Here is a 72089-nt window from a genome sequence, read left to right on the forward strand (position 1 = left end):
AGGGGCTGAGGACCACTGCAGGCTAAGCTGTGTCAGACATAGATGAACAGAAGCAGGATTGCTTGGATTTTTTTTCTGGGCTTTTGGGGAAAAAGTTTGGGAAGAATTGTTTTTCAAAATTATACTAAGTGATTGTTGCAATTGTGATAGGAAGAAGCCTCAAAGACTATAAATCCCAGATTATCTGCATCCTAGAAAGACATTTTAGAAAAAAATATGACTGAATTTTAGATTGCATATAATCCAGAAAATATGCTGTTAGCCTCCTTGACAGAGTGGCAGAAGAGCTGAAACTAGTAATTTCATCCAGAATACAGGCTGGATATAGTTTAGAATATACAGTGGTTATGTACAGTTATGTATGCATGATTTTTGCAAATGTGATATAAGTGGATATGCATGAATGTTTTGTTAGTTATAAGACAGGTAAAGCATTGTCCAAGGTTATAGAATACTTACCACTCTGTGACCAGCCCCATCTGTCCTTGCTGTCAATGGGAAAAGAAAGAAGAAACTGCAAGCCTAGACAGAAATCTACAAGAACTTCATCCATGGGAGTGCTTAGTGCTTATCAACTAAATATTAGCTATGAGAAAGTATTGGAGAGGCCAATTCCAAAAATGTCTATGAATATAATAAAGGCTTAGACACAGTCTATGTAGATTAAAGAGCGTGGGAAATTTGGTTCCTTTTGCACTGAACACATGAGCCTAGCCTGCGGTTTTTTAGCCTATGCTTATGTTGATGAGATAAAGTTGATGCACAAGTTTAATTTAGCCATGCAGTCAGATGCTCCTTGGCTCATTAGTGTGTTTATGCCTTCAGTGAGAGTCACCAGGTACTGGATGTTCTTTAAACTTGGCATTGTTTTTTTCTACAACTGCTTTTTCTTAGCCTCCAATGCATCCTCCAAAGCAGAGATCCTATTTGCTAAGCCATACATTCTCGCCAATGGCTACTTTTAAATTTAAGATCTATATTTGGCTTTACTATGGCACCATTATAGCAGTATGCTTTTAAAAGCCAACTGGAAAAAAGCTGAAGCCAGGAACTATCCTCCATGAACTAGATGGATAGCTTCTTCTGGTGCCAATTTTCCTGACCACAGGTAAAGACCTAGTTATCTTTACAATGTATCAGGTGTACCGCTTAAGAAAGTTGTTTAAAAGTAGAACTGAGCTTATTTTCCTACTTTAAGTAGACAATAACTGATTGGCTCCAAATGAGCCTTCATCTTCTAATTATTTAGTACACAATTTAATGTCATTAACCATCTTTGAGTGGATGGAATTGCTCTAAAAGCCTCCACTCCAGAGTTCTAATATTAGGTTCTTGGCAACCATCCCTGTGTATGAAAAGAAGCCAGTTTGTTTACCAGGAATACAGACTCATGTTACAGAGCAAATGAGCAGGCAGCTATTAGTCTGATTCAAGCACTTAACAATTACTGATCATCTCATCCTTGTCTTTGGATAATGGAAGTGATCAGCTGCAAGTGTAAAGGGCATGGGTTTGTTTGCTTGTGGCATTGTGGAAAAAGCTCACCCTAAAGCAACCTCTCTTGGCCTGAAGCTTTGCAAAAATGACAAAAACATCTCTTTTAGAGACCAAACATTTAGGTTAGCAAACATCCAACCAGAACAAGCAAAAGATGTTTACAGTGAGACTCTTTCACTGGAGATAACTACAATTGGCAATGACAATAATCATATGTTGCAATGTGTTGGGAGCAGGAGGTCCAGAACTGCAAAGATGCTCCTCCTCCTCCTCCTCCTCCTCCTCCTCCTCCTCCTCCTCCTCCTCCTCCTCCTCCTCCTCCTCCTCCTCCTTGTTTTAGTCAATGTTGGGGCAAGTGGTCTTGCCTTAGACCTCTGCTTTGCCTCAGGGCTCTACCGTCTCCCTGCTTCTGTTGAACTACTGGATAAGGTCATAATTTTTTTATTGGCTTCATCATCAGTGTGCCGATGATACTCAACTGTGTTTTTCTGCTGATCAAGTCATGCTGTTGAGGTTCTTCCTCGGTGTCTGAGGTTTTGGAGGTCTGGAAAAGCACAAGAAAGCACTCTATTGCTTAAATAATTCTGTTCTATCTCAAACCTGCAGCCTATTTACTACTAGGCAATTGTTGTATAACAGCATTCATAGGAAAAGTAACTCTAAAAAGTGTCAGACACTGTGGTAATCACTGATTGTTGAAGCAGTGGTCCTCCTTTGTGAAGTAGTTACTGAATTGCTTGGATTAGCCTGCAGCAAAATAAAATGCTCTATCTCAGGGTGTCAACTGCCGGCCAGGGGACCGGATGCCTCATGCCGAAACTGCGCCCACCCCATTGCCAGCAATGGAAAAAAGTCACAATACATTGCGACATGTCACATGATGTTGCAAGTTTGTCACCCCTGCTCCATCTGAAGCAGACAAGAGCACTCAGGTGACATGTGTACTTTGGAAATGAAGGAGAAATTGATGCCATGAGGTTGTTCCAAGGTGAGAAGAAAATTAATTGAACGTTGCAAAGGGGCAATTGAGCAGTGTGAAAAGGGCCTAATTCATGGATTGGCACATAATAAACATGGATTGAGTAAGAATGCAAGTGAAATATGGAGGCAAATATCTATTACTAGAAAATCCACATTTTGGGGAAATTGTCACGATTATTATAATTTTTGCTGAAGAATCCACCTGTGAAACATGCCTAGAAAATGAAAATGCGAATGGAGAACTTATATTGGGCTAGCATCTCTGTGGCAGTTTGCTTTAGACTCAGAAAAAAGTAGTAACTGGGAGTTAATCTGTGAATCCAATAGCTGATTTACTTTCCTACGAAACTCATGTAAGACTGAGAGAATTAGAGTATCTTCAATGATTGAGAAGTCCCATGCGCTCCATAATACAATTATTGAATCAGCAGATTACTCTGTAATTGTTTATGGATCAACAATTCGCCTACATGAGCTCAAATAATTATCAATAAGGAATACTTTTAAAGGAGCTTTTAAAAACAAAGCAATTATGACATAGTATGCTTGTTTTAAGCTTCCGGAACAGATTTGGAGACAGTAATCATCAGCAAAACAGATGACAAACGTATCTTTAGTAATTGACCTATTATGAATATAAACTTGGACCTTTAAAATTTATTTCAAATATTTCCATGCATTGATGGCTATTTTGCACATCATATGCCAGAAATGAGCATTTCACGAGCAACTCCAAATACAATAGCCTAGAATACAATCAGTGTTGGCTTGTTGATAAATGTAGTTGTGATCAAAATATAGATTTTTGGGGGAAAAACAAAACAAAACCAAATCACATTGTCTTACTCCCCTATGTATTAATGCACATATATTCAATCTTTTAGAGTTAAACCTTCTTAAAGCAATGTAGAGCAAATAAAGAATTAAGTAGTGTATTTGTTAGTTGTTCTATATAAGCCAGGAAGGAAAATAGACTCCACAAATACTACTGGAATTTTATTGCTGCAGGGTTTGACAAAGCTACTCTCTTCCCCTTTTTATGCCAGACAATCAAGATGGGATAATCTTGAGTTCCTTTCTCCTGCTTCCCTTCCAGGGCTAAGCTGGTATTTATGTAAGAGCTGTTGAATGCCTTATTTATAGCCATTTCTGTACTTTACTATAATATTAAATCACAACAAAGCAAACAACAATTTATTTGGGAGTATTTTAGAAATAGAAAATGTTTGCTTTTAAAATGTACACTTCAAAAGTAACAAGTCACTTGCATCTAGCTGCATATGGAGAATAGCTTTTTAGAAGCTATACAACTTTGATTTCATTGGCCCATTACTGACATTCAACTTGTGAATATTATCATGATTTCTGAACAAATTACAGGCTTTCATTGTGTTCAAGGAAAGCTAACATTAGCTCCCTGAAACAGGACCAGCAATACCATGTTGATATAATCTGCATAGGTAACACCCATGTCATGTAACTGTGATACATTTGATAATACTTGAAATATGAATGCATCCATGCATTCACTTCTCTCACCATATAAAATAATTGCTTTTAAAATTAAAGCATAGCAAAGTTATAAGCTTCCTAAAGGAACCTTGACTGTCCTTTGGAAGAACAGATACTGAAACTGAAGCTCAAGTACCATCTAATGAGAAGGGAGGACTCCTTGGGAAACACCCTGATGGTGGGAAAGATTAAAGGCAAAAGGAGGAAACGGCAGAGGAGGAGATGGTGTCAGCAACACAATTAATTTGGGCAAACTCCAGAAGATAGAGAAGTGGGGGCATGGCTAAAGTAAGAAGTCAGAGATTAAGGGAACACTAAGTAAGTTGATTATCCTGTTGAAGGAAAAGTCTTCATCATGGTTCAGTCCAAGCTGGGAATAAACATGGTGACTGCTTTAGGAAGAAGGTTGTAGTTTATTGAAGAGGAGAGCCAGACAGGAAGATGGTTCTGGCAGAAAAGAGAGTGAACATATGTAGGGAGTGGGTTTTTATACCCTCTGGAGCCTTTGTTTGGAGTTGTTCCTGTGGCATGAACTTTGACCTGAGTCTGAGTGTGCCTTTCTGGTATTCTGATGGTGATGGGTTAATCCTATTATGTCCAAAGCCATATCCTGCTTCCTTGTGGCTGGATGGGGTATGTACATTTTAGGTCTTTGTCTTCTTAATCTCCTAGCTTCCTGGATTTACATCTGCATCTCTATAGAGCTGGTCCCTGCTTGGGGACCTGGGGCTATTAAGAAAACTGGGCATGCTTTCCTGCATCTTTCAAGATCCTTTGAGGAAATATATTTTCCTGCCCTTTTAATATTTCCTTCTCTGGGGAGCTGACTTCCCACAATCCTATCTTCAAAAGAAGTCTTTATCTTGTACCTTGTTATGGTCATATTTGCTTTGAAAGATGTCCTAGGATTAAGATGTATGTGTACGTATGAGGCAGGGGTTGAGAAGACAAGTTAACACTCCTTCCTTTTATTTTATTTACATTATGACTTTCCCCTAGGAAATCAGTAGCATTCATTATGTTCTCTCCTCCAAATGCTCTTGTATGAAGTAAGTTGGACTGTGATAGAGCAAGGATCCAATCAGCTGTGGCTTCTACCATTCTGAGCAGGCTTGGATCTGTATCTCCTCAGCCCTTATCCACCAGTTTAGCCAGCACCAAAAAAAGTCTTTGGTAAACGTATCAGTCTACAAGATATCGCAATAATCACTAAATATGTTAAAACTGTATCTGGCAGATGAAAGCTTGATTAAACAGGTTTTGTACTTTATTTAAAATTAAGGCCTCATTAAATACTATTTCCCAGATTGTGCAGCTGATCATTAAGGGAGACTGCAACTGATGATGAAGAAGATAATCACTGCTTTTTCCTCTCTGATTAGTTACTGTTCATCAGCAATATTTCCATCCTCACCTAGTCCAGGTTCAATCTAGGTTAGATAAAAAATATTGCCAGCTGTCAAGAGCATGTATATAACTTTGTTTCTTCAGACAGCATTAGTGTAATGTAAATATAGAACAGCATGGGACAGAAAATAGAGTTTGATGTTTTAAAGGATAAAACCACAACATAGCAGGTATATTTGCTAAATATAAGCAGATCAATATAATTGTCTCCTGTCTCAATTCAAGTGCTGTAAGAGAATATCAGAGTTGATGGCATTAAGTCAACTCATTTGTCCCAAGAACAGGTATATAGCCCATCTTTTTTCCTGATACAATTCGGAATTATCTGGAGATGTAATACTGTATCACTTACTCAAGTACAGGTGGTCCTTGCTTCATGACTTGTTCCCTGACAAAATGCACAATGGTGCTGAACAATGGAACTTACAACTGGTCCTCAAAATTCAAGCCATTGCAGCATTCCCATGGTTATGATCATGATCTGGGTGTTTAGTAACCAGCTCATAAGTGATGGAAAATCCAATCCCATTTACCTTTCTTAACCAAGAACCATTTCTGTGACTTATTCAAAAGGAGAAAAGTGAACAATGATACTTCAGAGTATTTTCCTAGGAAAAGGGAGTTTCTAGTAAAAGATCTTATGGGCATTACCAGAGCTTGTAACATTGGTAACTATGAAAATTTCCCATCTCTCAACAAGAGGTTTTGCTTTGGAAAAGGCTTGTCCTCAGATCTAAAAAACAAATGTATTCCTCTATATAGCAGTTCTGATTTCATTACTTACTGGCTTCTGTGCTTTCAATTTTCATTTCTAAAAACAACACACTAGATGCAAGGTTACATTTGACATTTTATGTAATTTAGATCTCAATTGTAACTGAAGTAAGACTCTTTTCAAATTCAAAATGCTTGATATTACAAATATGCTGATACTCGCAACTAGCTAAAATCACCAATAAAACCCAATTGTTTATTTAAATTGCACTAGAGTACTTACTGTTAAATGTATTTCTCCATTGTCACTCAGCAAATGATCTAAAAGTGAGAACTAGCTTAATTTGTGTGTCTTTCTCCACTTACATTCTGCATTTCAAATTGTCTCACTTGTTTTATTACTCTATTTTTTCTAGTTTTGTGAAGCTCAAATAAGCAGTAGACACACCTAGGATCCACCATACTTTCTACCAACAATAGCATATACTGGAAGATCCTTCCATAATTCAATAAATAAATTGGATGTTTTTCCAGCCCTGTAGATGGGTCATATGAACAATCAGCTCTTAGCAGTTCCTAAATCGTAGTTAGTTCCAAAATATGGAAAATCTCTACTTAAAGGATACTTCTTAATTCTTGCATTATGAGAAAGTGTCTTTTTACTTCATGGCTTTGGGGAAATACCTCTCTCATGTATGAAGTAAAAATCCACTTTCAAAATAGCTGAGGAATATTTTTTTCTGGTTCTAGTTATAGTCACACAACCAAATAGTGCAAACAGTGATGAGACTATAAAATTATCTGGCTTAGTTCTATTTTCATAACTAAGAGCTGTCTGTATTGTAGAATCATCACAGAGGTACTGACATTCAATTCATCTCTTGCTGAATTCAAGGGGGAAAAAGAAGACGCCCAGAGTTGTAAAGTAAACTTTATTTTTGACATTATAAGCTGAATCACATATGCAAGATATTGGAATTTTTATTACAGTAATTCAGAATACTCTTACTTATGTTTGCCAAGAGACCTAGACAATATACTATAAACGATAACATTTTAGGAATATCTAGTGTTCTGCAGTTTCTCCTTTCAGGAGAGGCATGGGAGTTACTGATGTACTCAATATTATATGAAATAAAATCAATATAACCATATAAGAAGTATAAAATAAGTATTAGAACAATGTAAGGAAATGGAGAAGGAACAATACTTCAGCTGAAAATGTTGACTGGCATGTTCTAGGGCTAGGCCACTGTTCAACCATTGCAACTATGGATTTCCACACCCAGAATTCCTGTCACTAGAACTTCTGGAAGTTGAAATTCATATAACTTAAGTTGCCAGAGTTGATAAACATTGACCTTGGCAGTTGTTAATAGCACACTTTTCAATATCTTGTTCTCCCACTTATTATATACATAGGCAATACATGAGCCCTGTGGAATGATTGGGACATTCTCCTCCAATCTAGGGGAAGGAGAGAGAAGCCTAAATAGCTCATGAAGGCTAAATGAGTCTTCTTATTTCCCTAGGTGTGCATGGACCTCAGAAAACAGAAGTACAGCCCAAGTGAAGAAAAGGAAGTTCATCAACATTTTGTTGATGTACATGCATGCCATACGAGGATCACACTTTAAAATCTATAGTTTGCTTCTCAATTCATTATAGTATGGACATTCAGTTTTGCAATTGTTGTACCTCTAGCTCTTGTAAATGTATTATGAATGTAATAACTGCAGAAAGTCAATCATGGAAAACAGAGCTTACCTATGCACTTATTACAAAGTTTAATTTTAGGGCTTTCCAATACTTTGCACTTTTGTCATGTCTTCTTAATGGAAATTGCAGTGTTGCAAAAATATTAACTTATCTAAATGGATTCTATAACTCATCTTCAGAATTTGAACAAAACTCCAAATGCTTAATTCCAATCTATAATATGTTGTAACATTTTATTTTACAGTCACAATTGTTTGAAAAAACCGTTAAGTGTTACTAGAAGGAATATTAAATCTTATCATTTCTTGATTTTTAAAAAATAAGCCATGCTTCCAAATTTCTTTGTACAAATATAACAGCAAATTGAAAAAGTGGGGACAAATCCTTTTATAATTTCAGTAATAGGTGCCATTATTACTGCAAAAAGGTGAAGGAATCTGTGCAAATTAGGCCTTCATTTTTTGATACTAAGCATACAGTAAATGAAGATGAAGCTTCATATTGGTGAAGGATCTTTCTACCAAGATTCTTCACTGTTCAGAAGACAAAAACTATGCCACAATTAAAAAAAGTGCACAACATGCTCAAATGTAGAGAATTATTACATTATATGTTGTGTTATAACTTTGTTTTAGAATAAATACCACTATGGAATGCAGCACAGCCTTAATCCTTGCACATATGACAGGCAACTTCACAGCCACAACATACCAGTTGTTTAGAATAAGAAGGAAAGAGATGCAATGAAAAATTACTGGATTTACTTGATAATTCTTTCAAAAGGTTTCACATGGCAGTATCCATATAAGAAATGTAAATAAGTAATCTATAAACAGCATTAACAACATACCATCGCGGTTCAAAAGAACATCTAATATCACATTTTCTACCCCCACAATTGTCAGATCATGGATAACTTTTAATTTTACACAATGTACAGAAAGTTATGTAAGGAAATGCTAACTTATGGCAAACAACATTTGATGCATCCAGGGATTTGTTGTGCATAAAATCTTAGCTTGTATGCAGGCTCTTATGAAAATCTGGATTTTGTAGCTGTTGCTAAGGAAGAACCATCTTGGCTCAAGTAAATTAAATTTCCCCTGAATAGTTAACACATTAAGATTAGTTGGGCAAACAAGAAACCATGTTCAGAGGCTACAGTTTATTATCATGCCCTTAATATAACATTTTTGCTTTGGCTGATTAAAAAAAAAGACAATTCTACAACATAGTCCTGAAAACAATCCAGATGTTGGGGTTCTCCTTTGGCCAGAAATTTCACATCATTTTACAGACTACCAGTTTTTCTGTCTTCTTAAAGCAGGATATCTTGGAATATGAAAATTTTACCCTGATTTAGATTTTAAAAAATAGTTCCCTAGAATCTCCTATCTGCTTGCTTTTTTCTCCAGGGGGGAGGGGGAATCTGAACTCACCATCATCTCCCCCTGGCTTCTATTGCAACTGTGTACAAAAATGAGTCAAAGGGCCACTGTGCTGACTGACAGAAGGGTAAACAAATGTAGAGTGACCAATGCTTCCTCTCTGCATGAAACAAGTCAGTTTCCCCTTCTCAAGGAAATATACAATAGTAGCAATGAAATTCTGGTTAGATTAAGGTGGGCCAAGAAATAAGAAGACTAAAGTTAAGATCAAGATGAGTGAGGAAAACTCAGCTCTGGGGAATTCAGAATTTTGGGGTGATTTTTGGTTGAGGGTAAGAATTTCTGTATCTTTCTTCTCCTGCTTCACCTCAGGTTCCTATAAAGAAAGGGAGAAAGAGAAAGAAGGAAAACATTAAGCTCTGATTGGATATATCTCATTTAAATTCTCTCTTCCTCTCCTTTTTTTCTGTTGGATGTTCTGGAGGCCTCTTTGAGTCAAAGGTGAAAACCTCTCAGAATATATTTAACTGACCGCTGGTAATTTTAAGTCATCTAATATCTCTGATTTCAGTTATAATATAAATTAACATAATTACCTGATAGAGTTTTTCAGTGAACATTGTGCTGGTGCCATGAATGTCTAAGGAAGGGGTGAATTGTGGCTGGTCCTGAACTTCCTGATTATTTTGGCCAAGATTCATCTGAGCTTGGATTGCATTATCTGTGACACAGAGAACATGGAGGAGTGTTGAGGATCTCTAACTGTTCATATGTCCATGATATAAATTCGGAGCCATTGGTTGAAGGCTCTAGTTTTAGCACAGCAAATATGCTGGTCAATTACTGTATTTATATTTTTCACAAATCTCTTATCAAAAACTAGCAGGCATTTTTCATTCTTCTTTGGCTACACAGAAACCTGCAGTTTCTTTATTCATCAATTTTTGGCTTTAATGCAAGAGCATTTTGGCAATTAACTCACTGTATATTGCTCTTGAGCAAGAAAACTATTCCAGTGTAATATATCACCAGGCTTGGCAGGGACTGGAACTAATCAATCAAGTTCAGGCATATGTCTTTTTTCCCTTCCAAAGAGGATAAGAGAATCTGATAACAAATCATAATTAAAAATTAACCAAGAGCATGAAAAACTTTTTCCATAAGCATTTTTTCTAATTTAAAAAGGTGAAACATTAAGAATTGAAACCAATGTTTAACCTCGCTTTTACAATAGTGAAAAATATTTATCTTACAAGCTTAATTTTCTAAAGCAGACATGTCAAACACAAGGTCCGGGGGCCGGATCCGGCCTGCGAAGTGGTTTCATGCGGCCCCCGAAGCCATCCTGGAAACAGTGAGGGAACAGCCCCCACTGCCTTGGCCCTGAGACCCTCAGATCTGTCCCACTCCTGCCCAGGCCCCCATAGGCACCCTTGAAGCGAAGATGTAGAGCTGGCCACGCCCACCCAGTAGGTCATACGCACTCTGGCCATGCCCACCCAGTAGGCCACACCCACCCGGCCCCCTGAGGGCAACCGCAATGCTGATGCGGCCCTCAATGAAATTGAGTTTGACACCCCTGTTCTAAAGTGTATAGGCAATGATGGGCATAGAAAACAAATATACTTTTAGTGCTCAGGTGACTGTCATATTTCCAGTATCAGCAGAATGAAGAAGTTGATGGTGTTCTTTTACTGAATGCAGATGTAATTACTGAAGATATTAATAAGGTAAGAATAATTAATGATAATGATAAAGATAAAGATACAATAAGCAATGGATGAAGGCAAGAGCAGGATTTTTTTTATATTTTCTAAATTCTTTGATATTGCAGCAGGGTATAAATGTGAAAAATGAATAAATCTCATCAGCATTTCAGTATCCTAACAGTACCTGGCAGATCTATCCTCCATGAATTTCTCCAATCTTTATGAAAATCTGTAATGAACCTGACCATCTGCATGTCCTTGAAAGATTGGTGGAATATAAATGGAGTATTTATTAAAGTCTTCTAGCAGTAACTTTGAAATTTAATTTTGCACTTTACAGAAACCTACTTTCATTTCTCTAGAGAATCCTCTCCCAATCTATTTCACTGGGAAACTTTTTGGGTTAGAAGAATCAAGATCTGACCAATATTCATTTCAATATTGACTTACAGAGACATTTGTTGCTGGAAAATAAGTTAAGGATTTGATCACAGTCCTCTTTATGATTGCCAGAGTTTCTGCAGGAGCACCAAAGTGTGATCTCAGTACTGGAATTGCTCACATAATTGGGGGTCAAAGATGTACCTGTTTCAAATAAAGAAATAAAATAAAACCAGACACCCCAGAAGAAAGCAATACTAAGTCATGAGCATGTTGTTGTCAAGAAAACTACATAGATGTGTTCCTTAAATTACAAGGTAGTTTTAATCAAGACAGTGTTAAAAGACAGTTTTAAGGAATCAAGATAATTTTAAAGGAGATTTACCTTTTAATTCCTAAACCAAAAAGGCTAATACAAAACCATCGAACTATTTTCTTTAAATGTGCAATAAAACTGGTGAATCACTCTTTTCAATCAGCAGCCTAAGACTGTATAATTCTGATCTGGAAATAAGCTAGTTTTAATAACCTTCCTGTACCATTTTTCCCCCAGAGAAATTTCAGTCTATATAGTGTAGTCATTTAACTGCCAATAACCTATATTGGGGATATTCTATAGTGAGACACTAAGGACTACCAATTTACATCAAACATTAATCAAGTGATGTGTTGATTTCAGAACCCTGTGGCTAGCTAGAGCTAATCAGGCAAAGGATTATAGAAACAGAGGGGTCCATATGGGGGTACGGAGACCCATTTGGGCAGCACTAGTCAAAGTCAGAAAAGATTTTCTATCAAACTTCCCAATAAATTCCACCAGATCCAACACATACCAATCATCTTCATGTAAGCTTGCAGACATGCTGCGTAATTCGATGGAGAGCAGCCATCTGTGAGTGCCTGAAACGATTTGCATTTTTCTTGGAAATCAGTCAGCCGGGATCTGACAGGAGACACGACTATCAGAATGACAAACCCCCTTTATTAGCCCAGAAATGATTTATTAGTTTTTCCATCATTTGAGAGGGTAAATCAAAATTGAGCAATTTTTTAAAGTTGGAGATTGCACTATATTTTCCCATTTTTATAAAGATAATGGAGAACCTCAGGGATTGTAGTGAAACAGTGATGTCACATGAGTTGATATGATACTAACCCTCTTGTGGCCACTTCTGGATGGGTTTGTGGGTGGGTGTTTGTGTGTATTTTTTAAATAGGCACATCACACCTATCAGAATTTTAACACATCTCTTTTACTGCTCTTATAGACATTAATATTCAGGTGACCACATGTCATGAAACTTATTCAGATAGTCATTTTGTTAGACGCACCTGCAGATTTTATCCTTGAGGCAGGTATCCAGCACGAAGAGGCAACTGGGCTTGCTGCTGCTGAGGAAAGAACATTCTGGGACAATGGTCTGCCAGCGTCGTTCCCCACAAGCTTCATCTTGGCAAGGACAAAACAGGAGCCTCTTGGTGAAATCCGCATTAACCTTCTCAAAGAAGTGTCTCAAACTTTGGTGGCATTTGTGTTGGTCACAGGGGTATACTGTGCTGCAGGCCTGAGCGTAGTGTGAGCGCTGACGTGTGCATTTGTGGTCCATTTGGCAAGTATTAGCAGCAAGCAGGCAGGCATTTGGGCTACCTTTGGCTCTAGGAGAACCTATAAATCCATAGAAATACAAGGAAGTAACAGCAAACTCCAGAAATGACTTGCCAAACAGAAAAGACAATCACCAGAATCTCTCTACAATTCAGTAATGAATTGTCTGTTTAATCCATCTTTTTACTCTTTAACTTATGTCAAATTTAAGATTGAAAGCTCCTTGGGACAACTTTGTAAAAGTGCCATACACACCACTGGCTTAAATAAATATATTATGAAATGAGAACAAAATGTGGAAGTGTTTGAAATAATGCCTCTTCCTTCTGCAAATCTACTATAATATTTCTTGCATGAATTAAGAACTTCATGAGGAAAGTAATTTCTTCATAGGTTATTCAGCATTCAGCGTTTTTATCAGTAGTCTGAACAATAGTTAATTGGGGTTATGGTCAGGTAGATAAACTGCTGGAGTTGACAATGTGCTACCAATGGGCAACATATCCTCTGGACTCAAGATGATTCTTGGGCTGGGAAATGGTTGTTCAATTAGTTAGCTGAAAAAGAAAAGGTGTCTGGGGGAAATACTGTATTCTTCTGGAAACTGGAGAGAAAAAAAATCTGAGAATGCAATAAAGTATTTAGAAAGTTAGCTGGTATTGTAGAAGGCAAAGCAGGGAATGCATGCAAGAGATGGGTGGATGGGGCAGATATTTGGATGAAAAATAACCTTAGATGCAATAAGCTTATGTGTGGAGGTTTTTAAGTTTTGGAAGATATTGTACTTTTGGTTTTAGGTGGTGGCTTGCTGTGCATTGACAGTGTGAGGTATAACTGTGGAGACATTACTTGATGGGTGAGATTCTGATTTTGGAAAAATTAATTACAGATTAATTAGAGTGGAGGAAATGTGGTTTCTCTTTCTGTGAAAGTAATGGTTTTTGGTTAAGAGTAGAAAACGGGTTCAAAGAGATGTCTGTCTGCCTCTATGCCTTAATGTTTGAGCAGAGCAGAACAGAAGAGTTGGAAGGATCTTGTAGGTCATCTAGTCCAACCCCCTGCCCAAGCAGGAGTCCCTACACCATTTCTGACAGTCCAGTCTCTTCCTGAAAGCCTCCAGTGATGAAACACCAACAACATCTGAAGGCAGTCTGTTCCATTGGTTGATTGTTCTCACTGCCAGGAAATTTTTCATTTCCAGGTTATATCTCTCCTTGCTCAGTTTCCATCCATTATTCTTTATGTGGCCTTCAGGTGCTTTGGAAAAAGGTTGACCCCCCTCCTCTCTGTGACAGCCCCTCAAATATTGGAAGACTGCTATCATGTCTCCCCTGGTCCTTCTCTTCACTAGACTAGCCATGCTCAGTTCCTGTAACCGTTCTTCCTATGTCTTAGTCTCCAGTCCCCTAATCAACCTTGTTGCTCTTCTCTGCACTCTCTCCAGAGTCTCAACATCTTTTTTATAGTGTGGAGACTAAAATTCATTGCAGTATTCTAGGTGTGGTCTTACTAAGACTTTATGGAGTGGTATTAGTACCTCACGTGATCTTGATTTAATCCCTCTGTTAATGCAATTTAGGATTGCATTGGCTTTTTTGGCTGCTGTCGCACACTGCTGACTCATATTTAATTGATTGTCCACTAAGACTCCAAGATCCCTCTCACAGATACTGCTACTAACTCTGGTTTCACCCAAACTATATGTTCTTGAAGCTATCTTTAAAATTGCCTGTTAAATATTTGCTGCTACTCAGATTTACCCTACATACAATTTATAGGAAAAAAGAGATCTGAATTTCTTTAATTTCTTTGTAAGATTTTTTAACTACCTCAGTCGTAAGGGATTCTAGGCAGTATGCTAAAAGTGCAAATGGCTGATATAAATTCTATCTGAGACACAAGTTGCCAGCTTGTTGTATTTTGTCTTCATAGCTTTTTCGTTTACTATTTCCCTATGGGGAAGCACCTCCAAATGAAAGTCATCTGTACAATATAAAATAATATAATTTTATCTGCTGGAGTACTGAAAGGTTCCCAAGAGATTATGAGAAACCATTATCTAAAAACAAAAGTTTTAGAAAATGGGCTTGCCTGATCACAGCAAAGTGTACATTACACAGTTTACACAGCAAACAACACAGTTAGTTTGTGAGGCAAATATTATAAAAGGATAACTAGTCTGTATATTAACATTATTAAACTTAATAATTGCTAACATCAGACTATAATATAGACTGTGGAATTATGCTTAAAGTTATTTATCTAAAACAATATACTGTAAAGCAGTGTAATGTTCTAGGTTCTTAACATAGGTTCCAGAATAAAATTGTTTCAATTATTTATTTGTCTTCACATTATACTGTATATCTAGGATACATATCCAAGTGCTAATTGTGGCTCAGAACATGAAGTGTTGGTGGCATAGTCAAACTATGCACCATCAAGGAGGCAGTGCCTCCAAAGAAATTTGATGTCACCAAAATCCCTACGACATACACAGCTGAGGTGAAAAATAGGTCTGAACTACTGGATACTTGCCATTAAAAAGCAAGACAGGAAGAAAATTAACTTGTTTGAGCTGTGGTGCTGCGCGGGGCTCAGTGGCTTAATGACACTGGAGATGGTCTCTGTTCCAGCAGTTGGGAGTCCCAGCATCGTATGGTGGGGTGAGCTCCCATTACTCGCCTCAGCTTCTGTCTACCTAACAATTTGAAACCTATGTGAGTAGATACCACTTTGATTGGGGGGGTGGGAATGAGTTGGTGCTCTGTGTAGGCAGTCAGATTCTTGCCATTCTGAAACTTCCTGGTTGCTGCGCCCATTTATGAGGCAGCTCTGGGGAAGTGTGGGGCTAGGATGGCACTGCAGGCGGAGCTACTTGACTTTCTTTCTGGTAAGCCAGCTCGCCCTCCTGTGGCATACTTTGGGAAGTGCACAGGCATGTCCTACAGTACAGCAGGTAAATTGACAGCCAAACTACTACTCTGCAATAGCAATGTGGTCTCCTGGCTAATGAAACTTCACTCTTCCTATAATAATAATAAAAAGTTGAAAGGGACCTTGGAGGTCATCTAGTCCAACACCCTGCTCAGAAGGAAACCCTATACCATTTCAGGCAAATGGCTGTCCAGTCTCCTCTTAAAAACTGCCAGTGTTGGAGCATTCACCACTTCTGGAGGCAGGTTGTTCCACTGGTTAATTGTTCTAACTGTCAGGAAGTTAGTTCTAGGTTGCTTCTCTCCTTGACTAGTTTTCATCCATTGCTTCTTGTCCTGCTTTCAGGCGCTTTGGAGAATAGCTTGACTCCCTCTTCTTTGTGGCAGCCCAAGATATTGGAACACTGCTATCATGTCACCCCTCAACCTTTTCTTCGATATTTATTATTTATTTATTTATTTATTATTTGGATTTATATACCGCCCCTCTCCCGAAGGACTCGGGGCGGTGTACAGGGCAATTAAAACACTATATACAACACATAATATACAAAAATTAAAATAAATTAAACCAAGTAGCCCTAAACAATAAAACACATTCTAAAATTTAAAATTTAAAATCTAAAATCCCAGTCCCTCAGTCCAGGCCGGCAAGTTCGAATAGCTAAGTCTTCAGGTCGCGGCGGAAAGAGCAAAGGTCGGGAGCCATCCGGAGCTCAATAGGGAGCTGATTCCAGAGGGCAGGCGCGCCCACAGAGAATGCTCTCCCCCTGGGGGCCGCCAGTCGACATTCCCTGACCGACGGCACCCTGAGGAGGCCCTCTCTGTGGGAGCGCACAGGGCGATGGGAAGTTAACGCCGGCAAAAGGTACTCCTGTAAATAATCCGGACCCATGCCATTTAGGGCTTTATAGGTCATCACCAGCACCTTGAATCTCACCCGGAAGACAACTGGAAGCCAATGCAGCTTGCGGAACAGAGGTGTTATATGGGAGTATCGGGAGACCCCCATCACAACTCGCGCGGCCGCATTCTGCACCAGCTGGAGCCTCCGAGTGGTATTCAAGGGCAGCCCCATGTAGAGAGCGTTGCAGTAGTCTATCCGAGAGGTCACGAGTTCCTGTGCGTAGGGCATCTCGGTCCAAATAGGGCCGCAACTGGCGCACCAGGCGAACCTGGGCAAAAGCCCCCCTGGTCACAGCTCCTATATGATCTTCTAAACTGAGCTGTGAGTCAAGGACACCCAGGTTGCGAGCCCTATCTACGGGGGGTAACACCTCACCCCTATAGATAAAGATGGAATAGAATGGACAACCCGAGATGCCGGTATTTATTTATTTAATTAGATTTTTATACCGCCCTATTCCCGAAGGACTCAGGGCGGTTTACAGGGCAGGATAAAATACAATATAAAGATAATATAAAATTAAAATAGATTAAATTAATTAAGCCCAACAATTAAAACCATATTTAAAAACTAAAACCCCTTCAGTCCAGGCCTGATAGATCGAAAAACCAGGTTTTCAGGTCCCGGCGAAATGAACACAGATCAGGGGCGGTCCGAAGTTCCACAGGTAAATCATTCCAAAGGGCAGGCGCGCCCACAGAGAATGCTCTCCCTCTGGGGATCACCCGCCGGCACTCCTTAACCGGCAGCACCCTGAGAAGGCCCTCCCTGTGGGAGCACACAGGACAATGGGAAGTTGATGCCAGCAGCAGGTGTTCCCTTAGATAATCCGGACCCAAGCCATTTAGAGCTTTATAGGTCATTACCAGCACCTTGAATCTCACCCGGAGGGCAACCGGAAGCCAATGCAGCTCACGGAGGTGTTACACAGGAGTATCGGGAAACTCCCATAACAACTCACGCGGCTGCATTCTGCACCTGTTGAAGCCTCCGCGTGGTCCTCAAGGGCAGCTCCATGTAGAGAGCGTTGCAGTAGTCTAGCCGGGAGGTCACAAGCGCATGGGTGACTGTGCGTAGGGCATCTCGGTCCAGATAGGGCCGCAACTGGCGCACCAGACGAAACTGGGCAAAAGCCCCTCTGGTCACGGCTCCTATATGGTCTTCAAAACTGAGCCGTGAATTCAAGAAGACGCCCAAGTTGTGAGCCCTATCGACGGGGGGTAACACCTCACCCCCCATCACTAGTGATGGAACAACCTGGTTAACCCGAGATGCCGGTATGCACAGCCACTCAGTCTTGGCAGGATTGAGACGAAGCCTGTTTCTCCCCATCCAAACCCGGACCGCCTCCAGGCAACGGGACATCACGTCGAGTGCATCACTGGGTTGGTTCGGGGTGGAAAGAAAAAGTTGGGTATCATCAGTGTACTGATGATACCCCACCCCGAAACCACGAATGAGCTCGCCCAGCGGTTTCATGTAGATGTTGAACAGGAGGGGAGAGAGGACCGACCCCTGAGGGACTCCACAAACGAGACCTCGGGGCGGACCTCTGCCCTCCCGTTAACACCGACTGCGAGCGGCCCAGGAGGTAGGAGAACCACCATAAAACAGTGCCTCCCACTCCCAACCCCCTGAGATGCCGCAGTAGGATACCATGGTCGATGGTATCGAAAGCCGCTGAGAGATCTAAAAGGACTAGGACAGAGGAACATCCCGTCCCGAGCACAGGGATTTAGACAAGACCGAGTGGCTACACATACCCAATTCCAGCAACCGTTCCCTATATGTTTTAGCCTCCAGTCCCCCAATCATCTTTGTTGCCCTTCTCTGTACACTTTCTAGAGTCTCAACATCTTTTTGACATCGTGGTGACCAAAACTTGATGCAGTATTCCAGGTGTGGCCTTACCAAGGCACTGTAAAGTGGTATTAGTACTTCATGTGATCTTGATTCTATCCCTGTTAATGCAGCCTAGCACTGTGTTGGCTTTTTTGGCAGCTGCAGCACACTGCTGGCTCATATTGAAGTGACTGTCTACTAGGACTCCGAGATCCCTCTCACAGTTACTACTATTGAGCAAGGTACCACCCATACTATACCTGTGCATTTGATTTTTCTTGCCTAAGTGTAGAACCTTATTTTTTTCACCACTGAATTTCATTTTGTTAGACAGCGCCCAGTATTTGAGTCTGTCCAGATCCTCCTGTATTTTAAGCCTATCTTCTGGAGTATTGGCTATTCCTGCCAGCTTGGTGTCGTCTGCAAATTTGATGAGTTCCCCATCTATCCCCTCATCCAAATCGTTGATGAAGATGTTGAAGAGCACTGGGCCCAGAACAGAGCCCTGGGGCACCCCACTACACACTTCCTTCCATGTAGATGCAGTTCCATTGAGGACCACACGCTGAGTACGGCCTGTCAGCCAGCTACGAATCCATCTGGTGGTGATGCTATCTAACCCACATTTTTCTATCTTATCAAGTAGTAGGTTGTAATCCTTTATCAAATGCCTTACTGAATTATATCTACAGCATTCCTCTGCTCCACTAATTTTGTCACTTGGTCAAAGAATGTAATAAGATTTGTCTGGCATGATCTGTTTTTGACAAACCCATGTTGACTTTCAGTGATGACTTTGTTTGCATTAAGGTGTTCACTGATTTGTTGTTTGATTATCTTTTCCAGAATCTTCCCAGGTATTGAGGTCAGGCTGATAGGTCTGTAGTTTCCTAGATCCATTTTCCCCCCTTTTTTGAAGATGGGAACTACATCAGCTTTCTTCCAGTCCTCTGATAGTTCCCCAGTGCTCCAGGATCTTTGAAAAATATAGTTCAGTGGTTCTGAGATCACGTCTGACAGTTCCTTGAGAACCTTGGGGTGTAATCCATCTGGTTCTGGTGATTTGAACTCGTCTAGGCTGGACAGTTGCTCAGTTACCATTTTCTTGCCTATCTTAACTTGCGTTTCTATTCTATTTTTTATGGCACTGGTTTTGGTAGGTTGGACTGTTTTTTCCCTTTGTGTAAAGACAGATGCAAAAAACGAGTTAAATAGTTCTGCTTTCTCCCTGTTGCTTGTCACCTTCTTGCCATTTCCCCCCACTACTGGACCAATCATTTCCTTAATTTTTTTCTTGTTTTTTATATGTTGAAAGAAGCTTTTTTTGTTATTTTTGACTTTGGTCGCAAGCCTTAGTTCATTTTGAGCCTTAGCTTTCCTCACTTCATCTTTGCAGGCACGGGCTATTTGCTGATATTCTGCCTTAGTTATGTGCCCCTCTTTCTACTTCTTATACTTGTCCTTCCTAGTTATCATGAAGATAAACGGAGGGAGGGGGAAAAGCATTCTGACTTGCAAAAGTCTATTATAGTAGCCTTACAAAAAAAAATAGAATAAGCATTCATAACTCTGAATGCCTAGTCTGATTTACCTCACTAGGATGACATGCCTGGTCTGCTTTGAAGGGCTGATAAGACAGCCTGTTCAGAAGGTAGGGAAAGCATCTGAGATGTCCAGGAGTATCAACAAAACCATATTTCCCCATCTTTTTCCTGGCAAAGGTCATCTCACAGGATGACCAAGGCAGTTTCCATTACATAGCAGGTGCTCCAATTGGATTTTATCTAGAAAACCAATTTAACCCAAGAAAACATGGAGTTAAATCGGCTACCAGCCACGCAAGCACCTTGCCTTAGAAGGAAAGATTGGCTGTTAGCCTGTAGCTGTTTCAATCCTCTGGGTCCAGGTTAGGTTCCTTCAGAAGATTCCTGATGACTGCCTTTCGAAGAACTTGGAAGCCACTTCCTCTGTTGCTGAGGCACCTACTGTATGACCTCCTAGACCCAGCAGGTGGGGGCGGGGGAATAACCTTCCCTACATCGGAAATAGGTACGGTAACTGGAATTAGTGATGGGAATAGCAAAATCTAAACCAATTTGTTTTTTTTACTGGCTGATGGATGGGAGGATACAGCAGAAGGGAACAACACCCTTGAAAATGGCAAAACAAAATGCCCATTAAGATGTGGGAAAGGGATGGGGGGGTAGTGCTGAATTTAAATCACAATGGGTATAAAAAGGAACAACAGTCTCATATTGACAGAAGATGATCACTTGCTTAAGTAGGCTTCATTCAGTATGCAATAAAGATTCTTAGCTAGCCATGCTGTGTCAAGCATCTAGGTAGTTTCTGCTGAGTTTGAACCAGGGAGTCTGTCAATGGGATTCCAATGTAGATATATACAACAAAAGTTGTCTTTGCTCTCTCCCACAAATAGCCCTGTCTGAGGACTAATCTTAAGAGGGCACTTCCAAATGGGGTCTTTTGAGTCCAGTCCTTCACCCTTTTTTTCTGGTTCCTGGACGACAACAACCTCTTTGTCCTTGCTAAAATGTGCCATTGTATTTCTCATCTTTTAAGGCATAAAACACATTCCTGGATTGCAAGCCTTTCTAATAGATTATAACTTATTATGATGTACAGTGCTCCTTATGGCCCGGAGCGTAAGGGGGTTGGACTTCAGTCTCCAGCTTCTTTATTTAAAAGTCTCAAATGGCAAAGCTGGGAAAGACTGTAATGAGATTTCAGACATTGATGCTGGTTATTTTCCTCTTAGGTCTAAGCATTTGTTTCTACCAGAATGTTGGGGTGTTTTTTTTCCTATTACCTCTAGTGATACAAGAAAATCAATCATCATCAAGTTTCTATCACACCTTGTGTTAAAGTTGAATGAAGAGCCCGGTAGATTTGCAAGCACCGCTCTTCTTTCTTCTGTCCACGTCGGTGACATTTGCAGTGCTGAAAATGGCCATTTCTCATTTTTATTTGTGCCTCTGTGCATCTGTTCTTGGCTTCTTGGTACAGGAAGATGTAACTGTTCTTAGAAAGATGCTGGGAACAGTTTTGCAGGATCTGATAGGTGGCACTGCAGGAAGGCTCAGCTAGACAAAGGTTCTCAGCTGTTACACAGTTATTTGGCTGCTCAAAGGACATAACCTGGAATCCTCCTGTTTGGGAAAAAAAGGAATGCCATCATTTTATATATACTTACTGCAGCCAACTTCTCATCTCATCGTGCTGGTTATCAAAGGAGCCTTCCTAATTTCATGTTCAATTTGGTTTCAAGTAAGTCAAGTTCAGTAATTCCTTCATAAATTATCTAGATTGCGTCAATTAAGAGCATTAAGAACAGCTGAAGAAAGATGTAGACCTACTTCACTTAAAAGCAAGGGATTCTTGGTAATATTAACTTATCATAAATCTCTTACACCAAGTCTTCAAAAACTTTGCAAGGATCAGCTGGTATCTGAACTTGATTACTATATTTTTTTGTGGCACAGAATTTATTTCAACAGGGCAAGAAGAACTGACCATGAAGATATCTTATAAGAGGTAACAGTACTAATGTTGAAATGTACATGACACTAAATAAATTATAACCTTTCTGGATTATGCTGGCAGGATTGCAAGCATACTGCTACATTTAGATGATCAACTCCAATAAGTAACAAGTTTTTGAAGAAATTGTGGAAAATACCCAATCATCTTTTACAATGAATCTTATTATTTATTTCATATTTCCTGAGGAATATAAATGAATTCATTGGTTTAATGTGTTATTAGTGGCTAGATTTGTCGCTATAAAACAGGGATCCCGACTCCCGGTCTATGGATCGGGACCGGGCTGCACAAACAAGTAAAGCCCCATCCGCAAGATGCAGGCAGCACACAATACCACGTACCCTCTGGTCCATGGAAAAACCTCTCTCCATGGAACTGATTCTTGGTGCCCCAAAAATTGGGGACCTCCACTATAAAACACTGAAAAATAGATCCCTGTCAACCCTTACATTCCATGACTCCATAAAATAGAACTTTCATTCAATTAATTATATTAAAAGTATGGGCATTTGTTCTGGTTAAAAATTTAATACAACAGAAGAGTTTTAGAAAAAATTGTTAAAAAAATTCAACTGTGATCAACATTTATTAGCTATGTTAGCAATGCTCTTACCAACTGATTAGCCTAATCTGTACAAACTTCATTTTGCTTAAACATTTTAAATATGGAGTAAAAATGTCTGTATTAAGAAATGCACATACAAACGTGATGTATGATACATTTATTTCATTTTAATTTTGTTTTTATCTCGTTTAATTTTTTTAAAAATTACCTTAATGTTTTGATTTTTTTAATAAATCTTACAAAGTTTTAAAGAAAATATAAAAATTAACACAAATACAGAATGAAAAACAGAAAGAGAAAAAGCAAAAGTACAGAAAGAAAAGATAAAAAGAAGCTTTTGATTTCCTCTGTAGCAAATGTAAGAATTATAAAGTTATTTCTTGCTCTGATTACAAAAAAGCTCATTTACTTCTATTATCCAATTTTTTTCCTAATCATCAAAACCGCAAGCCATAAGTGCATTTTTTCCTGTTTAACGCAAAAAGCATTAAGTCAATCATAAATGTAGATACTGTCTTTTCTCTAATCAAGAAAGACAATTTAGCCATCTTTGCAAATTCCATCATCATCATCACCAACGATCCCTTTCATTGCCCGTAGGGTCAAACCTTTCCACTTTTGAACATACAACAACTTCCTTACAATTGCCATATATGCAAACAAAGTTCCAGGGAGCAGTTTTTATTGCTCAATAAAAAGCAGGCAAACAAGAACCACAACAGAGATACTAAGGGTTCACATATTCATCTTGCAATCAACTTCTCATCCCTGATTTCCAAAGCTTTCACAGTCTCAAGTTCTTTTTTTCTAATTTAGAATTAAAAGGGCCTTGATGTTATCACAATCCACCAACAACGGTAACAATGTTTTTTACCATTTAAAAACATTCTCATAGTTTTTCAGTATAAATTAGGGTTCCCCCCCCTTGTTCATATAATTAGGGCTATAGGCATGAATTTTATTAATGTGTGTATTTTTATTGGGGAGTTCAACGTTCCTATTTTAATTACTGTTCTGTACCCTTTTGAATAAGGATATTTTAGAAAAGCAGCTGCCCAAGTTCTTAAGTGGTAAAAGACAGGATTATTCTTCAGTACTGAATACTGGGTTATGCCCTTAGCAGCATATGGTTGGCATCTATCAATCTGACCTTCTGGTGGTGTTGTTTTTTTAATCCCATTTATATCCCGCCCTTCTCCGAAGACTCAGGGCGGCTTACAAGCTTAGCAGTAGCCTTCATTCTATGTATATGCCTGCTTATTAGGGCTTTCATACACCCCCCCCAAGCGGCATTATTACAAAGTCAGCTTATTGCCCCCAACAATCTGGGTCCTCATTTTACCTACCTCGGAAGGATGGAAGGCTGAGTCAACCTTGAGCCTGGTGGGGCGCGAACCTGCACTAATTGCAGGCAGCTGGTGTTACTTAAGGAGGCATTAGCCCACTGCACCACCAAGGCCATGTTCTGCTCTATAGTCTGATTCTTATGCTTTTCTACATACAACAAAAAGATGTTCCACGGTATTGTATTATATTTGAACTATTACAATTACCATGAATAGATTAATTTATTTTAACCTGACTGTTGGCAGATGGAGATGAAATATGTTAACTTTGCTCTGTTCCTCTCTCCTTCTTCTGCATGGGTCACAGGTGTAGCAAGACTTTGATCTAGCATCGTAGCATTAGATTCCTTGTTATAATTCAGTACAGGAAGATTGCTCAGTTATTACTCATATTTGCAACTAGAAACTTTAGAAGTAATCCTGAATAGAGGCTACCACACAGAGCTTACGCTATCACTAAGATCTTGTCCAAAATAAGACATACTTCATTCACATAAGAAGAGCACCGCTTTTTAATTTTGCATATGTGCAAAACTATCAATTGCAATCCCCCTTTCTCTTTGATTTTGTAAAGAGAGTTTGTTAAAAGATTAAATTTATGATTAAGATTAGGATTTAGGAGTGCAAAGATGCTTTATTGTATTGTTTAAGGAATTCTGCTCTACTAACCTGATTCAAAAGAAATACTTCAATCAAAGGCAGATTTCAAGTCAAAAAAGAGAAAGTCACATGGTATTTCAGTGATTAATTTCCTTTTTAATTTGCACCAAACTGACATCATCTTCATTTCAGTGGAAGGAAATTGCTTTGTTTTCAAACAAAGCTAATAAAAAATAGTCCAAGTTTTATATTCTTTGTTGGGAGTCTTATACAGGTAATTCCGGAGTTATGAGCGTTCACTTAATGCTCGTTCAAAGTTACACCCCCTAGTGCTTACAAGTTCCAAAATTATGAATGTTGCCACACCACGGCAGTTGTTCACCCTTATGAGCGACCGCAGTGGCACTGCAACATTCACCCAGGTTATTCCCTCCCTCCCCACTCCTGCCCGGGTCTCCCTAGGCACCAGGCCTTCAATACTCATCTTGCGAAGATCAAGATCCTTCACTTTCGGCTTCCGGTTCACGCGTGCAGCGCTTCCGGACGTGCAGGGACAGTCTGCTTCCTGCCGTCTGTTTCTTTCTCCTTTGGAGGACCCTGAAAAGGGTCAAAAATCGCCCTGGAGGGGCGATTACCAAGAGGAGGACTTCCCTGCGATCGCAGAAGGGTGGCAGCCCTCTGCTAGAATCCAGGATCATCTCCTTTGGCCCGAAGAAGAGACTGGCCATAAAGATGGCTGATCACTAAGCCGCTCCCTGCCGAAAGCCAAAAGTACTACCTAGCACTAAGAAGCGATCTGGAGGACCTGGGTGAGCTTTTACCTTTCCTTTTTCCTTAATCATCTTCCTGTGGGACTTTCTAGAAAATCTCCTTCCCCTTGTTTTGAGAAAACGGCGAATATCTACTTTGGGAACAAATCTTAAAGCCTAAAAGTTACAAAAGAAATTCAATTAATTCAGCAAAGAATTTAAGCAATTTCATCTGTATCTACTAAAAAGCTTCTATTTGTTACTGGGGATTCACTATCCCATTTTCTCTCTAAACTGTGAATTAAAGAAAAAATTTGGACTAATTTTACAAAAGTTCTATATTAATTTGGAAAAAGAAAAAGAAAAGAAAAAAACCTCTTACATTGCATGTTATATGTTATTGATGACATCTTGTGGCGTGACCTGGTACAGCAAGTAAATTTCCTTTTTCTGTTGTGAGAGCTGACTGAATAACAAAGCTATCCTTGAAGATAAGTGTGGGAACACCTGGCACTGATTACAACTCTTCAGGAGGTGGAAAATCTTTTGACTATTATTAAAACAGCCTCCATGGAAGATTTAACTGCAAACAACAATGAAATGGATGAATACATCCCACCACTTGATTATAAACTGCTACTGGACATGATCTTGGCAATGACAGAACAAATTAAAGCCAAACTGCAAGAAAAATTTGACAACATAAAGTCACCAAATCAAACTCTGAATTTAAATGAGGAAAAGATAACCCAAAACCAAATAGAAGTGGAAACTAACATCAAAATAAGAGATTTTAAAGAACAAAAACAACCTACTGAAAACCTTAAAGTCCAAACTTTAATGGTAACTACAAAACTTACAAGCCAAAAAACAACAGCACCTGAACAAAGCAACATCAAGAGTGAAGACACTAAAGGCCTCCAAATATACTATATTGAGAATTCAATTAATCAAATGACAACCATAATACCAGCTACTACTTTTTACCTAACACAGACAGTATTGGAAGTTCAAAAAGACTTGACTGATTTAATGACAACTATATTATATCAACCACCAAAAACCGAACTATCAAAGCAAAAATACAATGGTTACAAAGGGGACATCTTCCTTGCAAAACTGACATTTGGATACGCTCCCTGGATTCAAATAAGGGGTATAGGAAGAAAGGAAGATACATTTGAGAATTTAAAGATACCAAGAGCGAAACATGATTGGCACAAAAGGAAACCAAGAGTCAGATTTAAAAAACTGAACTTGTTTCTCTTTTGGGATTCCTAAAGATAGACTATAAAAATATCTTTCTATGGATCAAGGGGAATCTCAAAAAAAAAAATCACTGATTTTACATTTAGCTTTTAGATCTGTAAAGGAAATATAACTCCGAATCATATTATAGAATTTGGAATGACATATCAAAAGATAGTATGTTAATAATTGATGTACGGTTAAGATGATTTATAGAATATTCAGTGGCTATTTTTGAACTATAGTATAGAATCTAGAATTTTAAGATGAAAACTAGAGTTTAATGGTAAAACATAAGAATGTTTTGTAATGACCAATATACGTTTTGTAGGCAAAAGAACTATTCTTTATTGAAAATAGGGAATTGTGGGTTACTCAAAATTAAGCTTTCTATTGGCTATTCTAGAATATCCTATTGCAATTACATAAAATTTAAAAACAGGATATTGATATGTATTAATGGAAATATATCTTGAATTTTATTATTGACTGGGCTATAACTAGAAATATACTAACTTGTTTATTTTGACTATGTAATCACTAAGGGAATTAGAGAGGGCATCTCTGTTGATGTAACCTGAACTATTTACAACTGGCTATTTTTTATTTTAACTACCCAACCACCATATTGTTCCTTCACTTTCTTGGCTGGTCCAGGCCTTTAGTGCGTTCGCAGAGAAGAGAGGTCTAAAGTAACGCAAGATTGTGTGAGATCAGTGGGGTGAGATCTTACGCTACTGATCTCATGGTACTTTAGGCCTCTGTTCTCTGCAACAGAGAATGGAACTGAAGCTGGTGAACGCTTCCACGTGCCTCCAGAGGCTGGACTGGGGTGTTGGAGGCCTTTTCCAGGCTGCTGCTGCCTAGATCTGAGGCCGGAGGATGCTTCTGTGCCCCTCCTGTGGCCTGATCCGGGCTCCTGAGGTCTTTTCCAGGCTGCTAGCTCCTGGATCTGTGGCATTCATGCGGCCCATTTCCGGGGGCAGCAGCCTGGAAAAAGCCTCCGGAGCCCGGATCGGGCCCCGAGGGGGGGGCACGGAAGCGGCCTCAGATCTGGGCGGCAGTGGTCTGGAAAAGCCCTCTGGAGCCCAGATTGGGCCACAAGAACGCCACAGAAACATCCCCTGGTCTCAGATCCAGGCGGTAGCAGGAACCGCGGCAGAGACAGATCTTTTTCAGGTGAGTCTGGCGCGGCAGGAAGAAGCATGAGGTATCTTAATGGGTCGGGGAGGCCTTGGGGGCCTGTTCTATCACTAGGCCACGGGTCGGCAACCCGCGGCTCCGGAGCCGCATGCGGCTCTTTGAGCCGTCTCCTGCGGCTCCCAGCCGCCCGGTGCGCGCGCACCTCTTCGAACGGGCAGTGGTGCGCGTGCACCTCTCCAAACCTTTGGAGAGGTGCGCGCGTACCTCCGCGCGAACGGGCAGCGGCGCTGCTCTTTGAGGAAGCTGCCGCAGCCCGTCTGCAAAGCTGCCGAAAGCGGCAGCTTTGCAGACGGGCCGTCGCCGTCGGGCAACCGGGAACCGGTTCCATCTCACTTTTTAAAAAATGGCAACTGTGTGCGTCCGCGCATGCGCGTGCATGGACACACGCACGCGGCTCCCACTTTTTTTAATTTGTGATGGAACCGGTTCCCAGTGGCTCTTTCCCTTTTTTAGGTTGCCGACCCCTGCACTAGGCCCTCCATGGCCTTCTCCACCGAGATACCTCATGTTCACTTAAAGAGCTGCATGCATCTTAATGAGCAAGGGAATGATCTCATTCGAGGTACGAGATTCACTCTACGAGTTTTCGAGTTACAAGTGGAATGGGCAGGCTCATTACACTCGTAACTTGAGGACTACCTGTAACTGGATTTCAAACACCATAATTTACCTGTTGTGTTTAGGTAATCCACCTTTTTAACCAAGTAGAACTCCTGAGCCAGAAACCTCTAAACTTCCTCTTTTTCCCCTCTATCTTCCCAAAGAGCAAGTCAAGAAAATACAATGACTGAGACTTCCGGTGGCTGCGCGGCGCCGGAGACAGCCTTCCTGGGCTGCCCGCGGCTCAGCTGAGTGATTTTCGCCCGAAACAGCGCCGATCAGCTGTTCGGGCGAATTTGAAGCCCCCTCCTCGGGAGAAGAGGAGGGGGTGAGGCCCCAGGTAGGGGTCGAGTTCTCCGGGGCCGCCTGAGCTTGCAGCTTGGGCGGCCGAAGGATCGAACTCCCCCGTAGCCTGGGTTGCTCCCAGCTGGCCAGCGCCTCTGCTCCTGATTTCATGGAGCAGAGCCAGGCGTCTGCGACCACCCCTGCCTGAAGGAAGGACTATGGAATAAAAAGAGCAGGCAGAGCGGTACAAGAGGAAAAGGTGAAGAGGATTATTTTATTCTACTCTCGAGCTTGATGGACTTTTTAAACTTAAAGTGAAAGTGCGTCACAATTGAAAGTAAAAGATGGCGGCTAAACCTCCTCCTAAAACTCTTCGGAGTGCTGGAACTTCTCCGGTGCAACAATCATCATTGCAGGCATTGCATCCTCCTGATGTATTGACATCGAAGGATTTACAAGATGCTCTTGGAAAACATACCCAGGTAATTTTGGAATCAATGAGTGATAAATTTGCACAGATGGAGGAGAAATTGAAGAAGTTGGAGGAGAGAATGGAGGAGAGGATGGAACAGAAGTTCAGTGTGATGAAGGTAGACATTTTGTCTTCAGTGTATAAAGTGGCTGAATGTGTGGAAGAATTGGATGAAAAAGTGGAAGATTTGAATCAAAAGAGTGCCATATTAGAAGCAAAAGTATTGGAGAATGAAGATTTAAGAGACAAAATGGATAGGGAATTGAGTCTTGCTCAATATTTCCAGATGCAGTTTGCCATTAGAATCAGAGGTTTAAAGGAGAATATTAAGGAAGATCTAAAGCAGCTGGTTTCTGAGGCTCTTGAAGTGGTATTGAATCAGCCAGCATCTGAGATAAAAGGAGGCATGGATAAAGTGTTTCGTGTGAACTCATGGATTGCTAGACAGAGAAAGTTGCCTAGAGATGTGGTGGTCTATTTTGCAAAAAGGGAAATTAGAGATGAAGTTATACAAGCTGCCTATGATACTAAAGTCGTGATTGCTGATCAAGAAGTTCTGGTTCTAAAAGAAATTCCTCCAAAGATTTTAAGGAGAAGGAAGGATTTTACATTTCTTGTGCAAGAGCTCAAGCAACGAGATATAAGGTTTAGATGGGAGATCCCAGCTGGGTTGATGGTGATGCATGAAGGTAAAAGGTGCCGTCTGGTTACTGTGATGCAAGCGCGTGATTTTTACAATAATGTTTTAAAAGCAACCCCATTAACACTTCTGGAAGCTGCAAAGGGATCTGGAGAAGGAGAACATCAAGAGGCTGAAGATGGACAGGCAGAGGAGAAGGGTGCTGGAGGAGATCAAGTTATAACACCTTTGGATGATCCCAGAGAACAGAGGGTGACGCGTGCTGCTTTAAAACGATCAAAAAAGATAAAAGAACAAGATCAGCAGAAGTCTATGGAACTTTCACAACGTACTTACAGCCAAGTAGCGGGAGGTGGGAAAAGATTTGGGTGAGGAATGTAAAATTTACACAAGTTTGAAATCCAAGAGAGAATTTTTACAAAATGCTTTATAGATGGTATTTAGATTTTAAAAAGCTAAGTATGTATCTGAATTATTAGCCTAAATGTTGGAGGTGCGGTGATGAAGAAGCAATATATTTTCATATATGGTGGACTTGTAAAAAGGTTAAGGCTTTTTGGATAAAAGTCTGGTGGAACATACTAAGTTGATGTTGAAATTTAACTACGGCAGCAAGACTTTTGATAGGTTAGTACTGGAAAGAGGAACTGCCGACCATAGAAGATTGGACTTTAAAGGTTCCCGACCTGGTTGAAATGGCGAAGATTTCGGCCTATTTGAAAGATTACTTGCAAGAACGCTATATTATGGAAGGGAGAAAATGGCTTGAGTTTATCCAGAATAAGTATAGGGTTAAGAAGTCTCATATTTGAATAAGTCTTTTTTCTTTGTTTCTTTTTCTATATTTGTTTTTTTTAAAATATATTTAATATTATTAAGGTTTGTTTTATCCTATATAAGCTAGAGAGTGATAGATTTTAGAGTTTATGGTTGTTAGTATATGGTTGTTTATGATTGTTTTTTTTATATATACCTTGTATTTAGCTCTGGGAAGTCGGGGGGGAGGGGGGGAGGGGGGAGAGGAAGGGGGGGAGGGAGAAGGGAGGGGGAGGGGGGATTTTTTAAGGGAAAAATTGTATGTTAAAACTTTTCAATAAAAAAAAAGAAAATACAATGACTATGTGGAGGAGGCCATCTATGAACATGATTCCTACACAGCGTGAAATGGTAGTCCATACTCTATTCCTAGTGATATTAAAATCATAGCTGCCTCTTGATAGCTGCCTCTTGCTTCAGTGAATGCAGCCTGAGACCTGGGCTGGTCAGATACATTGAAATTCTCAAGGGATAAAAAGCACAAACAGACAGGATGGGCAGAAGGAGGTGTACAGAAGAGTACAATGGCATGCTCATTCCTTTGAAAAACCTTTATTTTGTGATTCAAAAACTGGCTTTCATTGTCAACCAGGCCCTTTCTAAATAGTTCAAGGGAATTAGCAAGACATTTTTTAAAAAAATAGCGACATTCTTTTGGGATGCATCTCTCTAAAGTAGGGGTGTCAAACTGCCGGCCTGCGAGCCAGATGTGTCACTAGGAAACCGCGCCCACCCCATTGCCAGCAACAGGGAACTTCCGATACGTTGTGCGATGTCACGTGACGTCACGAGTTTCATGTCTGCTCTAAAGTAAAAGTCTCACCAACCCCATGCCCTTTAAAGCATGATTGTACATGTATGAATAAGCATATGTGTTGTTCTCTCTTTTAAAGAGAGAGGTCACTCTTCCTATTTTTTCCAACAACTCTGTTTGGCAGCCTGGGCTGAGAAAGATTAGCTGGCCCAAAGTAATCCAGTGGGTTTCCATGGCTGGAGGTCAACCTAGAACTGCTCTAATTTCTTTTTTTGTTTGACTCCCTCAAGTTTTATGAGATTTCTTTTGAGAAGTGGGAACAGTTCTAACAGGTCTTCAAGTCTATCTGTATATTAAAAACAGTGGTATTACAGGAATGTTTTGACTGGCAGAGAGCTTTCATACAATCTAATAACACTGAAATATCGGGATGGCAGCATTTATTGGGGTTGAAAAAAGAGATAGCAAAATCTATGCTGGTTTACTTTTTTTCTAGCTACAAAACTATATTTGAGTTTTGGAAAGGAACCCATAGTCTCTAAAATTCCTTTCTGTCCCAACACCCCCTCTTGAGTCCCTTTTCCCCAAACTTATTTCAATTTCCAAAAAATTTTCATTAGGTGCCATTAAGTTAGTATCAACTTTTAAAGACCACATAAAAAGTGCTTTTCTAGAATGATCTGTCCCCATCTTGGCCTTTCAAGTTTTCCAACAGTATACCCATCTATATACTACTAAAATTCTCAATTCTCAGTTCTCAGCTGGTGCATCGTAGAGCAAAACCTTTTCAACCAAGGTATTTCCTTAATTATAGAATGCATCCAAAATTCAGGGCCAGGGACTCCCATGGACTTGAGATTTGCTAAATTTTATAAAACATTTTATGACATAAAAATTATCACAAATCATGTTAGATGAATAAAAAATATTATAAATCATTTCCTCTGGTCAACTCCTGATGTTTGACAGTTCAGTATGGGTTACTTTCAAGGCAGCTACATCTCTGAATTCCTCTGAATTTTTAGAATACATTAGAAACTTTGCCACTGCTGAAGGCATTGAGGAATCTGGTAAAGAAATATCTCTGAAGTGAGGATCCCACGGGTCACAGGTGGTCTAGTTCAGACATGTCAAACACAAGGCCCAGGGGCCGGATCCGGCCCGCAAAGTGGTTTCATGTGGCCCGCGAAGCTATCCTGGAAACAGTGAGGGAACGGCCCCCACTGCCTTGGCCCTGGCCCAGAGACCCTCCTTCTGCCAGAGACCCTCAGATCTGTCCCACTTTTGCCCAGGCCCATATAGGCACCCTTGATGCGAACGTTGTAGAGCTGGCCATGCGCACCCAGTAGGCCATACGCACTCTAGCCACGCCCACCCAGTAGGCCCCACCCACCCTGGCCACACCCACCCGGCCCCTTGAGGGCAACTACAACGCTGATGTGGCCCTCAATGAAATTGAGTTTGACATTGGTACTGTAATTAAGTCCATCCATCTTGCTGTTTGTTGTTTTCTTCTTCTCTCTTTCCACCTTTACCAGCTTTACATATTTCTTCAGAGTGTTAGGTATTTGTGTAGTGTCCAAAATGTGGCAGAGTTCTTCTGCCACAAGAACTCTGAATTGATTTATTCTATTATTCATCTTTTAGACTAGCACTGATGATGCTACCTAGTTTTGGGTAATGAAATGTCTGCAAGAAAACAACCAGATCAGAAAGCATCAAAACCCCCTGATTTCAACACTGAGCTACAAATATTCTTTTATTGGATTCATCTTTTTGTTTGTCTTAGGCAAGCTGTGGTTCTCTCAAGAATTGTCTCCAGTAATAAAATACAAAAATATCAATATTCTTTGCATTCTTTGTTTCTTCAAATTCTAAGTTTTGTTTTCATAGAGCATATACTGACTTATTTTTTTTTATTTTTCTTTGCTTTCTCAAATATCCAGCTATCATCAACCTTTTGAGCACAAGGGACCAGTTCTGTGGAGAGGTTTTTCCTTGGACCAGAGGGGGTGTGATTTCGTGTGCTGCCTGCATCCAGTGAATGGGGCTTCAACTTGTTTGCGCAGCCCAGTTGCTGATTTTCCGCGGCCCAGTGCCGCTCCATGGACCTTGGATGCAGGCATCTCTACTGTTTTAAATTTTATTATACTCCCTCTGTTTTTGTTTGATCTTCTCAGAATCTGTTTCTATCTGCCTACCGGCATCCTTTAACATTTCATACTTTAGAAAGTTGGCATCTCCTATGCTTAGAAATCTTTTGAAAGACTTTCCTTGTTTTCCCCTCTCTATGTCAATATATTTAGCAATGTTGTACTACTGCTCTTTGTCTCTTCAAACAGCCGTCTCAAATTCCTTACACAAGTCCCTTCCTGGGACTTTTGTCTTTCTTGGATTGGCTTCTTCTGTCTTATTAGCAATGTCCACTGTTTAATCTAACATCAATCTAACATTGCTTTCTTGTGTTTCTTCGTCTTTGTCTCTTTTCATATTCAACTTTAACAACTTCTTTGATTTCATCCCACAGTTCTTCTAGTGTCCTATATATAACTTTCAGGTTTTGAATTAATTCCTGAAGTTGCCCTTGAAAACAGTGGATATATGCTCAAAATCGTATGGAAATGACCACTGCATAGAAACTGATTGGCTTTATTCTTCTGCTCTAGCTTAACTTGGAACTTGCATGTGAGGAGTTCATGATCTATTCCTGTTTCTCAAATATACCTATAGCACTGCTTCTCAAACTACATACTGGAGTTCATATTCCCAGGCAGATTTAAGTAAGAGACTTTAAATGCCATTCAAACCTCTCTATAAGATTGATTCAATAAAAAAGCCTCTTACTTCTGTTTGTATTTTGTATTATTACTTTCTATTTTTATCTCATGTAACCTACATGCTATAGTTTATTTTATACTTTAGATTTTGATTCCTACTCTACCCAACTGAACTCAATTTAATAATTATAATACAATATTTTGTAATGTTGGAATTCCCAAAAGAGATCACTTGAATATCTTGATTCTATATGCTGTACATATACAAAGGAAAATTAATGATAATTTGAAGAGATTGGAACATCTGTAGAAACTGAATTAATGTATTAAAAGATACTTCTGCAATTGTTTAAAGATACATTAAGATACTTTGGAAATAATCTTGGATTTGTCAGTCACTGAGAACATATCTGATAACAATGGACAGTGTATTTTTTAGCAGAGACTTTCTTCATTGAGCAATGATACCTCCAACCTATTTCATCAGCCTTTATACCTCTAATTTACCACATGCCATGAGTCTGGTCTCACTAACAACAACAAATAACATAAAAAGTAACAAACACTTCAGAGAAATGACAAAGTTTATAAGGAGAGAATGATTGTTTTTGTAAATGCAAATAGATAAATAGATATCACTTTAGTGAGAAGATAGCCTCCACATTTAGTCATGCCAACACATAACTAAACACATAACTATGGAAATGTCTTCAGACAACCCTGGTTCGCTGAGCTAAGAAACTGAGCAACCGCCCCCTAGAGTCTGACACAACTGGACAAGGGAAAACTTCACCTTTTTAACTGTTTCTCACTATATGTTTATATATTTATATATCTATATCTATATATCTATATCTATATCTATCTATATATACACATACACACATATATACATATATACATACACACACAAACACACACATACACACACACACACACACACACACACACACACAATTATATCATTTTAATGCTCTGCCAGAAGCAGCTAGAAAAGCCATAACTGTGATTTCTTCCAGAGTTCAGTACAGAAAAAATGTTAGCAGACGTAATGTTAGATCAAACTGTTTTGTACATAAATATTAGGTTCAGACTGCATGGTATAGCCACATATTATTTTTGGGCTTTGACTTAGTATGATGTGAGAACCTAGCCACAGTCAGTGGCAGAATGCAGGGATAAGGCTACAATGCATTTTGCCATTAATTCTTTTTTTAAAATTACTATTACAATGCAATGTATTCATCTTAATGGTTATACAGTATAAAGGCCTGGAGACTAAAACATATGAAGAACGGCTACAGGTCTTGGGTTTGGTTAGTCTAAAGAAAAGAAATAGGGGAGACTTGATAGCAGAATTCCAGTACCTGAGGGGCTGCCACAAGGAAGAGGGGGGTCACGTTATTCACCAAAGCACCAGAGAGAAGGACAAGAAACAATGTTTGGAAACTGAACAAAGAGAGAAGCAACCTGGAATTAAGAAGAAATTTCCTGACAGTGTGGACAATTAACCAGTGGAACAGCTTGCCTCCAGGAATCGTGGGCGCTCCATCACTGGAGATTTTTAAGAGAAGGCTGGACAGTCACTTGTCTGAGATAGTATAGGTTCTCCTGCTTGAGCAGGGGGCTGGACTAGAAGACCTCCAAGGTCCCTTCCAGTTCTATTCTATTCTATTCTATTCTATTCTATTCTATTCTATTCTATTCTATTCTATTCTATTCTATTCTATTCTATTCTATTCTATTCTATTCCTCCATGAACAGAGACAGCCTTCTCATATTCTGCCTCATATCCTACTTGTTCTCAGCCAGTTAGGAAACAGGAAAGAATTCCAGATATGTAGTTCTTCATCAAGAGCTGAAGAACTATGTATTCTTCACCTCAAGTAGTTAAAGCATCTGGGTTAGAGCATTCCAGCAATGTTGGGACAATGAAATTCAGATTCCCATTTAGCCAAGATGACCTGAGGCTGGTCATTCATTGGTTCACACCTTTTCCTAAGTCGTTATCTAATTGGTCTGTTTCAGACATAATACAATATGTAAATTCAATCACTACGGGCTTAATAAGTAACATCCTTCTTGTAGCTTATTCATGAACTATGTTTAAATAAATAAGGAGTGACTATGACGGGCTGCCTCACAAAATTGTTGTGAAGGTAAAAGGCAGTTGAGAAAATTATGTATAGCATCTTTTGCTTCAGCAGGAAGATGGAATATACCGTAAATGCAATTAACAACAACCTTTCTTATAAAGCTGTATCTCCAATTCTGAATTTAGCATTTGAGAGGAAAAGGCTAGAGAAGAATGGAAAAAGTTTGCTTCTTGGAACCAAGTTGCAAATGCCCCAATTTGGATATAATCAACTTATCTTTTGCATTTTGTCAAATATAGAAACCTTACAAATCTTGTTCAGGATATCTGAATTCATAGTGTGATTTATTTCCCTGAGTTATTAGTAACTTAAATAGATAGGTTATTTTTAAATTGGCCAGTCTCTCCTTCCTAATATGAATTAAGTTATCTAAGAACTGTCTCTATTAGATTAGATGAAAGAATCTTCTCAAATGAAAACCTAAGATGAGAAATCCCTGGGTTTTGGGCACTGTTGAATTGCAACTCCTCAAAGTCAACATCAGAATACTGGATGCCAGCAGTTCAACATCTGGTAGTCAAAGGTTCTCAATTAGTGCTCTAGGGAGATATTTTTTTTATTCAGAGCAGATCAGAAAAAAAAACGGCCCTGACCAGCATGATATCACAGGAAATCTTTTAAAATTGTATGGTTGCTGTTGAAGATTACATGCAAAATGTAAATAAAAAGCAAAAATATAAGCCTCGTGAATGAAAACCCATCGACTCAATTTTTTCTATTCTGGAAATACCACTATCTAATTTAACATTACTTAGGACAAAGCGCTTTTACAACGTGCTGGTAAACAGCTCTTTGGCTGGAAAAAAAAATGTTGCTCTTTCCTAGCCTTCAAAAATCCCGGCAGGCACCTGCCTAAATTTTATGCACGGAACAGCTCAGCTTGCCCTCAAGAACCAAAACAATTGTGACTAGAGTATTTTCCATTTCCACAACCTCTCCCTGCTCAATCAGCGCGTCCAACACCTCCTTTTCCCGCAACAGCACCCATCCATAAGGTCAACCAGGGACCCGAAGACACCCCCCAAGTGAGCAGCAAATCGTAGAAGCTCAGTGAGCTCTCCACCTCCTCGCCCGCAAATCTGAATTACATTACAGAGCGCGCGCACAGACCAGATATCTAGACGAGCCTCTAAAAGAGACGCCTGATCCTCAGAACGCTCGGCGGCAATCAGCCTCCAAGAGGGAAAGCATCTTAACAACCAACAAGTTGTACCCAGAGATTGCAACAAAAGCCCCCTCATTGCAATGGGAGTGAGAAAGCCAAGAAAGCATATATATATATATATATATATATATATATATATATATATATATATATATATATATATATATATATATATATATATATATATATATATATATATATATATATATATATATATATATATATATATATATATATATATATATATATGTGCAAATTATTCAAATTGCTAATAAAGAATTTTGGGAGGCTGAGATGGCCATCTCAGCCTCCCAAAATTCTTTATTAGCAATTTGAATAATTTGCACAAATAATGAGCTGTCATAGTTGACTATATCCTGTGGATAAGCCTTGAGACAGGCCAAAGCAGGAATGAAAGAGTTAATTAGCAAGGTGCTTTCAAAAAGCCTTGACAAGTACTTAACATATGTATATATATGTGTGTGTATATATATATATATATATATATATATATATATATATATATATATATATATATATATATATGTATGTATGTATGTATGTATGTATGTATGTATGTATGTATGTATGTATGTGTGTGTGTGTGTATGTATGTATATGTATGTATATGCATATGTATATGCATATATGTATACACATACATACACATACATACATATATATACACACACACACACACACACACACACACACACACACACACACACACACACACACACACATATATATATATATATATATATATATATATATATATATATATATATATATATATATATATATATATATATATATATATATATATATATATATATATATATATATATATAATCACACAATTAAATCGTGGCCCTATAAGGAGAGGAAGATTAAAGGAAGCTTTGGGGAGTAAAAGCAGAATTCCCCGGCTTTATGCGACGTCGACAGCAGCGCAGCCCCTTTAGCCCCCAGGAATTAGTAAAACCTCCCTCCCTCCTTCAATAGGGAAGGGTCTTCTGACTAACCGTGCGTGAACGGGACGAGGGAAGGCAATCCCGCAACCCCAAATTTACCGACTTGGGAAAGCAGCAGACCCAGCAGCAGGGGAAGCCCCATGGCGAAGGGAAGCAAAAGAGACGTCGCGACTCGCGCGGGTTGGCGTTCCGCTCCCGAATGGTCTCCGAAGAACGGCTGGCGCGTCCTCCTGATTCGGCGAAGCCCGGCCAGCCCAGCCGCCTCTTTTCGTCCCGCCTTCGCGGGGGGACTCTCCTCTCCTCCTCAGGGCTAGGTGTCGGCGCCGAGTCCGAACTGGAACTCGCCGCCAGAGCGCACGAGGCAGGCTCGCGCCAGCAAGCAGCGCCCTGAAGGAGCGCGCGAGCAACCGAGGCGGCAGACAAGCTGGCGGTGGGGAAAGAAGGGGGGGGTGCAACCTCGCGCGTAGCTTCTTGTGCGGGCAACTGCAAGTTCCCTGGATATCTTTGCAGTCGGGGAGGGCGGTTGGGGCTTTCATAAGCCAGGACGTCGCCCCAATAGGAGCGCGCCTATCGCGCTTAAGCGGCGCTATCAAACCTCGAAGGAACCGACTGGGCTGTGCCAGAACACCGCCCGGCCCGAGAAAACGGGCGGGACGCAGAGGTCTCCCGCCACACTCGAGGCAGCCCTCCTCCGCCCGCCCCGCCACACCTTTACTGCGCTCCGAAGGCTGCGACCAATACTTGGAATTAAAATCAAAATCGATGGAACAATCAAGCCTTCGTCGCAGCCAGTTGTTCTTCGCTTCGCCGTCTGGCACTTAAATTCGACAGCAGGTGGATGGAGTAGAGAAATCTAGCTCTGTTTGTCTCCGTCTTTCCCAGCCCGAGGTGTCCAAACACTGGGATACAGTTCCCATGTTTTTATGCGTTGCCCAGCCTGAGAATTGTAATCTAACCTTATACTGGGAACCCAGGTTGAGAATACGCGATCGGCTTGTGGAGTTAGAAGGAGGACAGCCCCACACTGGGCACCTTGAATTGTTTTAGGATCATGTTAGATGCTGCCTTGATAAAAAAAGAAACCCAAAGACGTTGACCAGCAATGTCAAGGAACTATTTGCAAATAATAGAGTTTTATTCTGTTCTGGGAGTATTCTTGCCATTACAAATTTAGGATATCTGATGAATTTCAGCTTGCATTTAGATTAGAATATGTTAAGTCTTTCCAAAGGTTTGTCTGATAGGTAATCATAAAATAAAACTGATTAGGAATAAAATATATTTCAGAATGAAGAACACCGAATCACAGAGTATCTGCATATTTGTCTTTATAACAGCAATGAAACCAAATACAGAATAAAGGGGAATATCTCGATTATATTAAAAATAGATGCACTTAATTTTAAAAATGCTTCTTTTCCAAATTCCATTATCAATTTTAACTTGAAAATCCATAAGCACTGGGTTTCTATAACAAACAAATAAAATTATGCTCAACATACTTTAGTCATGTATTCTGTGAATGCAGGCAGATGGGTTAATTCAAGAAATTGATTAGCCATGTATGAATGCAACTGGTGAAGATATTATTTTTATTGTTTGTAAATTAATAACGAGAAAAAACAAAAATAATTGTGATAGTATACGTAGTCCGAAAGAGAAGAATAAAAACAACACAGAGAAAGAGCTTAAACACAAAACTAAAAAAAATGACCCTCAAAATATAATATTTTATTTATTAAATTTTTATGCTGCCCATCTCCCCTACAAAGTGACTCTGGGTGTCTTACAGGTTACCTCATTATAACAATAAATGATTACAAATCTCTATATAAGTGTCTAATGCAGACATGTCAAACTCATGACATCACATGACTGCGCAACGTATCAGAACTTTTTCCCCGTTGCCGGCAATGGGGTGGGCACAGTTTCCTTGTGATGTGTCTGGCCCGCAGGCCAGCAATTTGACACCCCTGGTCTAATGCAAATATTCAAGTTTATATATTTTTCTAATACATTTATATGGCTTATCTTGTCTGAATTTATTTCCTTGTCTATTCATTTGAAAAATATATGACTACCATTTACCAAACATATTTCTCTTGGATGGGAAGAGAAGTCAGTTTGGTATAGAGATAAGGGCACCAGTCCATAAACCAGGAGACTAAGAGTTCTAGTTTCACCTTAGGTACAAAACTATCTGGGTAACCTCTCTCTCAACCCCTAGGAAGGAAGCAATGGCAAACCACTTCCAAAATCTTGCCAATTAAACTGCAGGGACTAGTTCAGGCAGCCTCCAAAAGTTAACACTGACTCAGAGGCACACATGCGTGCGTGCGCACACACACACACACACACACACACGTGTCAGGAAGAAAGGTACTATATTACTCATCTTTCATTTACTCCAAGGGCTTGATTATAAACAATTAAAACTTCAATAATAAAATATATGAATAGATCATATGAGAGGTACAAATACTGAAGTCTCCCTGAATGCTTAATTATGGCTTTAATTTCATTAAGGTCTACTGTGGTTTCTATTTTTCTTTTTACACGTATGTACACCCATATGTACATGTACACAAATACATATATATATATATAAGTCTTTTATTTGAATTTTACTAGTGCAACTTCTGCAACAATCACAACAGAGAAAATTCTTCCCACTTCCTATGTAATTTTTGGATCACAGTATCTTCTTGCGGTTTCAAGAAACAGTTTGGCTTTAATTAAGCACAGATTGAGCACAGAATTTATTGTAAGTCGCAATGAACTGAATGGAACCAAGGCCAGCAATAGACATTTTGGTGCTCTAGGCAAAGTCGCATTCTCCCCCCCTGCCCCCCAAGATTTGGCTCCTTTACTGATTTTTGTTAAGAATTTCAAAAAGTTGTCTTCTTGTTTCTTTTTTTTCCAAAGTTTTTCAAAATGTTTTTCTTGTCTCAGGTATTTTCACTCTATTTACTGTGAATCGCTATAAACAATTTTAATTACAACAGCAGCCATTGTTGTTATATGACAATAATTCTGTAAAATTATATTTAACCCTTGAACAGGTGCAGTGGTGCATGCAGTATGCCATTTGATAAGCTAAGTCATGTGACTCGCTCAGTCGCTTCCTAACAGACCTTTGTCTTGCTTCATTGCATAATTAGCTTCCTGAGTTCCTTTGCTGTAATAATAATTCCTTTTTTGTGACTTGTCACTTCTTTATTTTATTATTTTTTTATTAAATTTATTCGCTGCCTCTCTCACCGTAGGGCTACTCTAGACGACTTACAGTAATAAAAAGGAAGAAAAATGAAAGGCGTGTAAACAGAATAATAGAACAATAAAATAAATGACGACAAAGGAACACAATGAGAATAAATATACCAATCTGATAGCATTCCCTGCACCTCGGTGTATAGATGGATGGTGGAGAACAGAGAGCAAGGGAGGGGGCAGGGAGAGTCTGCCATCAATCTAGCAGTCCCCTCCAGTGTGGAACTCCCCTATTTGATCCCCAGGCCAATTGGCAGAGCCAGCTCTTCAGGCTCTTGCAGAAGGATAGGAAGATGGGGGCAGATCTTGCCCTAGAGCAGGGGAGCTCAAACTTGGCCGCTTTAAAACTTGTGGACTTCAACTCCCAGAATTCTGGGAGTTGTAGTCCACAAGTCTTAAAGTGGCCAAGTTTGAGAACCCCCTGACCTAGAGGGTAGGATATTCCAAAGGGCAGGTGCTGCAGCAGAAAAGGCTATGGTGTCTGTCGTTAATGTGCTGTTTACTACCACTCAAATGACTTTGGGATAAATGTTTCTGAAAAGCAAATAAAGGAAAAATTCTGAAGGAACGTGGAAATCTTTTCAGTTTTGGCGTTCCCTAAAATTTGGCATCCCAGGCGGCTGCCTAGGTTTGCCTGGGCTTAGAACCAGCTCTGATGGCACTTACATCTAAGTAAATATGCTTCAAATTGCACTGTGTGACAAATTCTTTAAGTATCCCAGTGAATTTAGGTCACTGAAAAGACCACAATTACACAACATAGAACCTTATGTCAGGGGTGTCAAACTCAATTTCATTGAGGGCCGCATCAGCATTGCGGTTGCCCTCAAGGGGCTGGGTGGGTATGGCCAGGGTGGGCGTGGCCTACTGGGTGGGCGTGGCTAGAGTGCATATGGCCTACTGGGTGGGCATGGCCAGCTCTACATCGTTCGCATCAAGGGTGCCTGTGGGGGCCCTCGGCAGGAGTGCGACAGATCTGAGGGTCTCTGGCAGAAGGAGGGTCTCTGGGCCAGGGCCAAGGCAGTGGGGGCCGTTCCCTCACGGTTTCCAGAATGGCTTTGTGGGCCGCATGAAACCACTTCGCGGGCCGGATCCGGCCCCCGGGCCTTGTGTTTGACATGTTTGCCTTATGTTAATCTTGACCATGTCATGCTTGTAGCAATGTACACTTTTCACAATTATATACAGTATGCTAGAATTTGGGCTGCATTAAGATAATTTTACAGGCAAAACAATTTCTTCATTTTCAGAGGAATTATTTTATATTTCCATTTATTAAACTTTTAAGTTCCATAACATCTCCCACCTTATTTGTTTTTCTTATCTCTTGAGCTTGGGACAACTCACCACTAATAATCTGAAGCAATTCTAATAACATTTTTCCAACAGAGGAAGGGCCAAATTAACAAATCCAATTCAAAGCATCAATTACAAAGGTGAAGCAAGTCTCAGTAAATATATTCAGTTCCCTTGAATTTTCTAATATTGCATGTCTGTGGTTTTGAAACAGCAATTCTGCATTTAGTATTGAATCTAACCATTCAGATAACCACAGGCCGGATGCACATTTCCAGGTGGTTATAATCTTCGTTCAGGGTGTTATTAGTGCACTGGAAGAATAGCTAAAGGCTAGTGAAGAAGATGCACTGAAAGTAGTATACCAGGAAGGCTTACTGAGTAGTGGAAAGACCAAACTGTCCCACAAGTATCACCAAATGAAAAGAGACATGTCAAGGCAAAGTATTAAATGGACAGTGTGTTAGAAAAAAATAGTAGGCCAAGCAAATAACAACAAGACCTGGCAATGGCTCAGAGCAGAGCAATACAGTTGAAGAAAACGATAGAGGGGCTAATTCTGGCTAATTCAAGTCTTATGAAGAAATGCATACAAAGCCAGAATTGAAAAGAACAGACTGCAAATGCTGCCTTTGCAAAGAAGCTGAAGAAACAACGGACCATCTAGTTAGCTGCTGCAAGAAGATTGCATGGCAAAATAGCGACAACGGTGCATTGGAATATCTGCACAAATCACTATTTGCCTGCCGGCAAAGAACTAATGAACCACAAAAAAGGCAAAGTAAAAGAAAATGAAAATGTTAAAGTGCTCTGGGACTTTAAAACTCAAACAGACAAGTACCTACCACATAACACCCCAGACTTAACAATTAACAATAAGAAAGACAAAAATATCTGGCTTGTGGACATTGCAATACCTGGAGACAGCAGAACAGAAGAGAAAAAGCTGGAGAAAATAAAAAAATACAAAGATTTGCAAATAGAAACAGAACAACTGTGACAAAAGAAAGCAATAGTACCAATAGTAATAGGCGCCTTGGGTAAAATCCCAAAATAACTGGAGCACCACTGGAACACAATCAGCATTGACAAAATAACTATCAGTCAATTGCAAAAGGCATCTTTACTTGGAACAGCTTACATCCTGCAACAATAAAATTAACACCATCAAACAACATCTGCCTCTCCCAGGTATTTGGGAAAAACTTCACAAGTGATAAAAATGCCAAATCCAGTCTAAATATCTGGTTGACTATGTGGCAAACCACAATAATAATTCTAGAATTACATTTACTGAGAATCAGAATCTTATAGTTACACACGTTTCTCACTCAACCTTTGAACTCAAGACTTCTCCATATAAGTCATTAACTAACTCGTCACTACTTCACAAAAATTAAAGCTTTGGCTATATAATTTGAATAATCATGTAATCATTTTTTTAAATAGATTTTACAGTTTCATTGGATAAAAGGCATAAGGTTTGGATTTTTTAAAAATCACTGATCCATGAAACTTAGCCCAAAGAAAAGCTGTAACCATAAGCCTTTCCTATGCCATCTGGTGTCATAAAACCTATTTTCATTGTTTATATTATGCATATACCATCTCTGAAAATAATTTAGGATATGTTGTGTCGGGGAAAAAGTACAATTTTGTTCAGATACCATAATGTTAGACCAGAGGATCTGATCCTTGAAAATAATTTTATAAAATGTATTGGTTATTTTTTCACTGTGCAAAATTTGGATGTGCAGTGTCTTGGGTTCATTTCCAAAAAGCAGCTTTGCATCATAGGTTGTGTATGGAAATTAAGGGAAGTAATTCACTTTCAAACTGCTGCTAAGAAAAGATGTATGTGGACACACCCATGTAATCACTAAGAGAGAAGCTCAACTCAAAGGAACCTAATCTCTACTTTATGCTTAGAAGAAAAAACAACAACAGTGTAATCCTTTTGGGATATAGCAGCCTCTTACATTCCAACAAAGCAAGTTTGCAGTAATTAGTGGAGTATATGCAATAGTGGGACAGCTGTAAGATAATTATTGGCTATTTGAAGGATATTGTTTATAACATTGCTCAAGAAATCCCTGCTTACCCTGAATGACGCTGAAAAGTAAAATATATCCAGATTTAGGGACTGTCCATTTACCTGAATTTTTTTAAAAAATAGACCATTGAGAGATCACTGAAGAATATGGAACCACAGCTTTCATCATAGTCCATAGCATTTGAAGAATTACCAGCAGTTTTGTTTCCTGATAACCTGACTGAATAAAAGAAGCTTATTTGCTGTGTGTTGCAGGAATACAACAGTTGGGTGATGCACTTTAATCAGCTTGGACATGTTCTCATTACTCTTCCCATGTGCAAACCTAATTCTAAGCTAAGTTCAGTTTTCTGCCCCTGTGTCCCTGCGATTCAGCACCCACAGGGCTTGGGAATTTGACAGTGAACTTTTATTCCACAGGAAATGCTGTGAAACGTTAGTGAGGGATGAATGAGGGCAAGCCTGCCTACGGGGGTGGGGCTGATTAGACTCAGGAGCCTAAATGACCCCTTCCAACTTTATGCTGCTAGGGAGGTGATAGAAGGAATATTTGGGTGTTCAACTAGCATCAGCTTCCACCAAGTTCCAAGAGGAATTAAGCCATAGAGATCCAGCTTCCCCATTCTATGTGCTGAGGTCTTGCTCTGAGGATTCAATGACTTCTTTGCCAGCCTGGCTGTACCTCTCCCTCCAAGACTTTTTTAGCTATTAAGAAGTAATAAGACTTTTCGATGGGTTGTTCTGAGGACTATTACACTGATGAAACAAAAGACATTCTCCATGCCTACAGTTTATGTATTCTAAACTCACCTTTGTTTTTGAAAACAGATTCTGGAGCGAGCCTGAGCTCAACTTAAGCCCTGGCAAAAAGTGTGGTAGCTTAGCTCATATTGTAGCCATAGAATTTTACATTCTATTCTATTATACAAATAATGTCTGACTTTTGCTAGTCTGATGATGTGGCCTAACAACTGCTGAAAAAAACTTGGAGCACTTCCTCATTCCCCGTTCAGCTATTTTCTTATTTCCATGTTGGGGTTTTCCTAACAAAAAAAACCAGAACATTACTTGGCAGCCCTGATAAAAGATTGGGTTGGATTCAGTTTCAGAGAAATAAATACTTGCAATTGAGAAAAATGAGTTTGGATTCTCCTTTTTATCAGGGTTGTGTTGAAAGAAAAATCTTCATCAGGGTCCAGTCCAAGCTGGGAATAAATAAATTGGAGACTGCTTTAGAAAGAAGGTTGCAACTTATTGAAAAGGAGAGCCAGGCAGAAAGATGGCTCTGGGAAAAATCACCACATGTAGCAGGGAGTAGTGGGTTTTTATACCTTCTGGGGCTCTTGAGGTTGTTTCCTGTTCCTGCTTGAGGCTTTGTATTTCCTGTGTCTTTCTCTTCCTAATAGCTTCCTGGCTCCAACCCTCCTGAATGGATTATTACATCTGCATTTCTAAAAGCTGGCCTCTGCCTAGTTTCTGCTTGGGGAGAGGGGCTGGGGCTGGTTTCTGTCTTTTTAAAGATCTTCTCCATTATTCCTTTGGGGAAATATATTCTTCCTTTTAATATCCCCCAAAATATTTCTTTCTCTGGATTCTTCCCACAGTTGTAAGAAACAGAACATTCCCATCCTTTCCATCCTGCTTGTGGTCAGCAGCTTAGGGAAAAGTTCACTTCTTTCCACTGCCTAGAGCTACGGTAGCTTATGAGGGTGATAAGATTTATGAGAACACATTTTGAGAATACTTTTGGATAGGAGTTTGGATAGGACCAAGGATTACAATGAGCTCTCCATTCTTTAGTTACTGCTTTAGTTGATGCTTTGTAAAATGTTACACGGTGCTATATTCCCAATGTTTTAGTCATTTGGGAAGCAGCCATGACCATTATTATGGTAGAAGTGATTCTTCTAAGCAGCTTACGTGCACTTGGCACATGAATGGTCTACTTTTTTTATTGGGAGGGAATCCTGCATGTGTGCCTGCCACTTCCTGTGTTCTGTTAAACTGCCTTCTGTTAAGGTGCTGAATAGTGTTACAGGTGTATGAGCAGCAGCATTTATACAGATAATGGAGTGGAGCAGGGAAGCCTGGGGAAACACCATTAAAATACTTTTTTCTTTCTTTGAAGTATGGAGAAGGAAAATAGGAGCAAGAAGGAATATTACATATGTTTGCAGCCCTGAGTTATATGTAAAAAAGGGCAGGATAAAAATCTAATAATAATAACAGCAACAACAACAACAACAACAACAACAACCAAACAATATCTGCCTATCCCAGGTCCTTGGCAAGCACTCAATAATGCTAACTTCAGTTTAAACATCTGCTGACTGGTTGATGAACCATAATAACAATATGCTTAGATGCAAATCTTTGGAGCCAAGTTAGGCTGGAAGCAGAGTACTGGTTGGCTAATACAGCAGTTTCTTTTGTATAAATGTGTCCATTTTCATAGTATACTGATTCCTTAATGATCAAAATAGCCTAGAAACAATTTTGAACAGATTTTGAATTAGAATTTCTAGGCCCAGGATATGGGGAAGTGCTTGTGTTGTTGAAGTGCTGTGAAATTCTACACACATTGCATACAAACCAAGGTGTTTGTTTCCTTAACAACTTGTTAAAGTGCTTACAATTACTTGCTTACAGTTAACATTTGCCAGTAGTTAACAATAATAACTGGGAAGAAAGACATTTGTGGACTCTCCGGACACTTTTGTTAATCAGTGGGAATTTGGGAGTATAGAGCAAGTACCAAAATATAGTTATCTGTCTGACTTTTAACAAGCCTATTGACAAGGTCCATACACATTGTGCTAACCTAGAAAATGGTTTGTTTGACTTTGGCATAGGATAATATGTGAACCCAGTTATTGATGTCTGTGAACCCTACTATTTATGACTTAGAGAGTATAACCAAGTTGCCTGCCTTTATACAACATGCTACACTAAACTGTGCTTATTTTTTGAATACAATTGGTTGGTTTCACACAAATTAAGCTGATGTGAAAAATGCAGGCGGTCAAAAATGTGTTGTGATTCCCTGTAATAAAAAAGCAGTACAGAAATATTTTCTGATGAATAACTAGTAATACCTGGTTTATAACCATAATGACTAGATTTGCCCAAAGGAAACAAAACAAAACAAAAATGTAAAGGAATCCCTGCGGATTTTACTCTGCTAGTTGTTGCTGACTGTTGGGGGCAGTGCTCATCTTCATTTCAAGGCCACTGAGCCAGCGCTGTTCAATAACATTTTAGTGGTCATGTGGCCAGCATGCTGTCACATTGCACTGTTACATCCCATCAAAGTGGTACCTATTTATCTACTCACATTTGCATGCTTTCAACCTGCTAGGCTGGCAGGAGCTGGGGTGAGGATGGGAGCTCACCCTGTTGCATGGTGCTCAGGTGTTTCCAGCCGACAAGCCCAGCATCTTAACAGCTAAGCCACCATGCTGCTCCAATGAAAACCAAGCCAGCGTGTAATTCCAGTCAATAAATGTTTAGCTACTCAATTAATAATGAATAATTCAAGAGAATATGAAATTTTAAAATGATACTATGTTATAGCAACAACAGCCCGAAAACATCTTTTCCTAACAGCTGGAAATTTTGGGAGCTACAATTTCAGGACTGTTGTATGATGTCAAGCCTAGAGAAGACTGATCTAAAAACAGTGGCTAGATTCACACATCGCATTATGCCAAATCCAAAACGATCACATTTCAACTTGAAACAATATGTGAAATAATTTATTAAGAGAAGGATGCAGCTGTTCCTGGAGTCAAACCTGAATTCCCCATCAGAGTTAAGCTAGTGATTCCAACTAATTTAGGTATGTGCTTTTTTAAAGGCATCTTCAATTACAATTATCCCTCTTTTGAAAAGGTTCGGGATTGTGAAAATACTCCTGGTGCATTGCAAGAGTAATTTCCACCTTCCCCCCCTTTGCTCTGCATCAGATGTGATGTTTACAACTTGTGGCATAAGCAGTGTTGTCTGTAGGTCTTCACTGCACCATAAGCAATGTCTCAATTCATACACCACTGTAGGTATTGCCTTTCTCTCTCTGGTCATTAGTAGTTGCCCTTTATATCCATTACCATACTAGTAGCTTATCACTCGGGCAATTTCTCCTAAATCCTCTCTTCTAGGAAGTCACCCACACTTACCCAAGCCTGTCCCACCATACTCTAAGGGAGAGTGATTATTGGCATTTTTTTTCTCTGGCAGCTGGCACTGGATGAGAAGGGAACAAAGCTGGGGAAGTTTGCCATGGGTGGTTGAAAAAAGATGGGGAAGAGACCCCCAGATGAGTCTTCTCTCTCCCTGCCTTTCATACCATGGGTGGCAGGAGAAGAGGAGAGAGCAGGTGATAGAAGAAAGTGCCATTCTGCATTTCCCAGGGAGTGATCACTCTGTGGGATGATGGCTAGCTGGCATCAAAACAGAAGGTTATTACTCTATGCCTCTCCTTCCAACTGGTTTTTGTGTGGACAGAACTTCTACCTAGTGTAGTTATCATGCAGAATGGAGGTTAGAAGCAGGGCTTTTTTTCTCATAGAACGCTCAGAACGCATTCCGGCACCTTTTTTTTGCAAAAGAAAAGCTCCCTCTATTGGCTTTCGAAAGCCTATTGCAGGAGTAGGCAATCTTGACTCTTTTATGACTCGTGGACTTCAACTCCCAGAAATCCTGAGCCAGCCATGCTGAGGGGAAAGAGAGAGGTTTCCAAGCTGAGCCATGCTGGCTCAGGAATTCTGGGAGTTGAAGTCCTTGAGTCATAAAAGAGCCAAGGTTGCTTACCCCTGCACTAGAGGAGGACATTAAAATTATTTACAAGGTTACTTCTTTAGGAACTAAACTTTTAGAATCTAAAACAGCTAATTCAAAAAAGCCAACAGGAAAGAACCTCACATTTTTCATCTGCTTCCGTCTTTTGGAAGGTAAAATTAGATAACAAAATAATCTATTTCCTATGTTAACATCTCTGCAATGAAATCAATAAAGGTAACAGGAAAGAAATGAGAAACATTTTTCTCAATGTAATACATCTAATTTAGCTGATGCTAGAAAAAAATAGTATCTTTTGTACATACTCTTGAAAACTATTTTGAATCTATAACCATCTATTCTATTACAACTAAACCACTTTAAATTAAACAATTCTTAAGAATGAAATATTCTTAATTTGGACTTTACTTTTACTGTTTGGACTGTTGTGCGTTTTGAAAAATAGATTATTTAGAATCTAGTTATGTTGCACTTCAGTCTTTAAATAATTAACCTAGTATATGCATAACAATATACGATGTTTTCCATGGTGAGCTTAACATCAATAACAACATTTATTGAAAAGGCTAAAATAATTTCTGGTGGTATTATCTGTACATTAAAATTTTGTTTAGTCACAATCTTTCACTTTTCACATTCTGGACAAGCAGTAGTCATGTAAGCTAGCAAAAGATGTTACATATGTGCATAAGCGTAGTCAGTAGCATATGCCTTTTTAAAAATATCAAACATGCAAAGAAACAAAAATAAGTCCAAAATATCTGTATTACATCCAGAAATGCCAACTTTGCAACCAATATTTCTCATCCATAACTATGGCACCCTAAGGATACCTGCAAACATGCAAATGCTTCTCTGGGATCAGTAACGCAGCAGGGATTGCTTTTTCCTTCCAGTAACAGATTGCTGGGAAATACCAAACATGGCCTTAAGAATTCCAATGTTTGTTACAAATTTTTCTGGATGTGGTTGGAAAGAGGCCTAGAAATGCCAGCACAAATACATCACACTTGCTGAACGTGCACACTCAACTAATTACAATCTTCAATTATATGTGATATATCTAAAATGAGATGGGCTGTCTCAACTGCAACTTGCAAACAGTTCCGTTTTGCGGCAAAACAACCCAGGACAAGCTTATCAGCAGAACTTAGAGAGGACTCATTAACACAATTTTTGGGAAGGAAAGAAACAGAAGGACAGTTTAACATCTTCCAGTTGATGTTATGTTATGTAACATCTTCTGGGAGTTGAAGTCCATGAGTCATAAAAGAGCCAAGGTTGCTTACCCCGGGCCTATTGGCTTTCGAAAGCCAATAGGAATTGCTGCTGAGCGTGCAAAAAAACCCAGCCGGCAAACGTTGCACAGGCAAGTGGTCTGCAGTGAAGGCAGGAACTTTGCACCTCCTCCCTGCTCCCCAACTACACCATCTCAACTAGGTAAGATATTATTTGCAAATAGGATGGCAATAAACAATTTAGGCTGCATTTACATCATGGCTTTTCAACCTTTTCAGAAATTGTACCACTTTTAGGACATGACAATATTCAAGCACCACCAGTGCTCAACAAGGTGTCAAAAACTTGATGACTAAAAGAAAGGGGGGGTATTTTGGGTTTCATTGGTTAGATTCATTTATTGTTATAGAAATGGCTAGTTTATAATATTATAGAAAAGCAAAAAGTTGAGGTTCAATGTTAATGCTTCCTTCTACTCCTGCAACAGAGGAAGTCAGAAGTCAGTGCCTTTTCTTTTTCCCTTGTCCCCCTCACTTTTCCCTTTTTCTCTCACCCTTCACTCACAAAAGCCCCCCACTCACTCACACTTTGCTCAGTCGCTCTCACTCACTCTTCCGTCTCTTTCAAAGGCACCTCGTTCAGTCTCTCCCCCACTCACTCCATCTCTTTCAAAGGCCTCTTGCTCACTTGCTCACTTACTGCCCCATCGCTTCCAAACGCCATTTGCTCATTCACACTCACTTACTGCCCCAGTGCTTCCAAATGCCATTTGTTCATTCACTCATTCACTTAACGCCCCGTCGCTTCCAAACGCCACTTGCTCACTCACTCACTTACTGCATTTGGAAGCGACGGGGCAGTAAGTGAATGAGTGCTGGTGCCGGACGCCATCAGCTGTTTGGCGCCGGAGACCGCTGCCACGAGGAACACAGCTCTGGGTCGGGGTTCGGAGCAGCTCCAGGTGGGGGCTCAGCACGGGCTGCGGTGTGGCAACTACATGGAGGGGAATCTCCACTGCGTCTGTGGGGAGGGGAATCCCCATGGCCTGTGGCTCCGAGCCGCAGGGGTGGGGGTGCAAAGGATGGGTGGCGACGCCATAGCAAGACACCGGCATCGCTCCCAGTGACAGCACCTCTGAGTTTCGGAACCTTTTTTTTTTTAGAAAAAAAGCACTGGTTAGAAGTATGGTTAGTAATTTTTTAGATTGGCATTGTTTTCTGCTGGCTCTCACAATATCGTGACACACTTTACTGGTATGTCATGAAATATGGAAGAAGAGAAAATAAAATGCTTTTCAAATTTATACCTGCCAATTCAATAGGAGAACAATAGAGCCTTCTCAAGACATGGGTAAAGCGAGACACAACATAGCCAAAACATGATTTAGTACCCGTGCCACACAGAATTATTAACCTCCAGCAAACAGCGGAGGAAAGTAAATGTCAACATTCAAAGGACACGGACATAAGTGCTATTGTTTCTTGACATCTGTTCATTACAGGCTTTATAAAATACAGACCAGAATTTAGTACAGGACAGAATATGCACTCATGGCTCAACACAATGACTGAATTGCCCAACATGCTAATCCTAAAACAAACAAACCACATGAAATTTACCATGTAATGTGAAATTTGTTTCCCTGCAACTAATCCAGAGAACTACTGTGATGTTGAAAAAATAATTACTTCCTTTTTCTAAGATGGTAACTTGTAGGGAAACACGCATTTAATAAGATATGGTAGCAGCTGTTCTGATAGTTCAGATTTTTTAATGTTTGTTCTATTACTAAAGTGCCTTATACAATTCGCTATGGGGGGCGAATTATTACCCCCCGTAGATAGGGCTCGCAACTTGGGAGTCCTCCTAGATTCACGGCTCACTCTGGAAGACCACATAGGAGCTGTGACTAGGGGGGCTTTCGCCCAGGTTCGCCTGGTGCGCCAGTTGCGGCCCTATCTAAGCCGGGATGATCTATGCACGGTCACTCACGCGCTCGTGACCTCTCGACTAGACTACTGCAACGCTCTCTACATGGGGCTGCCCTTGAGGACCACCCGGAAGCTCCAACTGGCACAGAATGGAGCCGCGAGAGTTGTGTTGGGAGTTTCCCGATACTCCCATGTCACACCTCTGCTCCGTGAGCTGCATTGGTTGCCAGTTGTCTTCCGGGTGAGATTCAAGGTACTAGTAATGGTGTTTAAAGCCCTACATGGCAGGGGTCCGGAGTACCTTAGGGAACACCTGCTGCCGGTGTCAACTTCCCTCCGCCCTGTGCGTTCCCACAGAGAGGGTCTCCTCAGGGTGCCACCGGTCAGAGAATGTAGATTGGTGGCCCCCAGGGGGAGATCTTTCTCTGTGGGCGCCCCGGAGCTATGGAACCAGTTACCGGTTGAGCTCCGGACGGCGCCCGATCTTCGCTCCTTTCGCCGCGATCTGAAAACATACCTGTTCGAACAAGCCGGCCTGGCCTGAGGGGGGATTGGTGGGGTTTTTACTATCATTTTATTGGGGTTTTTATTAATGTACCAACTGTTTTTATGGGCATGTATTTAATTATTTTTTAATTTTTGTAACTCTGTGTTTTATTCTTGCCCTGTACACCGCCCTGAGTCCTGCGGGAGAAGGGCGGTATAGAAATATTAATAAATTAAATTAAATTAAATTAAATTATTGATTCCTGATGTCTTCATGAACACAGCCATGTTTTTTCTAACAACAATAAGGACACAAATGACTACTACTTTGTTCAACCCTAAAACATTATGCAGAATTAAACAGAATTACATTCTTTTTTTTAATCAACTAAGCATTGGGCTTCTGGAAAGTCCTTAAGACCTAGCTTTGCTCCCAGGAGAGGAGTTAATGTGATTGTAATGTATTGGTTGGGCCCCTGTCATATTTTTGTACTGTTTGTACCATTTGTCATTCTAGTTGTTTTAATCCAGGCTGCTTGTTTATGTGGGTTTTAATGGTTTCAGCTATTTTACAGCTTTTTGTGGATATTATGAACTGCCCAAATCTTTTGGAGTGGGTCGCCCTGTCGAATAGATTAAATTGAAGTTTGGTCAGTTACTAATTTTATTTTCATGCACAACACTGCAGTCAATTCACCCCAAGTAACCTAGAGATTACAAGGACAAAGGATCAAACTTAGTTATTTGCATGAAATGAGAACAATTTAAATTAAGGAGAAAATTATTCCCTCATCATCCCATATGTAAAATCTATACAGCATAAATCCCCACTGATTTATGGACTATGCAGACAGAGACATGCCAATCCTTCATTTAATTAACTGGTCAATAATGTATAGAGATGCATATATTGATAGAAAATATTCCAGGACATCTTGAAAAACTGTACTGTGACTACCAGGTCCTGATGGTATGCACCCAAGAATTCTTTATTTGAAGAATATGAAACTGCTGACTTTCTAGCCAAGAATGCATAATCTCGCACTCAAATCAGGCTCAGTGCCAGAGGACTAGAAAGTAGCCAATGTCCCATCAATTTTTAAAATGAACCCCTAGGGCAGTTCTAGGGAAGCCTGTGCTGGCTTCCCATGTATACAAGGCAAAGTAGTATAAAGTTTGCTTAACAAAAACCATCATGGATTCTGCAAAAATAAATCTTGCGTTGCCAACCTTTTTTTTAAAAAAACCAGACAAGTGTGTATACCGCTGTTGACCTGAATATCTGGGTTTTCAAAATGTTTTTTAACGATGCCTCATTAAAAACTTTTGAGTAAACGTAATGCTCATGGGACGAGAACACCTGTCCTGTTATCAACTATTAACTGGTTAAAAAACAGAAAAGAAAGACTGGGAGTAAAGGGGCAAAAGAAGTTGAATTCCTCAAGCATTTGGGTTGAAATTAGTGCTTTTAATTTGCTCACCAATGATCTTGACTTTTGAGTGGGCAATGAGCCAACTAGTCAAGGTTATGGATGATAATAAAATTGTGGTTCCTAAGCTGTGTGAACTCACAGAGGTGCCATGGGATATTTAACTGCTTAACTGTTCTAATTCTTCACAAACCACTGCAGTACCCAGGGCTTTTTTTGTAAAAGAAAAAGGTGCCGGAACTCACACATGTCACACAACCTGCCTTGCCTACCCTACAAGGTTCCATCCAAAAAAGGTGCCGGAACTCCGTTCTGAGCGTTCTATGAGAAAAAAAGCCCTGGCAGTACCCAATATGAGAACTGCTACGGGCACTAGGAACCAAAATTTTTGAGAACCTCTGTGCTAAATTATTCCAGGTGGTAAAAAATAAAAAGGCTAGGAAGAACTCCAGAAACATGTCTTTCTGTGAATGGCCAGCAAATGACACATGCAATTTAAGTGTAAAGGAAGTACACTAGGGCAACACACACTTTGACGCAGTCTGAGTGCCTCACTAACTGCAGATGCAACTGACTGCTTAACTAACCGGATATTGGACAACAATAAAGAATTGAATGAAAATATTAGCTCATATGAGGTATGTCCCAAAGGTGCTTTTTTTCAAACTGCTAGTGGACTTTCTTGATTTTTCTTCTCATCCAAGAAGCTTCTTCAGCAGGAAATGGAAAGGATTTAAATTCTTAGTAGTCCACCAGTCCTTAACACCTCATATGAGGTTGTTGTGAAAAAGCCCAATTTTATACTAGGCACCCTAGGAAAGAGACTGTAAATAAAAGTGCAAACACTGTAGTGCTCTTATAGAAATCAATGCTCTGTGTGTGTGTGCGCGCGCGCGTGTATACATATACATATACGATGTGAAAAATGAAGTTGGGGTTGCAGCCTGTGTTTTGGAAAAGGCAGAAACACCCCATCTCCCTTCCCTCATACATTCAGAAATGCATTCATACATTTACTTGATCTGCAGTCCTGGATCCTATCACTGCCATGGTTCCCATGCACCCTTTCCCCAAATATGAGTCCTGTATCCTACCACAGACCTGGATCCTAACGCTACCACCACTTGTGAGGTTTCTTTGCTTTCCAAGGACTGGATGTACCACAGGGTAGCAAATGTGTACAGAATACTTTATTGCAGCATACATTTTCTCCAACAACAAGCTAGGTTGTTGAGTCATGGGAGGGTTGTTTCAAGCTGAAGTTGAGTGATGGAGAGCAGACATCTGGACTCCCACCCAGACCCAACCATTCAACTTCCAGGACCACAAGCTACAGTGAGCAGCAGATCTTGGTGAAAGCCCTGCCTGGAGTTTGGAGCTTTACCTGGAACTAAAAAAGGAGCAAGCATACTGAAGTACTGTAGCACCACATCCCAATTAGTGCAGGAATGTTTGGAAAAGGGCAAAAGTTGTATGTTACCTTACTTTGAGACTTTAGTGTGATCTGAGTATTAAAAGAATAAGTATCAAAGGCCTGAGTATTAAAGACATATTCATGAGGCAACATCACCTTGCAAAGCCTAGAAGGGTGGATTTGACCCAGAACAATAGCCTATTGCTGGGGAAGGCAATAAAGTTGCAATAAAGTATTTTGTACAGATCTGCTATGCTGTGGTGCATCCAGTCCTTTGGAGAGCAAAGAACCCTCAGAAAAAGAGAAAGAAAAAGGGTATACAAGGCCATACAAGATGAACAGGGAGATAAGTGGACACTGTCCTGCAAGGAAAGACTAGAATGCTTACGACCTTGTGACTTGTAAAAAAAGGTAGGGACAAGATTGAGATTTATAAAATCTTACATGGTATGAGGAAAATGGATAGGAAAAAGTGATGCTCTTCTGATTAAAGACTAGGACCACCCAGGGAAGCTGACTATATGAGATTTAAAACAAGCACAAGGATTTATATAATTAAGCCGAAGAACATATTGTTATAAGATGCAATGACTGATAATTCCAAGGTTCCTAAAAGGGATCTCATAAATTCAAGCAAGACAGGTCTATTCAAAGTGATTGGTCTCAAAGACTCAATATTATCTACTCCGTGTTACTTCTGGGGTGGGAGCAGCATAATTCCCAATGCTAATTACAAGAGAACAACACAGGAAGATGGGTAAGTGTTCTCCTCCTACCGTTAACTTTCCAAAGATGTCTGGTCATTCTAAGAAAGAAAATGCTGTTTTTATGTGGGTTTGATCAAGAAAGACTGTTTCCATGGAATTCAAAAATTAGGGCTAAAGGAAGGGAACAGGGTAGTACCTTCCATTAATACCTTAGGTTGCATAAGTATGCTAATACTTATAGTAGGGTCCACACATATCTCAAAAAGGTGCAGAAATATTCTATATATTTTCATACACATTCTTCTAATATGTGCATTTTTTGCAAGTAATGCTCACTATTGCATACGTTTTTATGCACTTTGCCATATACATTTATCTGAAGTTGCTATATTTGATTGGATAACTGTAATGAAAGTGAAAATTTCTGTCCTATCTCCAAGATATAGAAACAAACTTAAATGAAAATATGGAGCAGAGGTGTTTTAAAAAAACGTATCTATCTTTGGTATCAAACGAAGTAGAAGCTGTTCATATCTCAAGATATTGACTTTTGTTTTTCTCTTCCAGTCTGCAGATGTGCTGTGTTTTTTGTGGCAGTGAGCTGCTTTTCCCCAAAGCGACTCTGAATTGAATGTGCACTGGAACATAAAGAGAGCAAGAACTGGGCCAGAGCCTTAGGGCAGCAGCTGTTCAGAAAAAAAAGCAGCTCTCTGCAGTGCTTGTGTTAATAGGCAGAAAATGTAAAATGGAACGCTAAGCCTTCAGCACCAGTGACATTTTACAGGTACAGCAAAACAGAGTATCATAAATTGCTTGCTGACCACCACTTAGTAGTAATCTGGCATCTCTTAGCAAACAGAATTGCTGTTTGTACAAACTATCATAGAGACGGAGGAAAACAATGGGTGACATTCAGCAGATCAATCTGTCTCGTGCACTTTGGTGTGCCCATGCTCCACCCCCAGCTGACAACAGAGCCACAGGAGCCTCCTCCCCACATTTCTTACAGCTACAGTCAACATGGACAGCTGGAGCAGAAGGGCAGGTACTTCCCATTTGCTTTAGCAGATGAATAATAAGACGAAGTACTGTAGCGCCTTTACTTTTAGAGAAGGCAGACATGAGGGGCCATTCCTGACAACAGGAATGCACCCAAAATCCCAGGACCCAGGACTCCCATGGGATTGAAATTTGGTAAAGGTGTGCTGATTTTGGTGTTAATGCATTGCTGTGGTCATGTGATTATCATACCAGAAAAGGCAGAGCAATCCTAGGTTGCCTCAACAGAGGGATAGGATCAAGATCACATTAAGTATTAGTGCCACTTTTTAAAGCCTCAGTAAGACCACATTTAGAATACCACATCCAATTTTGGTCACCATATTATAAAAAAGATGTTGAAACTCTGGAAAGAATGCAGAAAAGAACAACAAAGATGATTAGGGGGTTGGAGGCTAAGACAAGAAATAATGGATGGAAACAAATCAAGGAGAGAAGCAATCTAGAACGAAGGAGAAATTTCCTAACAGTGACAACAGTTAACATGTAGAGTGACTTGCCTTCAGAAGTTGTGGGTGCTCCATCACTTGGAGGCTTTTAAGAAATTTGTCTGGAATGGTATAGGGCAGGGGTAGGCAACCTTGGCTCTTTTATGACTTGTGGACTTCAACTCCCAGAATTCCTGAGTCATAAAAGAGCCAAGGTTGCCTACCCCTGGTATAGGGTCTCCTGCTTGAGCAGTGGGTTGGATGAGAAGACCTGCTCAGTCCCCTCTGACTCTGTTATTCTGTTATTTTCAACATTCCCTGTCAGATTCCTACAGGAAAAAGCAATGGGGAAGCCAGCAGGAAGTCAGAAGTTGCTGCCACTCCCACTGCTTTTTTGCCATGGTCATTCTGTTTCTCTGTTTAGGTAAGGAAATATCTCTAAATCATGACTCTAACCCAACCCAGTGATGCCCTCAATGTGATGTCCCATTGCCTGGAAGCGGTACAGATTTGGATGGGAGAAAACAGGCTTCGACTCAACCCGGCCAAGACTGAGTGGCTGTACATACCGTCATCTCGTTTAGTCCAAGAGGTTCCATCTTTGACTATAGGAGGAGAGATGTTACCTCCCATTGATAGAGCACGCAATCTGGGCGTCCTCCTAGATTCACGACTCAGTTTTGAAGATCATATTGGAGTTGTGGCTAGGGGGACATTTGCACAGATTCGCCTTATATACCAATTGCGCCCCTTTTTGGACCGAGATGCCCTACGTACAGTCACCCACGCACTTGTTACCTCCCGTATAGATTACTGTAATGCTCTCTACATGGGGCTGCCCTTGAAGACCACCCAGAGGCTTCAGCTGGTGCAGAGTGCAGCTGCACGGGTTGTGATGGGAGCACCCCGATACTCCCATATTACACCCCTCCTGCGTGAGCTGCATTGGCTACCGGTTGCCCTCCGGGTGAGATTTAAGGTGCTGGTACTTACCTTTAAAGCCCTACATGGCTTAGGCCCGGGATACTTGCAGAACCATCTGCTGCCGGGAATAAATTCCCATCGTCCAGTACGCTCACACAGAGAAGGCCTCCTCAGGGTACCGTCAGCTAGGCAATGTCGGCTGGCGACCCCCAGGGGGAGGGCCTTCTCTGTGGGAGCGCCAGCCCTGTGGAATCAGCTCCCCCCTGAGCTTCGGATGGCCCAAAATCTCCAATCCTTTCACCGCGGCCTCAAAACACTCCTTTTCCACCAGGCTGACCTGGACTGACAGGCATTTTAATTAATTATATTTAGAATTTTTAATTTATTTTTAGTTTTTAATTTTAATTTATTGCACAGATGATTTTAATTTTATTTTTATCTTGATTTCTGTACTTATTATATGTTTTGTTGTTAGCCGCCCTGAGTCCTTCGGGAGATAGGGCGGGATATAAATCCCATCAATAAATAAATAAATAAATAAATAAATAAATAAATAAATAAATAAATAAATAAATAAATAAATCTAAATCATGTCTTAGGCAGAGTTCTATTTTTTAATTCCAGCAATGCCACATTGTCTAAATGTTTTTCCATCTCTCTGTTTATTCTTATTTTCCATTTTTTAATTTTTTTCCTTAATTTGTTTAACCTCTTCAATTTCTTCAAATGTTTAATTAATATTTTCTTCCATATTTGCAATTTTTCCCCCTCCATTCTCCTTTCAGGTGTAGCAGATCTATTTTAACAGATTCAGTCACTCATGGTGTCACTGGTTTTGTAACATTCTTTTCTACTTCTGCAAACAGCCTTTGTAAAATCTCTGGTGTAGTCCCCTGTTCTGTTATTTGATCTGTTATTTGTTAATAAGTCTCTCCTCCCTTCTGTGATTTTTGCTGTTTTCCTGGTAGCAGCCGTTTCTCTTTTTTAATTTACAATTCAGAAAAAGAGAATAATAAAAGAGGGAGTCTTTCTTTGTTCTTAATTCTTTAGTCCCATTTGGAATTCTGTAGTCCTATGGTGACATAATCCTTCACAATTTTCCCTTATTTCCTTAACAAAATCATCCAATCACTCCTCTTAGGAAATTTAAAGAGTTTTCATAGGCACGTGCTATTTCAATAACTCAAAAGTACTTTAAAATAAACAATATGCCCAATTTTGTCTTTCAAACTTTTGATTAGTTTTATTTTGCTCTTAGTTGCTTTTAAATCTTTATAATTATTGTAGTTTTTACTTTAATCTTGCCCTGGACTGAACAATAACTCAGCAGGTGGTTAGCTATCTTCTGCTAGCTTTTAAAGTACAATAGTTGTAATCCAATATACTCTAAGAAAGAAACCTGTAGCCATAAGTCTTCCCGATGACAACTGGTTTCACAAAACCTGATTTCATTGTTTATATCATGCATATACCACCTCTGAAAATAATTTAGAATAAGCTGTATCAGGGGAAACTTACACTTTTATTCAGATACCATAGTCTTAAACCAGAAGCTCCAATCCTTCAAACCTCTGACAGTCCAATAAATCAAGTCTGTAATACCGGTAGTTAGTGGGGTATACATAATAGTTGTGGAGTAAAACAATTATTTTGTCTTAATTAAAGGATATTGTTTATATTATAACATTGCTCAAGAAATCCATTCATGGTTAACATATGTTTACCCTGAATGACACTGAAACATAAAATATATCCAAATCTACAGGCTCTCCAATTACTTGAACTTAAAAAAACAGACCATTGAGAGAGCATTAAAGAATATGGAATCACAGCTTTCATCATACAGCATAGTCCATAGCACTTGAAGAACTGCCAGCAGTTTTGTTTCCTGATAACCTGACTGAATAAGAGAATTATTATTATTATTAAGCTTATTTGCTATGTGTTGCATGAATACAACAGCTGGGTGATGCAGTTTAATCAGTTTCAACATGTTCCCATTACCCCGGACCATTAACATTAAGGTCCTTCCCATGTGCAAACTCAGTTCTAAGCCAAGTTCAGTTTCCTGCCCCCGTATCTCTGCAATTCAGCACCCTTAGGGTATGGGAATTTGACAGTGAACTTTCATTCCACAGGAAATGCTATGAAATGTGAGGAATGAATGAGGGCAAGGTACTAATTGGCTGTCATTTCTAAGCCATCCCATTGGCTGGCTGGAGGGAAGCCTGACTGGCGGGGAGATTAGTGGGGTCACTTGCCTGGAACTCTGAAACTGTCCTGGGGGATTGACGGGTAAGCAGCATCAGGAATAAAAATGCAGGATATTCTCCAGGATCCAGGATATCCTAATATGGCTTTGGGTGAAAAATGCATACTTGTATACTTTCAATGCTATTCCCTTTCAGGATAAGCAACATAATGCCAAGTAAAGAAAAGGAGAATGAAATAGCAAGCCCCCCAAAATTAAAGGTATAAAATAAGAAAAAGGAAATTCCTATATTGCTTTTTCTTCTGGAAATTCATACATCACTCATTTTTAAGCATCACTTTCTCGGTCTTCCCTCTTCCCCCAAATCCATTTCCTTCCTTCCTTCTTCCTTTTTCTTTCTATTTTTCTCTTTTCCTTCCTTCCTTTCCTTCCATACATTTGTTCTGCCTTTTGATAATTTTTCCTTGAACTCTAACATGTATACAATTCTACTTTGACATATTATCCCCAAACACCTCTAAAAATACTCAGCATTTCTTCACCTGTTTAATCCCAAAGGTTATCGCTTTTTCTTTTAATTATATATTCTCTGTCCCTGTATAGCCTTTTTTGCACACTTCCAAAATACTATCGTTTCCATCAAAGCCACTTTTGCATCTTTCTTGGCTCTTTAAATCTTCTCAGTCCTTTGTTCCTTTTGACCATCTTCTTTGCAACTCTCTAGAAAAGATGCTGGCTGGGCCTGGCCTGCTTTCTGGCAGAACTTTCCTACCTCACTGATCAGCTGCAGCTTGGCTTTATTCTTGAGCAGTGGAATGGTTCAGAAAACTCGAGCGTGGCCAAGGTGAGAGCCCTGCTTAAAAGGCTAGACTTCCTGCTATCTGAAGTAGACTGGGCCTGGGGACTAGGAATACAGCAGCTGGGTGATGCACTTAACAATACCAGAAGCCACTTTCTTTCCTGTCCTGAATGTGGCAGTTGCGCCATCTGCTGGAAACTCTTTCCTTTAGCAAAGAATTAATTACGGAAAATATCACCTCAACCTTCCAATGTTAAGAAATCATTATTAAAAAAATAAAATAAAAAAAACCTTAGATCTGAAATTTCCTAATTTAGGAATTCTTTACCCTCCCCCTCATGCTTTCAACTTTCTTTCTCAAAACGAATGCCAGTTAGAGCAGTGTAGTTATGCTAGCCCAGGTTCAAATCCTCAGTGACACAGGTAGTCCTCGACTTACACAACAGTTGTAGTGACCGTTCAAAGTTACAGCGGCACTGGAAAAAATGACTTTTATGACCATTTTTCATAATTATGACCATTGCACCATCCCCATGGTCGTGTGATTTACATCTGGATGTGGACAACTAGTTCATATTTATGATGGTTGCAGTGTCCCAGGGTCATGTGATCACGTTTTGTGACCTTCTGGCAAGCAAAATCAATGGGGAATCCAGATTTACTTAACAACCATGTTACTAACTTAATAACGGCAATGATTCACTTAACAAATGTGGCCAGAAACATTGTAAAATGGGGCAAAACCCAACAAATGTCTCTCTGAGCAACATAAATTTTGGGCTCAATTGTGGTTGTAAATCAAGTACTACTTGTATTGCTCTTCTTTTCAGGCAACTCCAAGAACGTGTTAGTGGGATTTAATGGAGGAAGCACTTGTGGGCAAGACTCGATCTAATCTACCTCATTACATTGTCTTGAAGGTATGAGAGGAGAAGCATTGGAGGAGAGCCACCTTTGTAATTACAACAAACCTCTAAAATTTTACAATATTGTGAAGGTACTTATTTGAGAGTTGCCTAGTCACCTTTCTAGGGACACGGTGGCTCAGTGGGTTAGGACGCTGAGCTTGTTGATCAGAAGGTCGGCAGTTTGGCGGGTCGAATCCCGAGTGCCGCGTAACAGAGTGAGCGCCTGTTACTCGTCCCAGCTTCTGCCAACCTAGCAGTTCGAAAGCAAGTAAAAATGCAAGTAGAAAAATAGGGACCACTGCGGTGGGAAGGTTCCGTACGCGTTCTGTGCACCTTTGGCATCTAGTCATGCCGGCCACATGACCACAAAGACATCCTTGGACAAGCGCTGGCTCTTCGGCTTTGAAACGGAGATGAGCACCGGCCCCTAGAATCGGAAACGACTAGCATGCATGTGCGGGGGAACCTTTACTTTTACCTTTAGTCACCTTTATTGTCCGAAGAAGTATTAATTTAGAATAAGTTTGAACAGGTAATTTTATTTTTGTCCAGAATTGCAATTGCTCACATATGCTATCATTAAAAAACATTTTCCAGAACTGCAAGAGACGAAGTAACTCACCTTGAAAGGCAAATATACAAGATCTGAAGGTATGGGCGATAGTAGCTTATTATACTTTTCTATACCGTATCACTCATCTACAACCTCGCTAAGATACTCAGAAGAAGAAAAAGATACCCCCTTAAAAGAAAACAAGTATGAAATGACTTTCTCTTGCTTTTTCTTCCCACCTGTATGGTATTGTTCCAAATGAGTGTTTAATTTTTCTGCTACTACAGGCTATTACTTACATATGTGCACAAAACTGGATACACAGTTAAACAACCTTTGATAATCTTCCAGAACAGTTTATTCTTCCATTAAAATAAGGCACTCACGTGTCAAAAACTTAAGGTAACATTTGAAAAGAGTTAAGTCTCCTGCTGACAACTAGCTTAAAGTCTGGATTAGAGAGCAGCTTAGCCTGCTGCCTTAGGAAACATTCTAGGCATTTTCTCACAGCGGCCATTGCCAGTTCTAACGAGTGTGTTCCATTAGGAATGTCTGCAGTTGGCCACAGCACTTTCAGACTAGGGACCTCTGCATTTCGGAGCTCTCCTCGTTGTAACCTCCGCCAGGGCTGCTTGGTCCTGGCAAGCTCACTTTCTTAGCCTTTTAGCATATTACAGAAGCTTCAGCTTTTCCTTTGGCCAAGGAAAGACCTTTTGGAGGAGGTTTCCTCCTGGCTATTGTCTCTGAACTCATAGCTTCATGAGGCGAACAATGTGATCTCTGCGCCTCCGTTCCCCTACCCAGCTCTTACTTTTAACATGGAACTTGACCATCTCTGCCTTGAAATCCTGGTGATCCATGGGACAGTAACTCTGTGGTTGACACAGCTCCTGTCAGAAAAGGAGATCAATGATGATATATATTTCCATAACTTAAAGCCCACAATTTAGTTAATCAAAACAATTAGTCACAAAAATAACAACATACAACTTCTAAAAAAAAAGAGAGAGAATCAGTATATTATGGTTCTTTGATTTATAGGAGAAAACAAGTAAAATCTCGTAATTTTCCCCCCCATTAAATGTTGAGAAAACAGAAAAGATATGAATGGGATAAGGGGAAAAGCCCCTATCCTAGGCACATTGCTTTTCCCTTTGTTGATTCATCTATGGAATTTATAAGCTGTTCCACTTGATTGTGACTCTGGATGCCTTACTGAGTGCAAAAATAAAAGCCCCGTGTCATTCCTCGATGCCATTTCTTCCCAAATCTGGATCTAGGTGTTCCAAACCAAACCACAAGTAATGTGTGAAAATCTTTTCCCCTTGATTTCTCAAAGCACTTCCCTATGGGTACATAGTTCCCCCCACTTTTGTTTTCTTTTTCTATATCCTGTATCAACTACCCTGTGTGGATAAATTTGACAGCATGTGATTTGCCAGGATATACCCTGTAAGCTTCATGGCTTTGAGAATCTGAACCTGGATCTCCACTTTCTAGTCCAGCACTTTTACCTGTCTTAGTGCATATGAAAAGGATATTCAGTTGTTTTATCACTGCATTCTTTTTTTCTGATGCATTATAAAATGCAGCGTTTTTTTGTTCTTAAAGATTCTTTAAGCATAGTACTGTTACATACTTTTCCAAACAATATCCTAAGTTTGAACATAATTGAAATAGGGACAGCATCTAGTAAACAAAATCTTTGCCCAACAATCTGCCTAAAAGCACCACTCTGGGAGATGCAGAGTTCTAGATTAGACCCAGGGATGTATTGTCCGTGGGGCTGCCTCCGAAGACAACTTGTAGATGTCAGTTTATACAAAATACCGCGTCTTTTGTCAAACAGAATATTTTTCTCATTTTAACAGATCTTGACTCATTTCAAAGTGTTAATTTCAATCTACCAAGATCATGGCATCCGGCCCTCTCAATTCCTGGCAAATAGATGGGGAAGAAATGGAGGTAGTGACAGATTTTATTTTCCTGGGCTCCAAGATCACCGCAGATGGGGACTGTAGCCAAGAAATTAAAAGACGCTTGCTCCTCAGGAGGAAAGCCATGGCAAATCTAGACAGCACACTAAAAAGCAGAGACATCACCCTGTCAACAAAAGTGCGTATAGTCAAGGCTATGGTCTTCCCAGTTGCAATGTATGGCAGTGAAAGTTGGACCATAAGAAAGGCTGAGCGCCAAAGAATTGAGGCCTTTGAACTATGGTGCTGGAGAAGACTCCTGCGAGTCCCTTGAACTGCAAGGCGATCAAATCGGTCAGTCCTAGAGGAGATTAACCCTGACTGCTCTTTAGAAGGCCAGATCCTGAAGCTAAAACTCAAATACTTTGGCCACCTAATGAGAAGGAAGGACTCACTGGAGAAGAGCCTAATGCTGGGAAAGATTGAGGGCAATAGAAGAAGGGGACGACAGAGAATGAGGTGGCTGGATGGAGTCACTGAAGCAGTAGGCGTGAGCTTAAATGGACTCCAGAAGATGGTAGAGGACAGGAAGGCCTGGAGGAATGTTGTCAATAGGGTCGCGATGGGTCGGACACAACTTCGCAGCTAACAACAACAATTTCAATCTCTATAGTACTCTGTAGCTTGAATCAAAATAGGTAGGGCTACATAGAAATCTAAATGGTAAAATCAGTGACAGAAACCTATGATGTATCTTTTCCAGAAGTGAAGTGAATAGAGATTAAGACCTTACCTGAAATGGAATATCCAGAAACTTGCCTGGTGCTAATTAGTTAAAAGTTTTAGATTAAACTGGCTGAATCTTTATACAAATCGTATCTAATTCTTAACTGCTTCTTACTAGACAGATTTTCACTTTTGTTACCATAGTGTTCAAAGGTTAATGTTCCTTGGTTTAAAATCAATCTAGGTAAAAAGATATGGAATACTGAAAGAAGATATGATTCTTTGCTATTTTATCATCAGTATCTGACAGATAAAATGCATTTCTACATAATGTAACAGTCTTTGTCTCATTGTTACCTTGTTTTCTAGAAAGAACTCCTTGTAGCCACCTTGGAGAACATAAAGTTCAGGATAGTGCAGGGCAGGATATTCATTCATGGCTCAGTCTTCCTCCCTCAGGTAGCGACACCTTCACAGCAAGGCAACTGATTATCCTGCCTATCCAGGAACTTCCAAAGCCATCTGTTTCCCTTTTCCAAAATGTCCCCTCCCCCTCCACAGCCTTCTGTGGTCCACACTCACATCTTGGGACCCCTTTCAGAAGAAAATTCACAATGGAATACAAGGATGAGGCGCTTCTGTGGTGATGATGGAAGCAGAGGCTTCCTTAGGAAAAGTTCAAATAAGTCATCTTGCCTGTGGCTATTCAAGGCCCCCTGTAAAAAGAAACAAAGTATTGGGCTTTGCTATAAGCAGGCCACAGATCATGGCTGGGGGGGGCGGTTTCTACTTCAACATAACAGAAGACCACCTGACCAGGAGTGCTGCTATTAAAGTCAACAGTCCTCAAGCATGTTACATATGAGTTCCTTTGCAGAACACGGTTCATCCAGAATATGAATCCCTCACCTTGATGTGGCCCCCATGATATTCATAGGGATAGCGGCAGTCAACAATATAGAACTCTATAAGGCTTTGAAATTGATTGTGGAGCAGTGCTACCATCTGTAAAGAGAGCAGAGTGGCAACCACACTGATGTAATCTTCATCTCTTAGTTTTACTTAACTCACAGAGTTATTATGAAGTCAAAGAATAAATGCTATCCCCAAGCAGTTTGGCTGGAGAGTTCAATAAACATGGAATAAATAAATCTTTCTTCCCTCCCTACCAGTAAAAGGCCACCTATAGCCCTTTACTTATTGCCTATTACCCATTAAAAAGTAGACCATGGTGTAGCTGAAGTCACTTAGCGACACTCTACCGAAGAATGTTAAGGACAGAGAAGCTAGCTAGGTACTACAGCAAGATCCGCTCAGCTATCTTTTGAAACTTTTACAGAACCAAGTGACCCCAAATAAAAAGGAGGTACAGCTAGAATTCAGCTGGTCTGAGAAAGTATTTGCAAAGTCAAAAGGAATGAGAAAGTCAGACATATAAGCACTTTAAAGCAGGCATGGTTGCTCACAGTATCCGCAGTGATATATCTCAGATCCGAATGCCTTCCTGTGACTGTTGGCAATGCATACACCTAGAGAAACACATTCATGTTTAAAATTTCTACAATTCAAAAGATTCTCTAACTTTTTCAAGCCTCAGCTAGATAAATCCTAACACCAGCAAAGTAATCCTGAATCCAACTGCTGGGAAATAAGATACACTAGATTCAGGAGAAAATGCCCCAAAGTAAATTTTCTAATATTTCACCTACATGTATATTAAGAAACAAAATAATAAATATACGGTACATTATGACTCCCTATTCAAAACTTCCTACATGCTTTGAAGACAATATAATTGTTGGGGCCATATACTAAGTTGTTTTTTCTGAGCTATTTCAAGCACTGTTGAAAATTATTGCCTGAAATGTTTTTGTCTGAAAATCCATTTACTCTCAGGAAGGGGTGGGAGGGAATATATATGTGTGTGATGCAATGAATATTTAAATTTATTAAGTATATTTTACTTTGTTCCTACATATGTAACATCAATGAACATTTGATATCCTCCCTTGTGAGAGTTTGCTAAATGGTGAGTTTTTCCTGGTTTGCCTAATTTTTCAAAGCCAAATAAAGATTGTTTACTGTGACTAGTATCATGGTGGAGATTATTCCAAGTTTCTCAAGGCTGCACTGCAATAACATCACCACAATATATTATAGTGTACATATTATTCAAGTAATCAGGATCACAGAATGGTAATAGCAGGATGTGACAAGGATAAAAAAGCAGCATGGAGTGCATTTATTTTATTTTATTTTTATTTTAATTCCATTTATATCCCGCCCTTCTCCGAAGACTCAGGGCGGCTTACAAGCTTAGCAGTAGCCTTCATTCTATGTATATGCCTGCTTATTAGGGCTTTCACACACACACCCAAGCGGCATTATTACAAAGTCAGCTTAATTGCCCCCAACAATCTGGGTCCTCATTTTACCTACCTTGGAAGGATGGAAGGCTGAGTCAACCTTGAGCCTGGTGGGACTCGAACCTGCACTAATTGCAGGCAGCTGGTGTTACTTAAAGAGGCATTAGCCCACTGCTCCACCAAGGCAGGCTTATCACACCAGGCTTGAAGAAACAAAATTATGAAAATGTATAGGCCCCATAACTTTTTGCCCATAACTCAGTTTCTGGTTATTATTGTACCAATTCATGCAACATTTATACCTGGATAGCTATTTATGTATTGGTATCAGAGATATTGCTTTGCTCAAATTTAATATAAGCAACGCTCTAGTTTATTAGGCAGGCAAGCTCATCTAGGCAGATTTAAAATTTGTTTGTAATCACTTTTTACTAGTTTGCTCTTGTAACTGTTGTTTTAAATTGAATTCAGGATAATGGAGTAACAGATTTACTACAGATATAGAAAATGGAATTTGTGATTTTATTTATCACAAATTCCATTTTCTATATATATCCTAATGCCTCTTTGCAGAAATGAGCTCTCGATATTTTAAGAACATTAAGATTCATTGGATCTGGGAAAAATTAATATGCACTTTTAGTTAGGTAATAAAAAAATTCAAAATATAAATTATTAACAGCATTCTGGCAGTTATCTTAAGCTGGGCATCACACTGACTAGTACAGAGTATTGCTAATCTTACGAATTGTTTGAGAAGGGAAAGAGGGACTCACATTAACCTCTTCCTTAAGAAATGTTACCACAGATGGCAGAATCTACAATAAAACATGCTCAAAAGTTACAAGAATATTTCAGGTTAATTTAGTGTCCATTTCAGAGCCCTTTGGTAATCTGTGAGAATGGCCAACCACAGGTGAATCTCACATCACACCGTTAAGGAAGGGACTTTTCATTTGATTTTGGTGCATTAGAACCATGCTTATTAGAATTTCCAAAAGTGAAGTAGGTAGCATTATGCTAGTATGAGCTGCTGCTATTCATACAATTCTTAACTGGAAGTCTTAATCACCCAGCAGCATTGTTCAGTTAGTAGGAGGGGAGGTTTGGCATAGCAAGGCATAGGCAAAGTCAGCATTCTTCTTCCTGTTGTTGTTGTTAGCTGCGAAGTCGTGTCTGACCCATCACGACCCTATGGACAACGTTCCTCCAGGCCTTCCTGTCCTCTACCATCTTCTGGAGTTCATTTAAGCTCACGCCTACTGCTTCAGAAAATCTTTACAGCATCGGACTTTCCTTTCACCACCAGACACATCCACAGCTGAGCGTCCTTTCGGCTTTGGCCCAGTCGCTTCATTCTTTCTGGCGCTACTAGTACTAGCCCTCTGCTCTTCCCCAGTAGCATATTGGACGCCTTCTGACCTGAGGGGCTCATCTTCCAGCGTCATATCTTTTTGCCTTTTTGTATTGTCCATAGGGTTTTCATGGCAAAGATACTGGAGTGGGTTGTCATTTCCTTCTCCAGTGGATCACGTTTTGTCAGAACTCTCTGCTATGACCTGTCCGTCTTGGGTGGCCCTGCATGGCATAGCTCATAGCTTCATTGAGTTACGCAAGCCCCTTCGCCACGACAAGAATCCATGAAGGGGATTCTTCTTCCTACCCACCCGAAAAAAGAATTAGAGAAGCAAGAAGGCACCTACGCCAGAGAAATCACCAATTAACTTCCTGAAGCCATGGTCTTGATCAAGGGCTCTGACAATCTCGATGTCAGGAAGGGAGGCTGTTTTCTTCAAAAGCATAACCTATAAACAAGCAGGCCATCCATCAATACATTTGCAGAGAAATAACTGCGAGGATCAGTCTTCTGTGTATGAAAAAGCTTGAAATATCGAAGTATTAACTTCAAAAAATACAAAGCGGGAGAATTGAAATATTTAACACTAGAGGAAAACTTAAGATACAAGCATAATGGGACCCTTGACATGCCATTCATTGACTGACTCAACTGTCAGTCTGACCAACACCACTGAATTTAAACCATGAGAAAACTATAAACAGACTTGGGATCAAGAATAGCCCCATAAATATAGGAGGATCCCAGTTCAGTTAATGAGCAAATCAGAAATTACATGTGCAAGGAAGCATCATTTTTTTTTAAAAAGAATTCTTAACCAAATGAAAACAAAACAAACAGTGGAAATACAAATGGACAATAAAGGTTACAAAACAGATCATGAATAACTTAGAATAAAAAGATTTAAAACAGTAATTTTAAAGCAGCAATTAGGAATAAATGGACTATTATCCTAATGGCAAGAGGTACAAGGTAGAATTCTTTAAGGATCAGTATTGGGACTGTTGCCTTTTAAATGGAAACTTATCTGGGGTGCTACATTAAAAATAAAGTTCAAGAGGCTCTCTAAATTGAGTGAATGAGTTTTAATTGACAAATGCAGTTCAACAAAAGCTAGTGCAAAATCTTGGAGCAAAACACCTGAATTTCTTAGATAGTGATGAAAGAAAGTTTATGATCCTTTAGAACAGGGGTGTCAAACTGCTGGCCCATGGGCCGGTTTCATCATACCGAATCTGCGCCCACCCCATTGCCGGCAATGCAAAAAGAGTCGCGATACGTCGTGACACGTCACGTGACGTGGCGAGTTTGACACCCGTGCTTTAGAACTATCTGTAATCCTTCTGTGCTGTGAACTGACTACAAAGCACTCTGAACATCATCTGAATCCAATTAGCTCAAATAAATGCAGGGATAGCAGGACTATGGATTATAAATGAATCCAATGTATCACTTCTTAAATGCTAATTGTTTGGATATAACAATAGAAGAGAGTTAGCTCCCTCAAATGTGTAAACCAGGTGTAATCCACTGACCAGTGGATGAAACAGGATAAACAGATTTCTGGCCAGCAAGGCTCCTCTAAAAATCTTAGCTGTTTTGTCTCCCTCTCTTTGAACAAGAGAAAAACACCTATTCTTGTTGACATAGTTGATCCAACTACCATTCTAGCCTCGATACCAAGACCCAGGAATTTAGGGAAAAGGGC

The 72089-nt window shown here is 39.9% G+C and overlaps 3 protein-coding genes across 14 annotated transcripts in view; 1 reads left to right on the forward strand and 2 right to left on the reverse strand.

The window, feature by feature from the left end:
* Positions 1-7034: 7034 nt before the first annotated feature.
* GFRA3 (GDNF family receptor alpha 3) lies at positions 7035-38887 on the reverse strand. Of its 4 annotated transcripts, none has more exons than XM_081319692.1 (7): positions 38614-38887; positions 21473-21766; positions 12641-12974; positions 12142-12251; positions 11378-11512; positions 9815-9939; positions 7035-9594 (listed from the first exon to the last, which is right to left on the reverse strand). In XM_081319692.1, exons 2-7 carry the CDS (start codon positions 21750-21752, stop codon positions 9448-9450), a joined length of 1131 nt encoding a protein of 376 aa, XP_081175818.1. In that variant the 5' UTR covers positions 21753-21766; positions 38614-38887; the 3' UTR covers positions 7035-9447. The 4 variants fall into 4 exon arrangements, with proteins under 4 accessions (XP_081175818.1, XP_081175816.1, XP_081175817.1 ...); XM_081319690.1 differs by having other exon boundaries at positions 38562-38860; XM_081319691.1 differs by having other exon boundaries at positions 38610-38852.
* Positions 38888-58147: 19260 nt separating this feature from the next.
* The window catches only part of LOC308663352 (oocyte-specific histone RNA stem-loop-binding protein 2-like), a 32954-nt gene continuing 19012 nt past the window's right edge, over positions 58148-72089 (forward strand). Inside the window, exons 1-5 of one of the 9 annotated variants that reach the window (XR_014025378.1) lie at positions 58167-58333; positions 58946-59044; positions 62481-62600; positions 63476-63552; positions 64061-64296. The gene's annotated coding sequence lies outside the window, so the exon portion shown is untranslated. Of the gene's footprint in view, positions 58334-58945; positions 59045-62165; positions 62999-63385; positions 63553-64060; positions 65546-72089 lie in introns of those variants that run through there. The other 8 variants (XR_014025372.1, XR_014025374.1, XR_014025377.1 and 5 more) reach the window with 8 other exon arrangements.
* CDC25C (cell division cycle 25C) overlaps positions 64766-72089 on the reverse strand; it is a gene marked incomplete at its 3' end in the record, with an annotated part of 18094 nt that continues 10770 nt past the window's right edge. The window contains 7 exon segments of the mRNA XM_081319689.1: positions 64766-64906; positions 67016-67099; positions 67103-67127; positions 67241-67374; positions 67568-67663; positions 68125-68187; positions 70728-70829. Of these exon segments, the coding sequence (XP_081175815.1) occupies positions 64766-64906; positions 67016-67099; positions 67103-67127; positions 67241-67374; positions 67568-67663; positions 68125-68187; positions 70728-70829 (645 nt within the window).

This window comes from Vipera berus (genome assembly GCF_964194415.1).
Source record: "Vipera berus genome assembly, chromosome: 2".
NCBI lineage: Eukaryota > Metazoa > Chordata > Lepidosauria > Squamata > Viperidae > Vipera > Vipera berus.

Excerpts from the sequence above, each read along its gene's own strand:
- GFRA3 (XM_081319690.1), bottom strand. The coding sequence starts at position 38,652 with ATGGGGCTTCCCCTGCTGCTGGGTCTGCTGCTTTCCCAAGTCGGTAAA. Across the intron at positions 12,252-12,640 it reads CTCAAGGATAAAATCTGCAG|ATCCCGGCTGACTGATTTCC; the intron begins GTGCGTCTAACA and ends GTCTCCTGTCAG. Across the intron at positions 9,940-11,377 it reads TTCCAGCAACAAATGTCTCT|ATAATGCAATCCAAGCTCAG; the intron begins GTAAGTCAATAT and ends TCTGTGTCACAG.